The 72,089-nt window shown below is 38.1% G+C and overlaps 2 protein-coding genes and 1 long non-coding RNA gene across 7 annotated transcripts in view; 1 reads left to right on the top strand and 2 right to left on the bottom strand.

Annotated features, from left to right (window-relative positions):
* Positions 1-283: 283 nt before the first annotated feature.
* LOC145997140 (uncharacterized) lies at positions 284-19,997 on the bottom strand. The gene is made up of 3 exons (XR_014442869.1): positions 19,945-19,997; positions 6,892-6,988; positions 284-571 (listed from the first exon to the last, which is right to left on the bottom strand). It is a non-coding gene; the product is annotated as an uncharacterized LOC145997140 (long non-coding RNA).
* Positions 19,998-20,215: 218 nt separating this feature from the next.
* On the top strand, positions 20,216-34,524 carry Syx13 (syntaxin 13). The gene is made up of 6 exons (XM_083133784.1): positions 20,216-20,432; positions 21,037-21,266; positions 22,703-22,868; positions 24,480-24,753; positions 30,963-31,045; positions 34,329-34,524. Exons 2-6 carry the CDS (start codon positions 21,046-21,048, stop codon positions 34,422-34,424), a joined length of 840 nt encoding a protein of 279 aa, XP_082989910.1. The 5' UTR covers positions 20,216-20,432; positions 21,037-21,045; the 3' UTR covers positions 34,425-34,524.
* Positions 34,525-44,186: 9,662 nt separating this feature from the next.
* LOC145997143 (ankyrin repeat and BTB/POZ domain-containing protein 2) overlaps positions 44,187-72,089 on the bottom strand; it is a 331,863-nt gene continuing 303,960 nt past the window's right edge. For 4 of the 5 annotated variants that reach the window (XM_083133787.1, XM_083133785.1, XM_083133790.1 and 1 more), the window contains 9 exons: positions 69,158-69,302; positions 67,177-67,467; positions 62,673-62,800; positions 60,664-60,823; positions 58,756-58,897; positions 57,720-57,925; positions 55,944-56,237; positions 51,790-51,972; positions 44,187-50,879 (listed from right to left, as the gene is read on the bottom strand). In XM_083133787.1, the coding sequence (XP_082989913.1) occupies positions 50,679-50,879; positions 51,790-51,972; positions 55,944-56,237; positions 57,720-57,925; positions 58,756-58,897; positions 60,664-60,823; positions 62,673-62,800; positions 67,177-67,467; positions 69,158-69,302 (1,750 nt within the window). In that variant the 3' untranslated portion in view covers positions 44,187-50,678. The remainder of the gene's footprint in view (positions 50,880-51,789; positions 51,973-55,943; positions 56,238-57,719; positions 57,926-58,755; positions 58,898-60,663; positions 60,824-62,672; positions 62,801-67,176; positions 67,468-69,157; positions 69,303-72,089) is intronic. The other variant, XM_083133786.1, reaches the window with a different exon arrangement.

The raw sequence follows: 72,089 nt of genomic DNA on the forward strand, positions 1-72,089 counted from the left end.
GCTTAACATTTGATTTGATTTTTGTTACTAAGCATCACTTCTCTGCCACTTTTGGCTAATCATGATGATGAGGATGAAACTGATGGAGAAACATAAAGCAAATCAATCAATCATTCAATACAGGGTGTTTAAAAAAGAATCATCCAATTACAAAAGGCTATATCTTTCTTATTTATCATACCAGGAACTTGGAATTGCTTTTAAAATACACAGCTATACATAGATTTTTACATAAATCATGTTCATAAGTGCTCAATGTGACCCCCTTTGGAAGCTTGGCATATGTCCATATGGTAGGAGAATTCGTCCCATGCAGATGCGAGCATGTCTGGAGCCACTGCTGCTGTGATCCGATGTCGCAGTTCATCCACAGTAGTCTGAAGTGGAGGCACATAAGCAGTGTCTTTAATGTAACCCCACAAGAAAAAACACACACAATGAGGTCGAGCGACCTAGGAGGCCATGCATGCAATTCCTCATTGTTTGGACCCTAACGGCCTATCCATCGTTGAGGAAGTGTGTTGTTCAGGAATCTTCGAACATCCCGGTGCCAATGCGGTGGAGCTCCATCCTGTTGGGAAATGGAAATGAAGTCATTGCAATCAAGCTGTAACTGTGGGAAAAGCCAGTTCTCAAGCATTTCCAAGTATTACATTCCTCGGACAGTGTCAGCCAAAAAGAAGTACGAACCATAGAAACGGCGCAAAAACATTAAGTTTAGAAGAGTCTTATTTCATGCTGGACAACTTCATGTGGCTTCACTAAACCCCACCTTCCCGCTTAGATGAAAAGTTGCCTCATCACTGAACACCAGTCGTGACAGAAAAAAATTTAGTTCTCCGCTTTCCTGATGAGAATAAAATTACAAAACTATACATGGCGTACCTTATCACCATTGCGGAGGGCCTGCAGTAGTTGAATCTTATAAGGTATAAACATAAGATATCGCCCCAATACACCCTACACAGTGGTAGGGGAAATCGTAAGTTCAGTACTCACTCAACGAGTGTACCTTTTCGGACTGCGAACTAAGCTTTGTTGATTGCGCTCCATGTGTACGTCAGAAACACTAGGACGGCCTGTTGATTTCCCTTTGCACAGACAACCTGTCCCTTTGAACTGTTTGTGCCAACGTTGAATACTCTGTGTGGTTGTGGTAGGAGGTTCAACACCATACTGTCGTCGAAATTCACGCTGCACTGTTGTAACAGATTCACACACTTCAAAGCGCAGTGCACAGAAAGCTTTTTGTTGCTACGTCGCCATCTTGCTTGAATCTGATGCGAGCGTGGGGGGAGCGTGCTACTGCTCGTACCTGCCAGCAATCATGTGAAACTCACGAATATCCCCTTCATAACAGTACGTTGTTAGATGTGTTTTAGCAAACGGTTACCGACTTAAATGACTTGATTCTTTTTGAAACACTGTGTATTTCAACTATTGTATAATCTGCTTACATGGATGTTTTTGACAAAAACTTGAAATCGCTTACTGTAATGTTCATTTCTGATGTTTTTGAAAGGTGTGAGGGGCATTTTTATCCATATTTTGTCACAAAATGAGGTGCAAAATGTGAAATGAACTCTTAAAACTTGAAATAGAGTATTTTTACCGACACAACACTTTTTGAAGTTAATTATCCTGCAAGTTATGCAAATCACGGAAAACCGATTTATTCTGATTTAAAGATATGATACTGTACACAGGAATAAACTTAGGAGTGAAAAACTACATAAATGTGATATTCGAAGGGAAATGTTTGATATGTGTAATAAGAGTAGTTGTTTAAAAATCAAAATTAGTTTTACTCACCGTTTTAACACTGAAATGTCATTTTACATAACACTTCTGATCCCAAAATGTGCCCAGTTCTTATACGGAAATCTTGATCTTTTTTTGGCCATAAATATGAGGCTCTACTTACAACCTAAGAATTTGTCACATTCATTGCTATCTCCAGTGTTCCAATTTCATGATGAAATAAAACGATGTTGCTATTAGATTTGTTTAGCATGTGAACATGTATTTTAAAAATTGATATTAAGATTTGAGATGGATGTTAGATGAAAACAAGATAATATTGCTAGGGGTATATCAGATTGTCCACTAACTTGTGTGCAGCCCACTTTGGAAGGTGTATTCATAAAGCTTGGTTTTGGAAGGGCGAGCAGTTGTAAAATCATGGCATGATAGGGATTACAAATAGCTGGAGAAACTTTACTATCTGCCAGTTTTAGTAAGCTAATGGGGTTTGTGATATTTCCATGACATTGTATTCATGTTTCCATAAAATGATGATGATCTGTGTAAAGACGAAAAATTCTGATACGGTTTATCGTACATTTCAAACCGATGAGAAGTTCCGCAAAATCTAGGATTCAAACAAGGTACCCCTGCAAAATTTACTTGGCAAGACTGATATGCAGTAGATGTATTTCCAGGTTTACCTACCAAAAACTGTCTATTTATTGATATATAACTGCTTTGTGCACTACCACATTCAAGTATTTAATGTAAGTTGTGTTGAGACACTCCTCAATGTATGTTTTCCTCTTAAAAACAAGAGCTTTCATGCTCTACAATGCTGGAAATAGCAGAAGCAAGGAAGAAGTTTCATCAGAGAAACCCTGCTGAGATTGTGAACACGAGGTCTGGATAAAAAGCACTGTTATGATGGTACCTTCAAAAGCAGGGAGAAAGTAATGATTCCTGGACCAGCCTTAGGTACTACAAAAAAAAGTCCCTCACCGTGGCTGTGCGATCTAAGGCATCATACTTTGGGCCCCAGCTATCCGCACATTCGGATTTTCAGCACTTAAGCATTTTCATTCCGATATTCGCCGATGGATTCAGTGCTGAATCCATCAGATTGCACCTCCTCCACTTCAAACAGGGGCTGGTGCAAGTGGTGAATTTTAGGAATTGTGGGTAATTGTAGTCTGCTAACGATGAGCTACAATGGCGTCGATGAGAAGAATGGAAGTGAATTACGGGCCGGAAATCTACAGAATAAATGTGTGGGTTCTGCCATTGCACCTGTAAGTAGAAATAAATCTTCCTCTTCCTTCGTACTATCCTTAGTTGTTCTTTTAAATTCATTCAACAACGGTGTTTCCATAAAAACCGAAGCAAGAGCCGAAACTGCAGAGTAAAGAGCAACGGTAGCCTCCATTTTGAAACAATTTGTGATGAAAATTCAAACATAAGTGGTGGAATAGTCGATGAAGTCAACTGAAGCTTCAGCGCTGAACATCTGAAGGTACTGCATGGGATAAGTGCAGGTTCGAGTCTCCTGCAGAAAGCATAAAAACTTTTCTCCTGAGATCACGACCAGAGTATGGGACCAGTGGCCACTCGCAATCGTGAGGAAATTGGGGAGGTACAAATGAGTAGCGTAACCAGGTCATGGAAACCTACAACGAAGACTGGGGGGTTTGTCATGCTGACCACACGTCACCCCGTAACTGGTTGGATGATCTGCCACCTCGAGTGAGTGAGTAGAATGAGGTGGGAGTGAGGCCGGCAGTCGGTGTAGACCCACCAATGCATTTAAAACACTGGCATGGGAGCAGTGATGCTAGACTGTTATGGGAAATCCTGTAGTTCGTATATTTTTGAGGTGTCAGAAAGCTTGGTACTACTGTAAGTAGGCCAGGGCGTTCAATAGACTGTTGCACCACAGTTTATTATTAAATACAATAAAATTAGACCTCTCCACATGAAGAGGTAATAGATTGTGATTCCTAAAGACTGGATAGTGTCATTTGGTTGAAGTGACAACTTGACTCACCAGGTTAAATTCTGAACCTGCTAAACCAATGGCTACCCTTCGTTCTGCTCTCAAGAAGTGACATATTCTGTATACTTGAATAAATACAGTGACAATCGTCGAGTTCAAATGACAAACATTCAGAGAGCTTCTTACATTTAAATAACATTTCACACAAAACTGACATGTCAGTTGAGGATTTCACCAATCAAATGCAGGCTTGTGGAGCCTGTCATGCCATTACAGTGTGAAACATCGCTGTTGATTGGCTCATTCCCAAGCAACCTCCCTTACTGGCTCGTATATTTGGCAGATTTGAATCCTACTGAAAATCTGTGGCAGTACTTGGACCAAAGAGTAAAATGAGACAGACAACCAATTTGGGAGCAGCTATACCGCTGGTGTTTCCAGCTGGCAGCTGGGAAACAACAGATCAGTGATCAGTTTAATTCTCTTCGACTGACATCGGGCATTTTTGAGTCACAAGGTACCGAAAGTTACTGGCAGGACGAAACAAATGAGCATTGGATACACCGCATGTTGCCAAACATACTGTAAAACCGGGGGGGGGGGAGTTGATCAGTGCCGTTACTGGATAAACGTTGTACAATAGTACACAAAGCATGGAAAATTAGTACACAAAACACCCAAACACCGTACAAACAAGTCAATAAAAACAAGTGACAAAAACAGACATACACTTGGCAACATTGTAATGGAGGAGCAATGTTCCCCCTACAGCTTTTACTTGGCAAGTAGGGTTGTTGACACTCATCGAGGCACTCACCCCCGAAGACAATTGGTGGACAGATAGCAAAAAGCAGGTCAGCCACTAGTTGGCACTGTGATCAGTAGGGCTTGGATAATTATGCATTTTGCATATTTAAGGATTTTTAACTAAAAATGCATATTTCATATACAGGTGCATATTTGTATGAAAATAAGTTGATATTGTACATATTTTTGTACCCACAACCAACACCGAGCATATACTGTATTTATTTTTCTTCTACTCGCTACTCTTCTATCTCTCTTTCTGTCTTTCTTCTTTACTTTTTCCTGGATTGTATGAAATGTGGCAAGTACGTCATTCTCACCTCAACAATCGACTAAGCTGCCAACGCCACGTTCAAAGGGTTACAACTTCAAACAATCATCAAAATTATAGAAGACATTAAAGAGGCCCTCGTCCATGTTTCCTGGGTTCGATACTGTAAAGGGGCACTAAGCACACATAAGAACAAAACATGGGACAAAATACACACAGACTTAAAACACCAAATAATTGGATGCAGTATTGAAGAAGAGTTTTTTTCTGAGCCTTGAACCATATTAATTGCAAAAATCTGTGTAGCGAATGAGCATTCAGAATAATGAATATTCATTGCCTGGCATGTAATATTTCATAGTTTGTAATATCCAGCATTTATAAATTAAACTGGTTTTTAAAGTGCATATTTTACACTTTTTTAGTGCATATTTTGCATTTTTTGGTGCATAACTATCCGAGCCCTAGTGATCAGCATAGTGACTGAGTGGTTTCACACTGACGTTACCTATACCTGCATACTTTCAGAGACCACGGCCAAGTGATATGCTATTGTGGGTGTAGGGGAGAAATAATGTGATATTAATTATGCTACGCATCTGGGGACTAATCTTTTGTAGTGACTGCTCATATGGATTTCTCATATATTTGGTATTTTACGTGCACAGTGAGTTTTTTGGCTTCATTTGAATCTGGTCTCCAGCGACAGGACCCCAATGACACTGCACCTGCTTACACACTTCAAAAAACTTTTTTACACTTTAAAATGTATATGTGTAATTTGAAAGAAATAGCTCTTTACTTTAATGTTACCACATTACAACGGTTTGTTAAAATTACAGCTACTAAAATTTAGATTATTTTCGGCTTGTTTCATGTATTATTAAGTGCTATTAAAAAGCAAAATATAATGAACATCATATATAAAGACCGCAAGTTACACATTTCAACCTATCACTACTACATTAGATAACACCTATTAATAATTGAAAACCACCATGACTTAAATTTACGTTGCTCAGATAACTATTAAGTATTATTTGACCATTTCCAGTATTACAAACATTAATGTTATGAAAACAAGTATAATATTTAGTTCATCATTTTGAACAAACTGACAAATTAAGGCAATCTGTGTATTGAAGTTAGAGAGTAATTAATTTTTCATTATATTAACGTGCTATGTCAACACTGAAATTAAGGAAATCGTGGACACTTTCAGAAATTTATTTAGGGATGATTAATATTATAATGGTAATAAATATATTTTTCAATTATTCAAATTAAGAATGCTTCATTTAATAAGAATGAGAATTCAATGGAGCTTACACTGATGTAAAGCAAGTTTGCAATTATGAGAAACTGAATACAACTGTTATACACATTTAGTGACTTCATCTTTCAAATTAAACCCACTGAAAAAACCCGTTGAAATTTCAGCAAAAAATGCACACTCGAACCCGGTTCTTTGCATCCTGTGCCATTGTTCTATCAACTGAGCTACCCAGTCAGGCCTGGCTTCGCCGATTTATAATTGTTGCTGCCAGCAAAAAAATCAGGCAAAGCCAAGGCTGGTTCAGTAGCTCAGTTGGTAGGGCAATGCCATGGTGTGCAAGAGACCTGGGTTCAAGTCTTGGTAGTTTAGCATTTTTTGCTAAACTTTTTACATGGTACAGCTGACGTGTGTGGCAAATTGTAAGTAAAAAAACCTGGTGAAAACGTTGATGAGACATGCAATTTGATTTACATCACAACCCTTGCAGAGAGTAATCATAAATCAACTGTATTTCATTATTCCTCTAACTGTTGAATATTGCTGGAAATATCTCGTTAATGAAGGTACTGTCATACAGTCCATAAAATGCAGACTACACAATCGCATGGACATAATTTCAGTATGAACTTTTTATAGTTAGAGTTATTAAAAGAAAACACAGCAATAACATGAAACTTTGAGGTTGGAATGAAACACTCTTCTCCAATCAACTAAAATTCTGCAGAAGAGCGATTGAAACCAAATCAACCATATTTAGTACCAACCCACAACCACTTGAAATTCAAAATGAGTACTCACCCTTGTCTGCCTCCAGACAAATGCACTAATGTTAGAGTAGGTAAAAGAACTTGTGTGCAGCCCAACTTATTGGTCAGGGATCCAAAATCGAAGAGTCCTGGATAAAATTTTTGATGCATATTAAAATCAATTACATTACACAATTGATGTGATTAGAATTATAGGACCAACCAAACGCTCCATAGAGAGCATGAATACACCCATCACCTTCAACACACTCTGGATAACCCGCTATCAGATGTACAAGATTTAATATGTGTATTTAGAAAACCACGGACCATGTACATAGTGTACACTGATTGTCTTACATCAGGTAAATTGCCAGCTGTTTACAAATCACAAATCTATCAGCATCTTTCTCAAAGTACAAATTGTAGTACTAACACAATGTACGCTGAATAGGTGGACGGGTGTAATAAGTGGTCTACTTTTAATTTTGCTACCAAAGTTTCCATGTTCAAGTCCTGGCCTAGGAATGGGTAATAATAACCCATGGTGCAACAGTCCACGAGGGCCAGTGTCTACCTACTGGCTGCCACCCTCTCTCTCACCATCCAAACAGTTAAGGGGTGATGTATGGTCAGCACAACAAACCCCCGGTCATTGTTGTAGATTTCCGTGACTGGGTTACACTACTCATTCGAGGCTCCCCAATTTCCTCACAATTGTCTGTAGCTACCGGTCCCATACACAGATCTGAAATCTCAGGAAAAGTTGTTATGCTTCCCCCAAAAGTTTCGAACTCGCATGTGCTTTGTAGCTGGAGCCTAAAGCTTGAACCTTAGACCTGACGGCCATGACTATTAGAACTAATGGTAGCATGTAATTATGAGTATAGTTGTAAAGAGTTTTTTTTTTTTAATTTGCAGAAGATAATAAATGCTTGCTTTTGCAGCATCAGTGAACAAATACATATAGGTTACGACTAAGAAACATGCAAATTATTAACCTGCATATTATATGAAATGTAAATTCTATTGTTTAATACCGTGCGTCCATTTCGATCTGCAGCCGAGAGATCGGGAGAAGCGTGGCGGGCGGCACTGACGGAGATGCCGACATTTGCGGCCTGAAATGCCCGCTTATTTTTATGGACATATGCAGACATTTATATAAATATTGCAAAACGAGCACTAACCTGTGTTATAAGAGTATGGTTTTAATTTTAGTAGCTTAGTGACTGTATGTGCCGATGATTTTGACACGCCCACCTCTTGTGAAACACGGCGTAGAGGTTTGTTTGGAGAACGTTCTAACGCTGCACCAATATCATCGAGTTTTGCTTCGGTTAGAATCAGTCGTTTTTGCTTAGGTGTTTTAAAATTTAACGATACAGTTTCTCATAATTTCTCATAATTTAAGGACAAGATGTCTAACCGTATCTCTGTGTGGAGTTGAAACGCATGGGAATTTCTGTACAAATTACCTACACACGTCTCGACACGAGTTTGTTTTCACGTAGGTACGTGTCATACATAAAAAAATCTTTGTTCTAACGTGAATCTTGCGGCTGGCATTCCAATCGTCTCACTGACACGTCACACACACACACTACAATAACACAAACAAGTAACTGCAAGTAACCAAGAATAACACTCTTGCGCACAGTACGAAATTAACACGCTCTTGGTTTACATTGCTCGCCACTATATTTACAACTCTGTCTTCATCTAGTCGCGAAGGAACAAAAAACTCGAGCTCGGAGATTTCGGATTGCAAGGAAGCTCACGAACACTATTGACTTTTAACGGTTTCTTGTACAGCGTAATCTTGATACAGTGTTGCACATTCAAAACCTCCAAACGATCCCCATCGGCACAAAACTCTTTCAAGGATATAAACTTAAGCAGGACGTTACTGGTCAAAACTATGATTAAAATGTTTTATTATCTGTGGCTCTTAACATCGTTTCTAAAGCTTTTTTTTTGTGTATATAAGAGCAGAACTCGGATGAATTACAGAAGAACTTTTGCGTGTTATAACACAGGTTAGTGATCGTTTTGCAATATTTATATAAATGTCTGCATATGTCTATAAAAATAAGCAGGCATTACAGGCCGCAAATGTCGGCATCTCCGTCAGCGCCGCCCGCCACGCTTCTCCCGCTCTCTCGGCTGCAGATCGAAATGAACGCACGGTATTATCGCATCCATGAACATTTGCTGGAGTGATGCCACACTGCTAAAAATGCATCAAGTTTTTCAACTAAATCTCTCTTATGACAAAAGCTAACCCAAACAATGGCTGAACTGCATGTCACACTGAAAGCTGCTCTTATCATTAGTAAAGACCACGATTGGACTATCAGTGACAGCTAACACCAATCTGCGAACTAACGGGGGAATGCCGGGGACTTTTCCCCACAAAACATTTTATTCCCGGCAAACAAAAATCATTTTTATCCTTTCCAAGGGATGTTTTCATCCCCTTCAAAGAAAATGCAATTGAAATCATGTAGTATACCATTTCTTACCTATGTAACACACAACTGAAAAGTCATTTGTGTCCATTAATTACCAGTCTTCAAAGAATTCCATGTCGAAAAGTAGGCAGCTTTGTGGATTAATGGAGGACACCAAATGACCAACCTCACCAAGCATGCATTAAAGCATTTGCAAGAAACTTGTGAGTAGGTTAAACTGATATTAATTTTGAACCTGGTAATAAAACTTTGGTGAAGTTTTCAGTTAAACTAGTTTCATAGCTCTTTTGTCTACAAGTTTGAATTTTCTTAGAATGTAAATACAGTTGAACCTTAGTTATACATATGCCAAGGTGAAGAGAAAATATAGGCTAACTTATAACTGAGAGTTACTTGAAAATCAGATTTAGATGCCATGTCATATCATTATTAAAATACTGTAATTGTATCTATTTTGAGGAACAAAGTACAGTATTATAATACAGGTTATTTCTATCACAAAGTGGTAAAATTAACGAATCTAAAAGTTTGATTCTTAAATACATTGCATTTGCCATCTTAATAGTTTTATGTGAAATAGCATCCATTTTACTTTCTGGCCAAATGTATAACTTCTCCCCTTTCTATTGTCCATGGCTGACCAGTAGCAACTGAACACAGCAAACGCCAGCTGTTGGCATATTTTTAACATGTGTACTTTCGTATCGCGATTTTGCACAAAAGAAAATGTGTCATGTTCTGAACAACTGCGACAAATCTTTCTCTTCTCGTTTCATGTCACCTCTCCTTGCTTTCTCTCTGAAGCAACCGACTTTCTCGTAACTACAGACTGACCGACTCCATGCTCACCTATCCTGTTTCGTATTTGAAACTCGCCCTGTGTTTTTGTAACAACAAGAAATGTATACTTCTGTAACATTGTGTAGTTTGGTTACGTACAAACTGTATTTTATGAAACTTAGTATGTATAACGCAGAATTACATACAAATAAGGTTTAATTAACAAGTTTTTAAATTGCATTTTGCTGGGACAAATAGTAATTTACGTATAAAACAGAATTACGCAGAACTGGGTTACGTATAAAAAAATCTCAACTGTATACTAAATGTTTCTAACTTATGTGTAAATGTTATCATTTTCAACCAATGTTTTAAGGCACTTAGAACCGCTAGGCAATAGTTTAGCTTACTGACTGGTAACATACATTCAAATTTGCATATCCCCAGCAAAAAACTACTTCCTAAAATGAAATAAAAAAATACGCCACTGGTATACATGCCCCCCCCCCCCCCCCCGCAAAATACTTATTTCGTACAGTGACCACTAGGGCTAGAATTTTGATGACCTTAAAATTGCCAAAAAAATGACCTTTAAAAAATGCATTTATGACCTAATACAGGCAAGAAAATGCTCTATAAACTTACAAAAATGATCTAAAAATTCTGAAAAATTTGTAGAACAAATTTATAAACTACCAAGATAAATTCAAATTACAAATTAATGTTACAGTATCTATCACATGTTCATTGTGTATGGTAGTATAAGTAAGAAAGTTCACTTTTGTCGTCTTTTACACTTTAAGTAATGAGTTGCAGTACACAACTAAAATCATACGCAAATTTTCAAAAGTGAATGATTGTCGGACAAGAATTCCTTGTACAGACTTCAACCGACAAGAGGAGTGTACTTGAAATGAACAATATCACTTGCTGTTATACCTGCCGCAAAATTAGTTTGGTATTGAGAGCTGAAGGAACACGCGTCACGGTGTTGCCATATCATGCGGTACAGTACGCCCTGCAGCCGTCTGACGCTGTGTTGAGGAAAACGTGTTATGAAAAGGAACAATGATGAAATGTGTTATTGTTTTTCGAGGAAAACTGAATAACAATGATGAATGTGTTATTGTTTTCTCTCTTCATTTCCATCTCCCTTACAACATGAACGAATTAACGAAACGAGCATTGTTTACAGGTTACCTTTTCAATCCATTCTGTATATACACTTTCAATAATCATTTCTTTCCGAAGTCCCCGTTAAAGTCTGCCCATCTTTCAATTATACCGCAACTGAGTTGGTGGGGCGTCTGACTTTCACGTGTGAGACCCGCGGTGGTTTGTGGAACTTTTTCAAATATCCCGAGCGGCTCCGGGGTCGACTCAGCCCAAGTGAGTACCTGGGGCAAACCTGCGGTAAAGGCGGTTGGTGAACCACATCACCTCCATAATATGGCCTAGGTCGAGGTCGAGAATGTGTGGAGCTTTACCTCCACATCCCCATATGCCTACATACTTTACTTTATTTTGCGTCCATTATTTTTTTTTGTATGAGAATCCCAGATATTTTATGACTGTCCTTAAAGATGTTTCCCCACCTTGAAAAAATGCCGAATCTTTCAACGAAACTCGCAGTTTCCCAACAGTGGGATGATCTTTCCTCCTATAATAAGAGTAAATATGGCGACGAATAGCATTTTGCTGAAAGGTATCTAAATTTGTCACGCGTTTATTGATATTCCTCTTCTTTCCTGGGGTTTCCAATTTTGAAGCCTCGCATTTATTTATTTATTTCTACCACATTATATTTTTCTTTCCCTATAGTAACAATAGTGTTCTTAGACACGCCGAAAGCAGCAGCAGTCCTGTCCAGAACTTTATTTACAGAAATGATTGGAGCCCCATTGTTTTTCTCTTGCTCAAATTATTTGCGCTCAGAACAAACCATCTCCCGCGTTTGTCCTTTGAGAAGAATTCCTTTTTCTTTTAGTGCATGGCCTCTTTGGTACATTGTCATCTCGAGTATTGCCTCCTGTGCTTGACATTCTTCACACAAGCTCACGACACACTCAAGAACACAGAAAATTATGTACAAAAAATAACAACTAAAACAACACGCTATATATAACAAAGAATACTCTAAATTCAATAAACACTAAACAACGGACCGGTTAAAATATCACAGCAACGCAACAAACAAACAACACGTCCTCTCCCAACAACATGAAATCTGATCGCAGGAAGAATCGCCAGATAAGCGGCAACACCGAGATAAACGTTGTCTGTTGCTAGGTAACCAGGGCTTGGGTGAAGCACTGGGAAGATTTTGATTGGCTCGCATGCCAGCAACCCACCCTCCCGCAGTGCCGTAGACCCGATTTCAACACGTGCTTCCCAAGCGTCAATACCAAACTAATTTTGCGGCAGGTATAGGTCACTTTCAATTCCATGGAGTGCAACTCAAGAGGAATTTTGAACAATAATCCGTTCGGCAACAATGTATTTACTGATAGAGGGGGAAATCACATTGTTTGAGCTGAGTTTACACAACAGCACGTGTCAACAATACTGCACAGAATTTCTTTGTTTCTTCAAACACAGTCCTTCAGAACTGCGCTGAAGGCAATAAGATGAGAGTCGGGAACCTCTCTCTTTCAAAGGGTTACATTTGCATGTAAAATGCCCCCTCTTTCATCAAAATGTAGAAAAATGCATAAGATGACTTTTAAAAGGCCAAAAAATGACAAACTGTTTAAAAAAATACCTTTACTCCAAAAAGGATCACAAAATGCACAAAATGCCCTAACAAATGCATCCCAATTTATTCACTTACGTGTAAAAAACGTTTCTATCTACTTATGCAACGTTTCTGCTTTACCAAAAAGAAGATGCACTTGCATCAAAATCCTAGCCCTAGTGATCACACACCACACCACTGCCATATATGCTATGCTTGATATGTGAAGCAAAAAAATAGCTCCCTTTGTTGTGACTGGTCATGTAGAGTTGTGTATGTTATGTTCACTACCATAGCTGTATGAAGGATTTTTGATTCACAGCTATTTTTTGAAAACATCACCATGGACAAGCATGTGCATTTGTATTGCACTTAGGTGCCTGCTACTTGGCATCTCAGCCACCACCACTTCTTCAGCACTGGCTACAACATGTGCTTGCTGAAATACGACCTTTCAAAAACGACACTTCCAGAGTGCATAAGTGAAATTAGAAAGTAAAGCTCTTCCATTCTACGTACTTTTGGTTAGTGATAAAATATATCAAACTGACGTCTTAATTTGAATTTTTTTTTTTTTTTTTTAAATCTGACTTCATCTTCACGTAACTGCTTTATCAAATGAAGAAATTCACTAAACTTGGTTCTTTTCAAATCCATCTCATAGACCCATTTTCTTTCACATTTACACCATAAAAGTAACAAAAGCAAACCATCCTTACAATCGGCACTATTCTCATACTGGGGGAATAAAAGATGTGAGTATAATAAATACTCGCAAGCGAATTACTAACTTTATCCACGAGACTTACTTTTAATCTTTCTATTAATTTCGGTGGCCACCAGGTGTAGTGAATATAGCAAGCATTGCAAACATAGCATGGCACTCCATGTGGCCGCAGCTTTATGGGAAAACATCTCACAGAAACTGAGGAAAAATTTAAAGCATTCAGAGTTCAAAGTACTGTCCACTTACAGCAAGATGTTCTATAAATCTGATGGTAAATCATGGCTACCATTGCTCTGGGAGTTCCAGGAGTGCTAAACGGTACCCTTAACCCTCTGTGCCACCTTGAGAAAGTGAAATATGGTGTATGAAGATTATGTTATGAATGTTTCACACTATATTTAGCTCACGGAGATGTGTTATTGTGAAATAAAGTACTTCCGTTACCATACCATGAAGCAGAACAGCTCGAAGGCTTCGTGCAAATGAATATAGCACCGAACATGGCATTCCACAACAGCAGCTATAATTTTACGTCATTAGGTTAGGAGTGTTAAGATTTCAGTTTTCTCTCGCTATTTTAGTGTGCACACAAATGTTTTTTACTAACAAAAAGCAGCGAAATTATTACCAGTTTATTTCGTCATTTTTAACATTCGCACTTACATATTCTGCATTGAGAGATTCTTTAAGGTTGCATTTTGCTTTTTTCATGAAAATATTTTCAATTTTTAGCCCAAGTTCCTTTTGTTTTATTGTGATTTCATCATGCTACGAATGCAATTTTTACATGGCTGGATTTCGATGTACGTCTGTTAACACATACTGCAGAGTTTTAGCCATTGCTTAAGATTTTGTTCAATATGTGCTTTCGTGGTTAGGTTAGGCAGGTTAGGTTTGGTTCCCTTAGCATTAAAATAAAGTCCTTAATACTTTCTACTAAGGTTCAGATTTACTTCTACATTCATTCCCACGCTTCTACGATATTTACTGTCGCTTGACAATGGAGAATATCTTATCCATGGGTAGTGCGCATGATTGCATAAGGTAATTTTTAAGTGTTTTTTCAACATAAATAACATTTTTCGAGTCCAAACAGTGCTCATTACTTTAAGGAAGGTTCAAATTTCGTGTGACAATGATTTCCAAAATTCTACGATAATTAGTCTTTGTGCTAGGAAAAATCATAAAACAATCGGAACAGTTACCCAATTTTTTACATTAAGAGTAATTTTTGTTCTTCCTATTTTCACTTGCGTAACATGCAATATGGAGGGCACAGCTTGACTACCGTTGTGGATCATCTGTGGGTATGCAGGGTTTCCAACCTTGTTAACCAAAAAATACCTACTATTGTGTTAGTCACGTGTGCAAATTGTATATTATGCACGGGTAGCCCCACAAACCATTGACGGATAGCCCCACGAACCATTTCCGGTAAGGTTTGGTTAGGTTGGGTTGCATGCAAAGGCAGACCCACAAACCACTGACAGATAGCCCCACGAACCATATCTGGTAAGGTTAGGTTAGGCAAGCATAGTTTTTTTAAAAAAAAAAGGGTTTCGAAACACTGACAAGGGGTTACATCATCAAACGTATGCAGCATCCGGTTCACATAGGGGAAGCAAATAAAAGCAATGGCAATTGTGCGTCGGTGAGATATCTCTCTTGAAAAATACATGAGTTCCCGGTCAAATACATTCCACGATGAAATAAAATACAGTTGAGAGCTGAGAAGACTGCGAGTGCGGGGTGAGGTTCGGGGGTGAACGGGGAGGAATTGTGAGGAGGGAAGCTTCGACTTGGTGTTCAATTTTTCAGTGTTGCCAGACATACAGAAATTCCTGTAGGAAAGGGTGAGAATCTGATAATGGAATCGGGACTCTCCAGTTGCTCACATCTTTCCCGAGGGACGACCGTGTCAGGTGCTTTCGCGAACAAGCATTAACAAGATGCTAGGAAATACACAAAAAGCACACACCCTTACTTTGTTAGTCATGTTGGAAGCAGATTGCTTTAATTTGTGAAGTTCTACTAATTGTTGCCTCAAATGTTTATTGCTAACATTCTTCACTTTATGTAATAAACGATTGCATTGTTTCTTTACTTGTTCTTCAGCACATTTTAATTTCTTTTTCACAGTTTCAACTCACTATTATTCTTGGAGATTGGGTATATTGAGTATATTTCCAGTACTCAAAGTCTCTGAATTATTGTGTGCCATGCAAATTATTTTGGAAGAAGATAACTCTAAGTTTTCCACTGCTCGCTTTCAAATCTTGACGTTTATTGGCACGTCCACTTCGATCAATTATGTAATTTGGCTGTTGCACACTACAATTCACCACACAACCAGGTAAATTTAAACTTGGTTCAGCATTTTTATTAAGCTGCGTTCTACAGGCATTGCTCAGCAGTTCTGCTTTTAAGTTTAGTTCGTAATCGGCATCCAGAAAATGCGATGAGCACACTGTGGCTGTTTTGATATTAACAGGATCTAATCTCTTACACTTTGAAACCCACATCTTGCACATAATCGGATCCTTTGGGACATGGCCATAGGCAGGAAAAATGTTGGGGAGGGGGTTCACTCTTAATTTTTCCCATGGGCGTCGCATAATCTTTAGTCATAGAAATTACGTTGTTTGACCATTCACATGAAACTTAATTTTTGGGATTTTGAAAACTGTGGAAAGCAGTAATTCTTTGGTTTAAATGATAAAACATAACCTGGTACCTGCATTGTAACCTCAATTTTTATACCTAACGCTGTTTTTCTTCGGTTATTCTGTTCGAATACTAACTAACTGGACTTTATTAATAAAACTAACAAACGTTGTGCTATTTTGTAACTTGCAATAAACGATGTCTATTCTATAGACTAGTTCGATCCCACTTTCCGATGCTCATATTGTTCCTATGCTTTCCAAACAGCATTATATACTACAACCACTATGCACTATACAAGTATGTGCTTTATAGGACCGCATATAGGTTAAATATACAGTATGTACTACCGTATATCGACTTCTGGGTGAAGGATAGTGAATGTAACATGCTATGAAGCAGGATATTTTAGGTTTGAACACTTATGAAGGGGCATTTAAACCCTTATCGAACAGGGAATTAAAAGTTGTAACTGGAATTTTGGGATAATCGCAAGGGAATTTTCAGTCTGATCCAGGAACAGCACTGGAAAGAGGACAGCAGAAGTGAAAATGAAGGGGTCATGGGTGGGCTGTGATTCTAAGAATGAAACCCGTTTCGCTCAAATTTCAGAATTCAAAATGTTTGAAAATTTCAACTCGATCATTTCAGAATTGTGTGTCTGTTGAAACTTCTTTCAACCATTCGTGAAAAAATTAATTTTCCGTGGAAAGTGCATAGTTTACGTCGTCTGCTTCATGATATGGGTTTCAGTTGGAAAAAATGCAGAAGCAACAGAAAAATTCTCCTAGAACGTCCAAATATTGTTCATTGGCGTGCCAAATATCTAAGGGCAATTAAAAAAATTGAGATCGGAGAATCGTGTGATAGTATATATCGACAAGTCATGGGTCGACAATAATCTCACCTTTGGGAAATGCTGGCAAAGTGACTCAGTACAAGGAGTGTCAACCAACACCAGTTCCTCCAATAGGTTAATTTTAGTTCAAGGCACGGCTTCATAACTGTAGCAAACTTGATATTTAGGGCAGGAAAGGCAACCGGAGACTATCATGGACAGATGAATTCAGTTAACTTCGAGAAATGGGTGAGGGAAAAACTTCTGCCAGCCCTCCCGAGGGCAAGTGTTTGTGTATTGGATAACGCTCCCTACCACAACATACAGGTGAATAAGCCTCCGACTAAATATTCTGTGAAGCAGGAGATGATAGACTGGTTAAGACTAAACGAAGTGCCATTTTCAGAAAGCATGAAAAAATTTGAATTATTCCAATTGATCGAAAAGTACAGGCCGCCAGATAAGATTTTTCGTGTGGACGAACTTTTGAAGACGAATGGCCATTCAGTGCTTCGGTTGCCTCCTTACATGTGCGAATTGAATGCCATTGAACTAGCATGGGCTAAAATAAAACGACTTGTGAGGGAGAAAAATATAACAGGAGATTTGACGTTGTCAAGGTTGGAGGAAGTGACAAAGAGTGCGGTGGAATCTGTGACGCCAGCTGACTGGGAAGGATATGACAGGCATGTCATCACTGTCGAACAGGACTACTGGCAGAAAGATGGTCTGATGGAGGACACTGTGGATAGAATCGTTATTTCACTAGGTGGTATTGACAGTGATGAAGACGACATCATCAGTGACAGCGATTCATCTTCGGGATCGGAATTGGCACAAACCTTATCAGATAGTGACGATGACTGATGAAAGGTGAGTGGAAAGCATGTTATTGTACAAATACTTTAATCATCAAAGTAAAATTCCTCCATTATTAGTATTGCTTTCACTTGTTGCTATGTAATTTGTTCCATTCATTTGCAATGCGTTTTCGTACCATGCCTTTTTCATTTATGCCGCTGCCACCCTGAAAGGAAGACGAGCTGGCTGCGCACGGCGACAACAGTTTCGCATTCCTCAGCCTTGCAGTCTTCTCAGCTCCCAAGTGTACCTCCACGAACTTTGGAAATTCTACAGAAACCCATTTCCGTAAGTCGTTTCTTCTGTAAAAATGAAGAAATACATTGGGCCGATATGAAACTGTTACCGCGAAATTACTCCAAGGTGGCAGATTTTTTACGCAGGCCAGACTTTGAGATCAAATATCCCCATTATGTGTGTTTTCCGTAAACTGGAACATTTTATACTACGTGAAACATCGAAATCTGTCAATTAAAAAAAATAAACTTGCTGATGAAAATTGTGCTATATGTATGGTGCAATTTCTCAGTCCTAGTTTTCACACTAAGTCTCATGTCCCAGTAACATCCTCACTGTGATTCCCAATCTTCTTGTTCTCATTGAAAGTGGTCTTCACAATCATTTTCAAATTGTGGGCCCAGTGCTTAGTAGAAATTCACACGAATAACCAATTTCTATGGGTGAGCACATTGCATTATCATATTGTAACAGGTTGTAATTATAAAACCTGTTAGTGGAGTTAGAAATTTCTAAAATGCATAAAAATGGTTCATTTATTCTTACAATGTTTAACTGGAAAAATATTAAAAAAATCAATAAAAAATTGTGCATTTAAGGGTTTTAAAATAGACAAGAGGTTTGAACAAAAAAATGTTCTTTTTTTATACTAGTATTTGTCTAATGATATTTATTCTTTGTTATTAAAGATAAACCAGCATCATAACAAATAGAAAAAAATTAGAACAAAATGGATTTCAAATGTTCCATCTTTTCTTACAAAAAGATAAGGCTGTGGCTTAGGCCAGTAACGAAAGTTGGTGACCCAGATAGTTTATACATTTCCTCATATTTCAAAACGACTAATGATAATGACTTCAGTAGAGATAGTAACAAAAGAGCACAGCTTTTTCCAGGTAAATCACAAAAGCCATAAAACTTGTCTTTCTACAACTGTCACTCATATAACTACACGAGTTCAGATTTTTAGCTGTTCCCCACACTTACTAGATTGCAAGTGATTTTTGATTTTGCGTAAGACTAATTATTGATAGTGTTTGCTTCGAAAAACATGGTGCACAAAGGCCAGCAGAGAACACCACCTCTACAATTCTAAGTGGGTTAGTTATTTGCACACCCTGGGGGAGAAGTAAAACACAAACTCATAGGTAGAATGCAACTGCAACTATAAATTCGCAGGCCTATAAATTACTAAAGAAGTATTGTACAGAACATAAATTGGGATGTTGCCTATAGTTGTGCAACTCGTTGATAACATGAAAACCAGCTTACACCTGGCACGCAAGGTTCTTCTTCCAAGGTCACCAATTTCTATGAAAAGTTAAATTTTTTGTGTGTCTTTTCTCTGAAACTATAAATCCTTCCATTGTTTTATGCAATCGAAACTAGAAACTTGACTATACCTATGCCAAATATTTTCTTGACGGAAGAACTGAAAAGTATTGAAATTGCATAACTAAAAACTCGAAAGCTGAAATTAGTTTTACACAATATTAAAATACAAAAATCTACAGTGCAATAATTGTGTATAATTTTACATACCGCACTCCAGTTGAGAAATATTTGAAGTTTCCTAACTTCAACCCCTTCTTCACAAAATAGGTTTCTTCCACAGTGGTTTTGTTTCACATGCAAACATTTTTTTTTACTCTTATGAAAACGAAATTTATAAATTTATGTTTTTCGAGATCACTTTACGTATTTGAAAGATAGTTTTATCACCTTCTACAAACAAAGTTACATTATAAACCCACAAATTTTAAGAAATTAGGTGCAGGCATCATACTTACGGGACGACAGTTATTGTTCTGGTAGGCTTTCGCAATCGACCGATCCTTTTCGGCTATATTCGGAGTTAGGTCAAATCAAAATTCAAGAAACTTTCATATAAGATAAATGAATAATATGACATATGAGAGAAAGATAAAATGCCACTCATTTATTCTGTAAATAATAGCACATTTCGACAACACGTTTTGTATTACAAGTTCGTTTTTTTGTAAATTATTTGCATTTTGTACAAACATTAATTTGAAAACATAGTAATTTCCGTCATATGATTGATGTAAGGAAGGTGTTTTGTTGAGAATAGAGATCACCGACTGAAAGGGAGTGGGTTAGTTTCGTAGTTGATTTTTAAGTTCTTAAAACGGTAGACATCTATAGTAGCACGGATCAACAATCTTTGTAGCTATTTATACGCTTGATTCGCCATAACATGAATGACAGTTGATCTCATAATAAGTACAAGGTCATCCAACCGGAAGCTTATATCAAGGTAAGAAGGTTGTAGAATTTTGCCGTTTAATTTAGAAAATATATTTTCCTCGTGTTATCACAAATATATATTTACCTAAAGTATACCATGGATGAGCAGTGATCTAGCAAGATAAACACACTATGCAGTTTGTGTAATTTTCAGGATGTTAAATTCAATTGTGTTATTCGCGAATTTTTAAAAACAAAGAATGTCATCTAATAGTTCATGCTGTTCTGACTGTTTGTATTATACTGGCTTGTGAACGTGAACTTTGAGCCTGCAGCAGTTGCTTGTGGTGTAGTCCACAAAAAGCGCAAATAATTTATTTTCACTCAAGTATGTTCATTTTAAAACAATAAATTAATGAATCAACGGTTCTATAATATTCGTTTGGCCTGTATGATTTAACATTTTAAACAGTAAAACCAAGTACCCACAAAGGGTATAGGCGTTTTTTTCGTTGTGTTTAGGGTAAATTGTGATCGTTAATGTTGTGCATATTGCAAAGGGTAAAAGCAAACTGCTTGTAACGCCAGTGAGTAGATCTAAGCATATGACAGGCAATGCAGTATATTTTCTTTGTGCATTCTAATCGTTGGAAATATTTTTTTGTATTTTACAGGTCCCCATCATGTCGCAAGGATTTGCACACTCCCAGAAGACATATGGAGCCACAAATAATGTGCCAAATGTTGGCTTCGCTGGTTCTCAGTTTAGCCCTACAGAGTTTTACAACTTGTGTGAAAACATCACAACCAATATCTACACAATTAATACTAGTTGGAAACAACTGGAGATTGCTGTGAAATGTATTGGCTCGGATAGAGACAACCAAGGTTTAAGAGATAAAGTGTGAGTATTTGTACTTTTTCTAATATTTTTAAGTGTACATTAATAAACACATGTGCTTGTTCTGTATTTTTTTTTATAGTTTACAGGCTTCAGTAGAACCAAGGTTATGAAACAGATAGATTTGATTTCAGATGGTAATTCGGTAGTCGTGGTCATTGATGTAAAGCATATGTCAATTAAGAGGCTAGGGGACATGACCTAAGCCTTTCCCCATCATGATATCAAGAAGTTACAGCAGTAACCCCCCCCCCCCCCCTGCCTTCAAGCTTGATGTGTAAACCACCTAGATAATTACTAAGAAATAAATAAACAACCTGTGGCATAATAGCCCAGAAAGGCCAGTGCCTTCCTACCAACCATCCGTCTCACTCCCACCATGTGGGAAGATCATCCAACCGGTTACAGGGTGACGTGTGGTCAAGTCAGCATGACGTATCCCCAGTTGTTGTTGTAGGTTTCCGTGACCAGGTTATGCTACTCATTCAGAGCTCCCCAGTTTTCTAACTATGGTGGGTGGCCACAGGTTCTATACACAGACCGAAATCTCAAGAGAAAAGTTTTACACTTCCCCCAGGAGACTCGAACCTGCAAGCTTGTGCCTTAGACTGCACGACCACGGTGGAGAACAATTACTGTAATATATCGCTAAATTTGTTCATGTGTGACAACAAACTGTGCACTCTTCAAAATTTTGACTTTTCCTTCTTTAATCAACAGATTTCAGTGTTTTATACAACACTAGCTGATTACCGGCGTTGCTCTGGTATTTATTTATCCCAGTCTTCTATTAGACAGGAAAATAATCAATTCTAACTATAGTGTAACATGTAACTAATTTCATTTACAGGTATTTAAAAGTATAAGTACAGTATACAAATTATAAAGTAAAAGGTTTTACAAATTCACTATAATATTAATTTAACTCAAAACTTGATTATAGACAACATTCTTAGTTTCACCTCCAGGAGCAAGAATAAATAAATTGAACGGCATTGGATTCCATACTAATATCGGTTGTTTTCGATTATTTTTACATGTCACTCCCTTCCCACCCCCACAGTATTTCTTGTAAGTCATATCTGTACAAAGTTTGGTTGAAATTGTTCCAGGCGTTCGAGAGTTATGCCGGAACAAATATACATACATCCATTTATATATATATATAAAATATAGAAGATAGATAGATGTAACATTACATTGACAAGGTTAGGTGACAGAGCAGCCTATAGGCTGAACCTCACCTACTTAATACAGAAATTTATTATTATTTTTATCATTTTTATATATACACCTAGGTATAGATGAAATTGATTTCAAGATACAGAAACCACAATACGAGGCTAAATATCAGTTATTTATGGAGCCTTATGTACATGTAAACTCAAAACTCTGGTAGAAATTCTAACAGCATTTGTAATGATAATTCTTTCTTCCAGCCATGTGACTCAGATGAGCACCAACCAAATAATCTCTCAGACGACGAAGGACTTGCACAGACTGAATGTTGTGGTCAAGAGGGGAGACAAGCAGCAGAAACTGCAAGTTGAAAAGCTAACAAATGACTTTAAAGAAGCTGTTCAATATTACAGTAAACTTCAAAAGGTAAGACATAACTATTAGTCAAAGTTCATAATAATTTAGCTGTTATTAGAATGAGAACATGTGTAGCAATTATTTAGAGAGTGCGGGGGTAGGGCCAAACACATACTCGATCTAGGCAACTTTTGGAGGTGATGTGATCAGCTGCAAGCTCCAGCCACATTTACCCACCCCCCAGGCACCCATTGATTTGATGCTGGGTGAGCCCCAGAGCCACTTTATGCAGGGACAAGCCCTTCTCGTGGGTTCATTGGTCAAGCCCTCTCAAGTATGTACTCGTGCTGAAACTTATTTTAGTTTTTTCGCTCCCGAGATTCCTGGGAAAGAGTGTAGGGAATATTGCCCATGCCTCGATAAAACTTTCCATACCAATTATATACATCATGAGGGCCTCTGAAACGTATAAAGGTTGAAACTTAGAACTGTGAAGATGCACTCTCCTCACCCACCTATGTTGTTACCCGATTATCTTTCCTGTAGAATGCAGGAAGTTTTTCGAGGCTATTCCCCTCCTATGTAGCTTCCCTCCCCTCTGCCGTATCCTTACGTCATTTCCAGCTCGAAATCCAGTGTTTCCTGGGCTGCGCGGATTACTCCTGGCGTGACATGAAATCCTATTTTGTTTTTCTTACCTACCTCCCACCTTTGAAACCTCTTATCCATACAGCAAGAGTGACAGTTGCATCATGGGGTTTAGTTTATTTTCTATGACATAATGAAAATATGCTTTCAATAACTTTCCTTACAAGGTTTTATTTTTTTCGAGGCTGTTGACCCGCTGTACCCCCCCTCAAGAATTGTTGATTTTTTTTTAATTGATAGATTTCGATGTTTTACGTAATATAGAAATTGGTTCCAGCATGCAGAAAAAACAAATTGAGATATTTGATCCCAAGGTAAGACCTGCATTAGTAAAAAACTGCAATTTCGGGATTTAATAAATAAAAATCGAAATAAACAACTAAATTGGCTCGTAGTACTGGGTTCCCATCCCGTTCCTCACCAGAGCACTGGGAACCAAAGAATCGATTCACAGGCAAGAACATACTGAATATTGCAGGATGATTTCTGCAACTCGCAGAAATGGTCTTTATACATTTATTTACAATTCAACAAACCAGGCTGGAATTTTTCCATTAATTCTCTAATTTGAGCCCCACTGCGGAACTGCGGCATGGAAGCTAAGCATCAGAACCGCCTCAGGATGCTTTGTGAGTGATGGGAGGCTGCTGAAGTCTGTAGAAATCACTCCCATCTACTATCTGTTTCACACACACTGTCCTGTCCTCTGTGAGAGAGCCCATATTTATACTTCCTCCCTCGTTGCATGGGGAAGGGCTGAAAGTTCAAATCTTATTTGCTCTTTTAAACTACGCTGAAGCTTGGAAGAAAACCCAAGCATACAGAATTATACACAAAAATCACCAGTTCAATCAATCAATCGTAAACTATGCAAAATATAACACTTGCTTAAGGGGGTACAAAGGGTTAAGGGTAGCTTTTGTCCTTTCAAAAAAATTAATAAGAGCAAAAAAAAAACAGGTTACATGATATTTTCAGGTCAGTCTGCTAAGTGTTAATAGTTTTTGTAACGTACGCATTTTCCTTCCATAGCAAGTGGCAGACAAGATGAAGGTTTGCCTGCTTCCGGTGGTGCAGCCCGTGGTGTCAGGTTACGACAATGAATCTGAGGAGCAACGGCAGGCTCTGCTGGAGGAGGAGGATAAGCTTATCCAGCAGAGGCAGCTGCAGAAGGAGCTGGAGTTCGATCAGGGGCTTCTCGTGGAGAGAGAGCACCGCTTTAGGCAAATAGAGGGAGACATATTAGATGTGAATGAAATTATGCGGGAATTGAGTGCAATGGTCTGCGAACAAGGATCGACAATAAGTAAGACTCATTTTTAATATGATTTTGTTATTAATTTTTTTCTGCTGGTTAAAGTAAACGTCCCTAAGTTCGACAGGTTAAGGAAAATTTCGTATTTCATAAATGCGAGTAATTTTTTTTTGCCTGAAAGTTTAAAGATTTTACTTTCACCCAAAAAGTATTTTGCATTCCAACAGTTATGTTACATAATTATTAAAAAATCAAAAAGTGAATCCTACAATATGTCCCTAAGTTCGACACCCTGTCCTTAATTTCGACAGTTTGTGTACCAAAATTCGACACCCCGTTATATCTCAACATCAGACACTAAATATGCAGGTGTTAATACCAATAACTGCACATGTCCTTCTATTGGCATTTCATTATATTCAACTAAATTTACAGATTTATCAGGGCATGAACTGAACAAAAAAAGATTTGTTGTTAACCCCCCCCCCCTCTTTTATGCTCAACAAAATTTAAAATATTATCATGAATTACTTACCATGCCAAAGGCTAGGTACATCAAAGCAAATAAAACACTGAAAATGTTGATTGCGTTTATATTACAACTTTTTTTTTTTTATATACAAAGAATTTTATTTCCTAAACAGTATACAAGATATGGTTACATAGAACGATTATTATTTTATGTATACGGATAAAAGTAGTCAAGCTACTTTCGGAGGTTGAAAATTAACCCAGGGCGTCAGTTCCGTGAATTTTTTATGGATTCCCCCGCTTTTCTTTGATTCATCCTTGATTTCCATTATTTTTTTTTAATTACAATAATTCACTGTGACGTTGGCAAGAATGTCCCAGTGTGAAGAACCAAATTTGTTCGGTTTTCCTGAACAAAGTTGGTTTCACATCATTCTACAAGGTAAGAAGATTAAGATAAAGGTTAGAAATAGTAGGAAGTAAATAAGTGTTAGTGTTTAACATTAATATTATTTATGATCACAGATACGAAATTACATAAGTGTGTAATTGGGTGGGTAATGTTTTCTTAGGATAAGTTTTATTCTGTGTCGTGTGCATTAGTGTTGATGGATGAGATGAGGAATAGACATTAACACGATTCTATGAATGTTAAGCAGGGTCTATGTTCTAGTATGTTATGTTTGAGATTAGTGAGAGTATTATTGGCTTTGAGATGTACGTATTAATAGTAGGAAGAGATATGAAAGAACGAGTGGTACCTGATGCAAGGAGACTTGCGGGAGACCAGCAAGAGTTGGTCGGACTGGGATGAACATCGGTACGACGGTTGGTACCCGGGACATCATCAGGAAGGGAAGAAGTAGGGAGGGATTTCCTGGGAAGTATCGGGTACATTAGTACGTTCGGTAGTGGAAATATAGAGAATTGTCAAGAATCAGTGAGAGAAGTTTGCAGTGTGTTTAGTAACGAGAATAAAGAAGGGGGTGTAAGATTACAATTTAAGAAAGAAACGAAAAAGAAAAATCTGGGTTAAATTCGGTTGGTTCCTAGGTCGAGTCCTTGCAGTGTTATCCTTTGCCTTTCTCCGGGGAGGCGTAACCTTTTTTCGTTTTGGCGTATCACTGTCTTGTGTATTAGTGTCTCCTTCTTGATGTTCCTGTGGGAGGTTCTGCTTCATTATCCTCTTGGTGATCTTAGTCCTAAGGAGGGATGTCCTGTTGTTGAGTTTGTCGAAGGTGGATTCTTTGTGATCTTCTGGGGGGTATATTACATTCCGGAGGTAGGGGTTGAATGGGGAGGTGAGTGATGCCGGATTTGAAGAGGGAATGTTCCTCTTTCGACACCAAGTTTGTTAAGTCGTTTAGTGACGTAAAGTGCTCGGGATTTCTTATTAACTGGTACGTGTTGAAGTTTGGTAGCTTTTGTCTTAAATCTTAGATTTGTTTGTTGGCAAAAGAAGGCTTTATGTTCCGGTGTGTCCATCTCGGTTTTACATTTCAGGCATTTATCAGTCTGTCTGAGGTTGTGCTTATTTAGGTGTTGACCGTAGGGACCGTGTCCCGTTAGGAAATGTATGAGACCTCTCGTGGGATGGAAATGGTCCATCGAAAGTCGTTCTTTTATGTTTGGAAGGAAGCTGTGAAATCTTTGAAACATAGTTTTACAGGGTGATTCCCAATGGTGTATCAAAAACAAGGAAAAAATTTTGAGGACTGACTATAACATTTGCTTAGCCAAGCCTAGATGCTGAGGAACAATTGCTGTTGGTATCTGTGATATTGGTAACTTTATATATAACACTAATAATTAATTAACATAAATTTTAAAGAAATGCAAAACAACTTTCTGTCTGAAGTTAGGTGTGAGTCCTCAAAATCAAAGACCTAACTCTTAGACATTTACTTTTTTTCTTGAAAACATATCTGACCCTTTCTCCCTTCATTACCAAATCTGGCAACTCAACAGGACCAATAATTTGAGGGTCTGACCACATCAACACTCTTAAGTCCAATCACTTTTATTACATCTTCCAGGATCTCCTGAACAACACAGAGGTAAGTAAATTTTGATGCATTTCTTTTCCCCCCTAAAAATTCCACAAGAATGAAATCCCCTTCTTTTACATCACTTTCATTGACAATCTCTAATGACATTTCATCTGACTCCTCCTCTTGCCAGTCAGAATCACTTTCATCTGAAGATTCTGAGTCACTCACATCAACCCATTTCTTTCCCTTTTTGCTTAAACTCTCTGTCTTCTAGTTCTGTGCAGCAAGTTTCTTCAGCTCTCTAGCTCTTTTGCCTCATCTACTTGATGCTTTTTCTCCTCCTTTGTTAGCAGTGGTAGCGTCATCACCATGTAATCAAGAGGTCCTGGGTTCGATCCCCAATGCAGGCACATAGTGGTTCGGATCCCACTTTAAGCTGTAGGTCCAGTCCCGATTAGACTTACTGTGCATAAAGTGGACTTAAAACACCAAATCAATCCTCCTCCTTTGTAAAGTATTGATCATTTAAGGAGATGTAATCACAGCAGGCAGTCTTTCTCTTTGCTTTCTTGGAAGTTTTTGGACTTGGCCAAAAAAACTAAAGTAAGGAACAAATTAGGCTGAGAAAATGTAAATTAATTATCAAGCGGCTGCAGTGTACAACCTTTGTTCCTCGATGTTTTCTTCATTGTAAATGGCTAGAACTTATCAAAAATTGTTCGTTTTTGTACCAGAAATGCAAAAACAATCACTTAAAGTGAAAATGACGTGTAGAATTCGAGATTTCCAAAGCTTTGGGAAATTTTGAACATTCCCGCCCCGACCCAAAAAATTCTGTCCCACACACTCCTGCATTTTTCACAAAATCGTAGAACATGGAAAATCGTGTACTGTATGAGGCCAACTTTTAGTTCTGTGTAATATTTATCATTAATCAGGCCAATTTTGCAACATTTTCACAGAATTGTTAAGAACATTAAAAAATCACATAAGACAAAATTTTCATCATTCAGCAATTTAATTTGCATGGAGTTTTAGTTCAGTTTATCACATTAAAGCTAATATAAACACTTAATTATAACGTGACAATTTTTGGTATTATTATTGCAATTTTGTATAGTTCAGGTCCCTCACATTTAGTGATGCAGGAAGAACGAGTGATTTCATGGAAATAGCAATGACACAAGAGAGAAAAAGCATACAAAAAGCCCAGAAATGACGTTTCAGGAAATGTCCCAAAATTCGACATGCGCGGCACCAAACTTCGACACCCCCCTGTCGGATTAATGTTGCAATTGCCGTAGGGCAGTGAAACTGGTATTTTCATGAATGGTAAACAACATGCCTTTCAATGCACATCAAAACCCAACATTGTGTATTTTCGAATAAGGTTCGACACTTGTCGAAATTTGGTGCACCATCCATTTTTGTGGTCATATGTTCGACACCCCTCTTATTTTGTTACATGAACAACCTTTGTCTGCCACAACAGACTAGGAAGCTCAGAAAACTGCTCTAAAACAATAACAAAGCATTGAAATTTGTTTTGAAACAACACAAAACTGGTAAAAACCTTACGTAGAAAATTTACCTTCTTACGAAATCCACTAAAAATCAGTTGATTTTTCGCAGTTAGCAAATAGTGCCGTCACAATTTCTCCCACGCTGCTGCTATGTCTCATTTGGTGCAATCACCATTTTCACGACGTGGGGTAAACCTGTACACTGTCGCATGATACATACACTATTTTCTGCATCACATAGTTTCCTTGTCTTTTTCAAATACTCTGTCGAACTTAGGCACATTGTCGTAATTAGGGACGTTTACCTTATTGAAAGTGTGAAGTACATTAGCAGCAGTGAAAATAATGTTTTTATGTAAGATTTTGCTCATAACGGATCTCTTAACACTGCCCATGCTGTCCAGATGCACATACTACTGTTGCCAACTTAGTTTTTTGGAGCAAGGTTTGTCCAAATCACGAATCGCATCAAGTACCTATCTTTTCGTCTATTACTAAACAATCTCAGTTGTAGTTAAATCCAGCTTTGGCTTTGCAGTCTAGCTCTAGTTGCTTCAGAGAAATAGTATCCCCCTTTTTAGGCGGGATTTAGCTCTTTTCTGGAAATCCAATGTGACAACACTTGCTGATCCGGTAGGCTGCAGCGGCAACAGGGCCCCTAAACAGGCATATGAATAACCCTCTAGAACACTTGCCTCCAAGTCTTTCCCTGCTGTTCCCTTGCATTGGTGGGCACCCTTTCCTCTTGAGGGTAGCGGAATGGCCTGTCTCTTCGCTTTTGTCGGCTGCAGAAAAAATATCCCCTGCAATATACACTCAACTGCAGCGCTGTTGGTTAACTTATTTAACAATGTTGTTATTTTATTGAGAAAAAAACTTTTTAATTTCTTTACATTTTGCTGTTACCTGCGGTAACACCGGTTACATGCATGTCACACCTCTGCAGACATCAAACAAAACATTACGTGTGGACGGCAAGTTGGATGTCTTGTATAAATTGGAGGTTTGACGACCACTCGAAAGATGGAGCTTTGTTTTCAAGCAAAACTGAAGATAAGTCATTGCATGTAGACGCACATCCGTCTAATCGGTCAAACTTTGCTTATTTTTGCACCGGGGCTCATTGTTGGGCAATCCATACCTTGTTATTTCATTTCTTGGGGTTACTGGTGTTAATAATTTGCAGTAGGTGTCCATATCCATACATAAATAATTCATCAATCATCATGTTCCTGCTGTAATTCACCCTCTTTCCAAATGTCTTCTGTGGATGTTAAGGCAAAAGGATATTTGTGGAATATCCTACTGCAATATATGAAGTAGATATATCCTTACATGCCTCACTAAAAGAAACATGCAACTTTTCTAGAATTACATAAAGGATGTTGGGAAGAATCAATTTAGATGTAAATTTCTCCTGCCTCGTGGAATTTTTAGAAGATGATTCTGTGTTCTATTCTAAAGGGTGGTTCAAAAGTCATGATCAGATAATGATGTAATATTATAATTGTATCCACCATTATAACACAAAACAGTCACTGTAGAAACAAAGCAGGAAACCAAATGCAATGTGGTTTTTAACCGCAGCATCTGATGGATCTTTATTGGAAAGCGCAACATATGTGAGGGTGAATATTCATCTTTTTATGTTACTTCTCTTAGCGAACAATATGCTATCGCTGTATAAATAGTGTCCGATTGAGACTTTTGGCCATCGGTGTACAAGCCACATGTTCGTGGTGAATAAAACTTAAAGATTTTGGTACAAAAACTGGGCACATTTCAGGATCAAAAGCAGTACATATAAATGGCATTTCGGTGTTAAAATGCTGAATATAACCTTAAATTTGATTTTAAAAACTACACTTATTACACAAAATAAAAATTTTCCTTCTAATAACACATTTTTGTAGCTACCATAGTATTAAGTTCATTCATGCATAAAGGAGTCTATTTTTGCTTCTTTTTGCTTTACAGCAGAATTATTGAATTTTCTGTGGTTTGCATAACTCTCAGGATAATTTGAACTTCAGAAAGTGCCACGTCAGTAAGTAACCTCCAAATTTTGTGCTTATGCATGTATTTCATATTTTGCATCATTTCAAGACAAAATGTGAAAGGAAAATGCACCGTACACCTTTCAAAAACATGAAAAATGAACATGATAACGTATTGTTTTACATTTCATGTTTCCTTCTAAAACAAAACATGCATGCCTGTAACAATAATATAAATGTATTTGTTCCTGTACTTAATTTTGTTTTCTCTTTTGCAGATTCTATCGAGAACAACATAGAGAATGTCCATGACAATGTAGACTTAGGAAGACAGGAACTAGAAAAGGCTTCTGCCTATCAGGTATGTGTGTGATTCTAGTTGCTCCTCAATCCGGGGTTGTTATATGGTCTCTCATTCTGGGAGAGAAAATCCGCAAGCATCAATGGGTTCTGGACCATAAGGATCCTCTTTATCTTTAAAAGATAGCGGTGGCTCAGTCGGTACCGCGTCTGACTACCATGCTCAAGGTCCCGGGTTCGATCCCCGGCCGGTTCAAATCTGGGAACTTTTCTAACGGTGGAAGCGGCTCCGGCGCCTACCCAGCGTCGAATAACATGGGTACCTGGGGGAAACCCTGGGGGGGTAAAGGCGGTCAGGGGCGTGATGCTGATCACATCACCCCCACTCACGACCGGATCAAGAAAGTGTGGAGCGTTACCCCCACACATCCTATACGCCTTCATGGCGTGGTGCTATGCACAGGGGAACCCTTTACCTTTTTACCTTTTTTTATCTTTAAAGTATTTGAATTCAGTCCTGGAACCTTTTCCAGATCAATTTAAATTTCGATCAAATTTCGGTATTGGAATGGAGCAATGTGCAACTTGGACTGAATTTTAGTTGTGCAAAATACGGAACTCAAAGGAGTACATTAGAATTTAAGAGTTCGTGGACCTTTAACGACCCTGCCTTAATCCTCCCAAAGGTTATCTTCTGACAGGGAATTCTGCCTAAGTTTTCGGCAAGATTTTACAATACCGGACGCATCCGTAATTTCTATCCTACATCTTATACTCACGAAATACGTAGTCCCGTGAATTATCTGAGGTTAACATGTGGGGGTGACGTGTTGAAATTGTTAATTGACGTGTAGAAGTTGTCAAATAAACTTTTCAATTACCGCGATATTTCTCCGTATACAAGCATGTAAACCATGTTTGATGATATGAAGACGTGACATTGCGAATCACTTACGTAGGGGACGTTCACTTGTTCAGTAATCTGTGTGGTGTGAGGAAGATGACGTCTTTGAAGGTAGGAAGGAAAGTCCTTTCTTTCGTAAGTTTTGCTTTGAAAAAAGCTATTTTTTAGTCACTTTCAGTTGGGTATTAATAATACGGGGCATTCGTTCATATTTCGCATACTCAATAATTTAGGACACTTGACCATGATTATGTAGTTAAAATTTGTCGCTCAAGTGCTACGAAACTGGCATTTTTTGACGGTACCTGGTCGCAATTACCCTTAAACCCCTAGAATGATACACCGGTAGCCCCATGAACCATGCAAGCATAGCCCCACAAACCATTCATGCATAGCCCCATAAACCATTCATGGTTAGGTTAGGCAAACATAGTTAAAATTTGGGGACATAGTAATATCAGGAATATATATTTCATTTTTTAAGTATTGGAAACTCAAAATCTTGCGATAAATAATAACAAATCGTGCATTGTCGGTTGCGATCATGGACTCCCTTTTTTTGCAAATTCGACACTTGAGCACCAAATTTTAACTGTAGTTCGTGATTAAGAGCCCTAAGTTATTGGGTATGCAAAATTGGGGATGTGTCCGGTATTGTAAAATTGCTCCAAATTTTATTCCCAACGTGGAAATATTTTTTGAATCCTAGTATGAAATGGAGACGTTTCATTCATCAATATGTGTATATATTCTTCACGCATAGTTGGTTTCTTGTTATTTTTGCTTAGGAATCAAGGAATGCTGTTAAAAAGAGCCAGCAGGGTTTCGCATCAACCAATACGTGTTTTGTTGGTTGAATTAGTTTATTTTATGTTGCTTTTCTGCCAATTTTTGGCTAATCTTGGAAATGGGGAATGAATGGTGATATAATGAGATGGATGAAGAAACTATCACAAACACACATGGACGACGCAATACAATTCTTAGAGATTTTTACGCATGGAAACTGTGCTGCATATTATGCATGGAATAATTCGGAGAGCCAACATTAATCCACGTATAATTTCACTGTCTCTCTGCATATGACATGTATATATCAACAGGTGCAAATACAAATTACCAGGTTAAATTTCTTTAGTAATAATAATTTTTAAAAAAGACACTATAAAGTGAATGGCCATTCCAATGATTTTTCACTTTGTGACAGATCGTTTTGCGACACCGAGAAAATTGGTGCTGTTCCATTCTGGCAGAATTCGAGCATGCACCTCCTGTCGCACACGAGGCGTATCGGTGGTATTTGTCGGGCGAAAAATATTAGGAAATAACTTCCAGAGTGCTGCAAATCCATCATGTAATTTTGATCTCGCTTTCTTCTAAAGAACAACCAAGGTGGTTACAGAAGTGAAAGCTGTGGGATGCTAAACTCAGTAGAGAGAGGGGGGGCCTCATTGTATACACTCCACAATATTCTCCTCTTGGTCCATATAGCAAGAGGTGACTCATTGAATAGGTATGATGCCATCACTCTTGATCAGCATAGCTTTACAAACTGCATATTGTACTGTGCATTATATACAAGATACGTGGGCGAATCAAAAAGTAAGTTACACCCGAGCTGTGTTCCTGTACTAAAAGACAAAATAATCATGCTTGGTGGCAGCACTGTCCAGAATGTATTCTCCCCATACCCGAAGCAGCCATGCTGCAGCTGCTTTAATATGAGAGTAGTTACCATGTCAGTATGGCATGTTGTAATGAGGTGGCATCCAACATTGAGTTACGCTCAGTCATCAGATTTTTGTGGACATGACGGCATAATCGGAGTGGAATCCATCGCCAAATTGTCAAGGTGTATGGTGAGAATGCAATGTCACGCCCCATGATCAGGAAATGGTGCCAGATGTTCGAAGAGGAAATAACGAACAGCATGTTGGGCAGCCTGCATCTGTGAACGCTATCGACAAAACGGAGCGTGAGAATGCAATCGTCCTTGTCAACTCCCAGGTGAAAATTAAGAGATTGCAAGTGAACTGAACATATCCTACGATAGTGTGTCTATGCTGATTCATGACCAGTTGGGTGTATAGTAACTGTGCTCTCACTGGGTACCGCAATTGTTAACCGATGAGCACAAAAGTCAACTCAATTGAAATTGGACTGAATTTTACACACAAGAAAGGAAAAACTGGTCACACGATTCGAAAAGTGCTTGGAATACCTTAGTGACTGTCGAAAGAAGTTAATTATTGGACTAGAATGTATGAACATTTTTCTTTCTAATAGTGTTTTGTTTTTTATATAGGGGGGGGGTGTAACTTACTTTTTGATTTGCTCTAGTATAATTATTGCTTTCCCCATCAAAAACCAGAGTGTGCATTATACACACTAATTTACAGTAATTTAATACTTGGTCTAATACTGTGTTTTTGTTTTACAGAATAGGTATCGAAAGAAGCTGTGGTTCCTTCTTATCTTGGCTGTGATAGTCGGAGTGATTGTGACTGTGATTTTGGTAACCCAACTGAAGAGGTAGCATTGCGTCTTCCCATCTTCCTGTATGTATGTGTATATTCCACACATGTGATCTTAAATGTTCAGGTATAATTGTTGTACACATGTCTTTTTTTTTTAAACTTGGAAATTGTGGATAAGTGATTGTAATAGAGCTACAACCCTTGTAAGGAGTGGAAGGACTAAATACGGTTTGCTATCCTTGTATGTGCATTCGGATAGTAAGCAGAGCAAGAGTTACAAATTAACTTTTGGGGTTTTCACCTAGCATGAATCAAAAATGGATTAGATATCAAAATTTTCTCCAAAACAAAAGATTGATTTCCAGTCATCACCAAAATTCCGCCGTAGGTGGAATGCTATTTCCACAAACTGGCATGAACGTAAAGTTCATAGACTTTATGGTTATTGCTATGAAGATAATGTAGTAAGGATCACCCAGGTTTTGTATGATCACATATATGTGTTTGTGTTTGGGCGGAAGCTAATGACTAAAAATAGCTCATATAGGTCACATAATGAGCAACAGCTGGTTTTCTGAAAACGCCGTCACCTTGTAATCAAGGAGTCTCTGGTTCAATACCTAGTGGAGGCACATAGTGGTTCGGATCCCACTTTTAAAATGTAGGTACTGATTGGCCATACTGTATATTTGTTAAAATATTGATTAATATAAGTGGGCGAATATTCCACTCCAATCAAAATTACCAATTTACCAGAATTTTGCTTTAAAATATTAATAAATTACATTAGACTAAAAAAATACCTGTTATGTAATCACAAAATACATTTTTTTCTCATAATATTGGTACGAAATCAATGAAAACTTCAAATTTTACATAATTATATTCCGTGAAAGTGTTGCATGACATTTTTGTGGAGGGCTTCCCTGATTGCTTACTGTTATACCGCGTTTGTTACAACCTGTCCCGGTTCCCGCACTAGTTGCTCCCTGTCTTCTCTCTGTGCTGGGGAAAGTCAAAGCCAGGCAGCCAATTAAAATACGCAACTCGCAACAGCGTCTACGTAAGCGCCTCTCTTCTGGCTTTCATTCGCTCCTCGCTGCCCAGCAGACGATTTTTTCCTCGTTTCTCATTGGCACCGAAACTGTTGAGCGCTCCCTAGCGCGGGAAGCGGGACAGGTTCTACCAAACGCGGTATAGTGTTGTCGCCTTGTAATCAAAGGGTCCTGGGTTCGACCACATAGTGGTTCCGATTGCAATATAAACTGTAGGTGCAGTCGCGATTAGCCTTTCTGTGCATAAAAAGGACTTGCTTAAAGACAGAACTGAATCAATGAGGACATTTTTGTGAACCTTGCAAACAATAAAAAATGGTATCAGCAGATACCGGAAAATATAATCTAATAAATACTTCCAGATACTGATATTTCAACATCAGCTCAGTCGTAGTACCCTGCCCAAAAATCAGAAATCCTTCCACTTCTTATAAGGACTGTAGTTGCAATTTTTTTAAAACTAGTTGTGCTAGCTGAATACAATACTTGAATAATTGTCAGTGATTATAAGAAATCAGATTCCTCAAACCTTACCATCAAATGAAGTGCATGTTAGGTTTGACCAATCGCGTAGCTTGCTCAAATGTCGGGACTAATTTAGAGAAGAATTCACTTGTGCTTATATTCAGATGCTGACGTGTATCTCTGTAACAGGCCCAACGCTTAGAAAAGCATCTGCAGAGCGTCGAAGGACTTTTCTGCCGTACGAATAAGTTCTTGGGTTGTACGTTCCTCTGCGTGTCGAGAGCAGAGATGCTTGCGCGTGTGACAAGCTTTTTGTAGCCATTCCTCAAATATAAAAAACATATCGTATGAATCCCAGCTTTAGTAATATTTTACAGTGTTTCAATTTGTGAATGTCCTCGCTGTAACAAGACAAAAAAAATGAACAAATTTTACTGTGCATGTAATTTTTGCATGCTGTACCAAATCAGGTTATATTTAATAAGCATCAGATATAACTTATTTTCTGTATATTCTATGTAGAATAAATTCAAATCTGCATCACAATTCAGTGGTAACATATTTGAACAATAAATAAATCAGATTTATAAAATATTTGCTTTTCTTTGTGACAAATGGCAGGGGTGGATATTGCCTTGACCCAAATCTCCCTAGGGGTGTGGGTACAGGGTGACGAAAACATGAGCCCATTTGGGAATTTTTTGCACCGAACCTAGGACAGATGGAGCAAAACAGTCAGGACTCATGTTAAAGAGGTGGTTTCGGGATACCACGTGGTATTTGAAATGTAGTTGCATTGTAGCATTGGAAATTGCAATGAATCTAAGTGTAAACGATAGTTGTGTTGTTAAAATCCAGCCAAGTCAACCCATGTCTTAAGAGTGGCTTACAAATGTTGACGTCACTATTGAAGCTGTCCCAAGCTGAGGTTTACGAACAGCGAGGTGGATCATCTGCTTGGCTCTTGGGAGCTACTGCATGTTTAACAGCAGTTTACTTGCTTTTGGAAGTAGTGTTAGGTGTAAATGGCACTGAATCTCACTTTTTATAAAGCTCTGCTATATAAATAGAAATTAATAGTGCATTTCACGGTCAAGTCGCCCGTGGAGCGGCTGCTAACGTTCCAGGCAGAGAGATCGCATCTGCTGGCATTTAGACCCACAGCTGTACACTGACCTTGGTATACTCTCTGGATACGTTAGTGTTTTGAGTATCCAGATAGCTGGTGTTTCTGAAGTGTTAAGCTGTTAACAAGAACTTAGATTTATTTTGTTGTGGTTTACGTATTATTGGTGCTTTTCTGCAGTCTATTAATGCCAGGCTATATGTACAATTTTAAACAACATTTTTTTATGTACAACTCTTACGCCATTACAAATTGTTGTAGAAAGCGTTTTGCAGGATTCCCAGATGTTCCTGTTCCACACAGAGACAGTGTTCAAAAACTTGTAAACAAATTAAGGAAACAGGGTCTGTTCTTGACAAGAAGCGAAGGGTGAAACAGCATGTGCTTACTGACGGCATTGGAGCATGATTGAAACATACTCCTCAAAAACCAGGCAACAAAACAAAACAGATATTTTTCTGACGTCTGCGTGGCGAGCTACCAGCTTTTAAACCTGAAGCCATACATTAGAGGAATTGAAAGAAAACATCAGGAGATAAATTGAAGCAATTTCGGAAGAGGAACTGATACGTGTTAGTGAAATTTTCCTAAAAAAAGATTACGTAAATGTGTAGATGCAGGAGACAATACTAGGGACGTTCAATATATAAGTTTCCCTGTGCTATAAAATATTGTACAAAGCAATGCCGTTAAAAAGAAGCACATGGTTGACAAGCGTCATCCTTCGTCTACAAGGAACAACAATTGATTCGTTATGAGACGTGAAGGCGGATGCGCTCAAGGGCGAAAAGTAAATGATTGTTCGGAAAACGCGGGCTCGCGTCATAAGGAGTTCAGAAGCATGGGTGCTAAGGGCGTTCTGCTTATGGACTTTTTGGAACGAGGAAGAACAATTAATGCTGACCGTTATTGTCAAACATTGGATAAACTGAAAAACGCAATTCGACATAAGCGACCAGGTCTCCTGTCAGCTGGTGTCATTCTTCTTGACGATAACGTTCGCCCCCACTCAGCAGTGCAAACACAACACAAAATTGAAAAATTGGGGTGGGAACGGCTGCCCCACCCTCCATACAGCCCCGACTTAGTGCCGAGTGATTTCCATCTTTTTCCGGTGTTAAAGTCTGAATTGCAAGGTTACCGTTTCGAAACAGATGAATAAGTGAAGCGGAATGTGAGAATAGTGCTCAATAGCTAGAGCCCTGATTTTCTTGCAAAGGGTATGGACAAATTGGTGCAACGGTGGGACAAATGCCTCAATCTCTATGGGGATTATGTGGAGAAGTGAGGAAGGATACTCCTACACATGTATGTATAGTTTTCTAATGTAACTTAAAAATAAAATATTTTACAGCATACGGAAACTTATATATTGAATGACCCACGTATTTCCAACACCTCTTGTAACCAGGTACATGCTCATTTTCATTGTAACTGTCAAAGTAATTGTTAGAGCTTATTTCAGTACATAGCTAGCGGTTCCAGTTACACGTATGTTGCATCCAGTTTCCTGGCAGATGTGCTCTCGCTGCCCGACATGCTAGCCGCAGAAAGGGAATGTAGAAAATGGCACAGATAATAACCAAAACAATCTACAAATAACTATGTCCTAATACATTTTAAAAATAATTATTTTTGTAGTATTTTATCGTATGATGAATTTAGTTTAATACCATGTATTAACACCAACTAATAACATTCAATTAAGGTAAATGAAGTAGCTTTAAAAAATATATCAGTGCCGTTAAGATCAAAACTACTTTTTTTACATTGTTTTATACTTTTTTTTTCACACGTACATCCATGAAAATAATTATAAAAAGATATTTCAAAATTTTCGAACCAACTGAGTTTCTTCATCAGACGAAGAAGATGAAATGCACATGGGGTTAAAACAAAATTTTAGAAAGTTATTTATACACTGGGAACTTCCCACCCCAAATACATGCATGCTGGAGTGATTAGTACAGCATGCTATGATACCAGAGGTCCCGAGTTTGAATCATGAAGATAATGATGGCATGGTGAAATTAAGGAAGAGTTGCCTTGTCAAGATGTTTCCAATTTTTACCTGTTTTATGCCCTTTAACCCTTCAAGCCGGGAGTTAATACCCATCAGCCGCTGCGAGAGGCGGTAATCGCCAAAACAGCAATTTTCGCATAATGTCACAAAATTGAACATATCTTAAAAACCATTTGCTCAATGACAATGAAATTTTCAGGACTTGTAAACGTAACTTCACACTACACAAAAATGTATAAATAATGACATTTATACTATAATAACCAAAAAAATAATAAAAATAAGAACTTACATGTTGCGCTTACAAAGTACTCCCGTCTTGTGTTCTTGTTAGTTTAAATGTCCTACGTTATGTGTTGCGTCGAAAAACAACGAAAAGGGATCAGGAACATTATTGACTGCTTTTTGGGGACCGCAGAATCCACAAAACAGAAGTTTATTTGCTTTGAAAGAGTCGTCAACTTCTTTCCAGTTCCAGGTTACATTCGATGACGCAACAGGTGAGGATGTAATGTCATCCAATTCGCTTTCACTATCTACTTCCTGTTCTGCATAGTTTACTTCACTTTCACTTGTAGATAGAAATGAAGAAATTGAACCTTCACTAACTTTCCTCTAAAAATGCACAAATTTCGTCCGTTTCGATGCCCTTTATCTGTTCTTGCGATGCCATTTCTCAGCTGCTTTTTTTTTACGTAATAAAGTGATGCAATCACACATAATTTCATGTAATTGGAAGGAAAACAAACAGATGGCAGCAAATTGCAGTCTACTCTTAAGTTACATGTATTTTCTTTCATGTGGGAAAACAGATGGCAGAATATGCATCATTTCGTCACTACTACACGGGATGTATACGTGTACGTCGAACCGCCTCTAGAAGCACAATGAGGGTCAAACCGGCTTGAAGAGTTAATGATAAAACTAGTTCATAAGTTAATCTTGTTGTATCATCTCAAAGAAGCTGCATGGCATAGTGGAAATGTTGGTTAAATCTTGCTCACTTTGGCATGTACCAGGTGGTTATAATTAAAGTGACGGTGTTCAGAGTGGTACAGCACGGGCTGTAATGAGAGTAGCAGTCTGAAACTTCGTAGATATGATAATGAAGCAATGCGCTCGCGAATTATGAAGAAAAAAAAAAAAAGTTCCAATTCTCGCCACCAGGGTAAAAAATGGCGCTGTAAGCAGTCAAAACGTGGAATTTTCCGTAACTCTGACGTCAAAGTCGTTGACATTGCCTAACCATTGTGTGAGCTCCCTGGTTGTTGTTGGTGACGCTTGTTGCCTTTTTTTTTCCTTTAGTGATGTGAATGTTCGCCGAACATTAAAAGTTTGATTTTTCCCGTGTAAAAAGCAATGGCTATTGCGAAGAAAGACCGTGCACTGCTAGAGAAGTTGTTTTACCAGAATGGGAGCAATAGTAACGCTGCAATGCGGAAATATCGCCAACAGAAAGGGCTGAGAAGAGGGCCCATGTCAATTAATGGGCTGAAGAAGATGATGAAGAAATTCGAGGAAACAGGTGAATTGGGTGTTGCACCAGGGAGAGGAAGGCGGCCCATCCCCGTGGAAGTTGTGGACGAAGTTGCTGTAGCTGTAGCTGACCGTGCAGCACATGCCTCAACTTCTGCAACCAGTGCTAGAGCTGTGGCACGTGAATTGTCACTCCCCTGGTCAACAGTTCGCAAGGTATTGCGGTGCATTTTACACTGGTATCCCTACAAGATTCAAATTGTGCACCAATTGAAACCCCAAGATATTCCACAACGCCGTGAGTTTGCCCATCGGTTTTTGGCAGGCATGGAAGTGGATGACATGTGGCCGGGGAATATTCTGTGGACTGACGAGGCGCATTTTACTCTGGTCGGTACAGTGAATACTCAGAACTGTTGCATATGGGGTTCCACTCGTCCACATGTTGTGCAGGAACAACCATTGCACTCAGTTTACGTGACTGCTTGGTGTGGGTTCACTAGCTCCTTCATTCTTGGTCCGTTTTTCTTTGAGGAGATGACACCTCGAGGGCCTGTTAGGTGTACAGTGACATCTGTACGTTATAGGGACCTCCTTGTGCAACACGTGATTCCAGCTTTGCAAGAACGGAACTGTGAACACACCACCATTTTCATGCAAGATGGGGCAACACCACATGTCGCTCGCCACGTGAAAGATTTGCTGCGAGAAACCTTCACTAATCATCTCTAGGCAGTTTCCAGATGATTGGCCTTCCAGATCCCCCGACCTTAATCCATGTGACTTCTGGCTGTGGGGATATTTAAAAGATCGTGTCTATCAGGGACATGTCCGGTCTCTGCCTGATCTGAAAGCTAGCATACAACGACATGTCGCTCAGATTTCACCAGACATGCTGCGAGCAACTGTCGATCATGCCGTGTTACGAATGCAGCATGTTGCTGAATTGGGAGGCCATATTGAACAGTTCTTGTAACCATAGTTCCTAATAAACATGCCAGAATCATTGTTCTCGTGTGTTTGATCTTTCCTGCCTATTTCCTGTAACTATACCACGTTTTGACTGCTTACAGCGCCATTTTTTACCCTGGTGGCGAGAATTGGAACTTTTTTTTTTTTTTTTTTTGCATAATTCGCGAGCGCATTGCTTCATTAGAATATCTACGAAGTTTCAGACTGCTACTCTCATTACAGCCCGTGCTATACCACTCTGAACACCGTCACTTTAATTATAACCACCTTGTATTAAAACTTTTTATACCATATTGGCCCGAATATAAGCTGCACATTTTATCCAAATTTCAATTGTGAAAAATTAGGATGCATCTTATATTCACGACCTTAAAAAAATTATGACATTTCGCCAAATCATAATATGCTGTTAAAAATGTGCTGATTTCTCATTTGAAATATTAATAATACAACAATAGCATTGTAGAAACTGGCTGCATTGTAGATACCATAATGTTATCCAACAATAGCATTGTTCTTTCTAACTGAGCATTGTAAAAACTGTCTGCATTCTTGATAACGTATTCTTTGATTTTATCAAGATTATGTTCATTCTTCTCTAAGCTTATACAGGTATTCGTTTCTACTGAAGTAGATCTACAGGTTTGTCGCCAATATGAACGATCGTGTGGAGAAGAAAGCATCATCAAGCCTGGGAATAAGGCATAGTTACGATGGAAGTTTCAAACTTGGAGTTGTTCATTATGCTAAAGCCACAAGCAACAGAGAGGCCGGAAGGAAATATGGACTTGACAAATCTAATGTGCTACGTTGGGTTGCTGCTGAGCTGAAACTGAAAAATGCACTTTCGATGAGAAGATCTTTCAAGGGACCAATTTTCGTTTCTTCCCTCAAATTTTAGGGTCCAGCTTATATTTGGACCAATGTGGTATTTTATATTGTTTGAACCAATGTGCATTTAATCCTGTTCCCCTGATCAAGAACCCCAGTTGGTTTGAAAATTTGGAAATATTTAAAACAGATGTGTCTAAACAATAGTCCTTGTACAGTCACAGGCAATACAAATGAGACACCTCGTTCCTCAAATACCCACTTCCCTGCAAGACGTTACATGTGTCTATGGCGATATGTGGATTTTAATAGCAAAGTTTCAATGGCAACTTCTACCACCTTTGTCGAGCTAGCAAAACACACAACGCCTCCAGGGAAGTGAGTATTTCAGAAATGAGGTGTCCCATCTGTATTACTGGTGGCTTACATTTGTATTGTTAACTCTTTCGCTGCGGTCGTCGCTTTTATGCACAGCACGCCAGGTGCCTTGCTCCGCGGAAGTCACATTATTGCGAGTTCATACTTCCACTCACTGCGGGTGTCGCATTTCCGAAGTATGTCGCTTTTAGTAGCCTTCAGACATCTGTTGATAGTATTTTGAACTATTTGAACTTGTAGTTTTGTTTTTATCCGTATGATGTCGCTAATTACGCCTCCGTTTAGAGTTCTTTGACATACGAGTGTTGAGTGCTCTGACATGTCAGTTTCAAATGCATGTTCGAATGTAAAGAACATGGCTTCGTCAAGTCGTCAACACTTGTCTGATAATGATGTTACTCAACTGTCATTTGCCGACTCAGAATCAGAAGGTGAATTAAGTTGTGACGATAATAGCGACAGTTTTTATGAGACTTCAAGTGGTAACAGTGATTGTGTAGTGTCTGATGAAGAATTTGTACCACCGTCCGTAACATCATGGAGCAGAGTACAAAACAGCATTGATCTAGGTGCGGGAATTTCAAATTTTTTCAAAATATCATACCACCTGAGACTACCGAATAGTTTGCCACTGCAAGGAATGACTTTTGTAAGTTCTCTCTCATATATAATGCAATGTAATTGTGAAAACTATTTTTTTATATAAAAAATATATTTTCAAATTTAATTACGCAGCCAAGGGATATTGTGTGCCAGAGAATTCCGCAGCAAAAGAGTTAAGGACACGTGTACAATTTTACCTTTTTTTCGTACTTAATAGAGTATCCAAACACTATGAACCTCTGTAAACAAACAGTCTTGTTTCAAGTAGTGGATCACTCCAGGTCAGCTGTTCATGACTGACACAGCCATCATATGCCGTTCTTCTCACACTAATGAATGAATGAATGAAAAAGTGAAAGTGTCGGGTCGGTAAATAAACTCTAAATTTCGTGTTTGAGTTCATTTTGCATTATTTTGTGACAAAACAGGGTAGGATAATACACCTTTCAGAAACATGAAAAATTAACATCACAACATGTTATTTCACATTTCGTGTTTCCGTCAAAAACAAAATATGTATGCCTCTAGTTATAAATTATGACATTTCCAAAATTGCTGCATTTTTTAACGCTGTTTGGTGATTTTGGGCAGGGCTTAGGAAAAGATTATAATCGTTCCTGTAGTAACATATGAAGAAACAGTCACATAACAAACACCATCCAGGAATAGATTGCATTCATTATATATTTCACCACCTGCATCAGTTATTCTGCAAGTGCAAGACCTTGTATTGCACATCAAACGGCAGCCCTAAACAGGATACACTGATAATCTGCAAATATATTATTTAAAAAAAACAAATGATTACCTGGTAAGTGGGAATGAAATTCCTTCTTTGGAACACTGAAATCTTAATGAATTTAAGATGACAAAAAAAGTGTACTTTCTTAAACATTATTTTATTACAACAATATAATTTTGAGAAATATGTATAATGCCATACATTTATTTATATTGTCTTATTTACATAAGATAATTGAAAATCTTATTTCTTGCATTAAGTATACCATATAACAATTAATTATAACTGACATAGCAGGTTACATCAATGAAAAAACTTATATATCTAGAAATAAACACCTTGCTATACACAAAACGCACATAGAGAGCTTAGCCTCAAACACACAACACCAAGGTGGAAATAATTTTACAAAGAATAAATTAAGACATACAAGCATAAAAAAAAAGATACACGATGTTACATACTTCTATGACTGGCTATGTATGTTGGTGGGCTATTTCTATGAGTAACGAATACGGTCATTACTCCGACCTACAATCAGTGATGAGACGGAAGCGAGTCGCTACACACTAGTTAAGTTTAACTTTGGTTATGTGGATGCAACATATTACATCTATTACTGTTGCCTGTTATTGTGAACATATGTCGACTGGTAGTTTGAACCAAGACTCAAGCAAAGTACGGTATTCACCAATTTCTGAAACTACAACAAATCAAGCGTATTCTCTAACAAGATGTCTTGTTTGTACAAACTTAAAAAAAAATGATAGTTCAGGTATAAAAAATGTACAATATTTAATTAACATGTAAGGTCAAGTTTCCCATGCACACTGCACCCTGCCATGAAGGCATATATGGGGGACATACTTGCCCCCCCCCTACCCCCCCCAAACAAAAATCAGGTTTATGAAAATTTACAAGAATAGTACTTTTGTTAACCTCCTGGAACGTGAGGAGCAAAGTGTTGACTATTTTTTTATAGTTTTGCAAATGCAACAGTTATTTATCAAAATTGTCATGAACGTTACATTCATGGGGACAGAACTTTTTGATTCTGCCACCCTCAAGTTACGCCCATGATAGGGATATGTGGTATTAGGGTCCCACATATTCTCACTCGACCCTTTTTTTCAGGGAAGTGGAAGTGATGTGATCAGCACCATGCTCAAGCTGCCACTCCTTTACCTCACGGGGTTTCCCCCAGGTACCTCCGCATCACCTTCACAAATGGCTGAGATGAGACTGTGCGCCTTCATGGCATGGCACAATATGCATGGGGAACTTTACTTTTTATATAGTGGTAGAAGATCCAATTGCTACATTGATGCAAGAATCGGCAATTCTTGTGCAAATCAGTAGAAACAGCCAGCGTAATAAAGTAAATTAAACAATTATTGCCTTAAGGTAATATTTCTGAATATGCACTGAATAAAGTAACAAACCATTAGCCCAGTCTACATCGCTTCACTTTTTGACACTAGGTGTATTGCAGGTGTATCCCGGTGTCAGGCTGTTAAGGAAATGACGTTCAACCAAATAGACTGGTTCAAGCCTGTCTGCTGCTTTAAACATTCTGTTCATTACTTGGCGCACACCACATGACCATACGCCACTCCAGAACGTGGTGCAAATGGTGGAGACACCAAATCAACAAAGTAGACGAGTCGGTGTTGTACCATGTAACCAACGAGATGCACAAGCAGAGTTTCAAAAAGTGCAACGAACTAGATGGTGCCTATTTAATTTTCTTGAAAAGCTTTCTTTCATGTTGTTCATGCTGGTGATCCATCAGAGTGTCAGAAATAAGTGATTGTATCTTGTGCAAAGCATAGGGTGTGTTATCAATACTGGAGTCGAGGGTGAGTGATTCAGCAGCATCCACTGGCATATTTAAGAGGGTTTAACAAGCTTCCTTCTAAAAATGTCTTAATTAAAACAAATATACATAGTTTCATTACCTTGAAAACCTTGATGATAAAAAAAAAATATCTACACAAGGTAAGGGTTCCAATGCTTATTTACAAACTAAACATATTCCATGCCATGATCTGTTAGTTCCATCACCATTTTTTTATGCTGGAGAGAATAGCATTACCCCTGAGTACAAGTAGTAGATATTTTCACAGACCTATTCAAAGCCATTTTTTGTTCTTTTCATCTATTTTGGAAGACGTGACACAGATATTGTTCAATGCATATTTCCATCTTATCAAATAAGTTTACAATACCCAAGAAACATGTGAAATTAATGTAATGGCCCTGTAAGCATGTGACAACACAGGAAAATATTTTCTAGTTGTGAGCAAAAATAACACTAGGTTCATTTGGCATGTTTTATCACTAATATGCCAAGGAAACTGTGGACACATGTACCTAAATTGCCAACCACCACACGCAGCGAGTTTGTTTTGTGTGATTGAAACACCCCATGTCTAACAATCCACTCATGTAAACTATGGTGTAGAAATATTTCAAGTGTAATACAGTGCCAGCTCGATTTTAAGTTTCCAGGGGATAACTGTGAAAAAAAAAAACTTTGTGTTGGGAAAATTATACAGCATTTGTGCTCTGTTGTGGCAATCAGGATGTATAACACATGGAAATGTAAAATTGGGGCATGTCCATTATTATCAATAAATTAATCCATCTATCCTGGATGTTTGAAACAATTGCACATTTTACACATAAATTACTTAACTTTCCAACATCACTGACTACTCCCTTGCGATTCTCCTGCATACCACAGTTAAAAACAATTGTAGGTTGTTCGGGAATAAGCCCTTAAGGGGAAGATTGACAGTTTTGCATTAGTTGTGCATTTATTTCAATACAGTCAGAATGGGCACTTCTACTTAAAAAATATTACAATATTTTTGGTTGCACAATTATCATACAAATAGTTGACTCCTTTTCATTGCTTATTGTGTGCCACAATAGCAATTTGACTTAACAAGAGTAGCAGAATCCCTGCTGTGAAAAACTGCAAATCATGTCATCTGGATTGTGTAAAATGTGTGTGTATTTAGCATAACAAATGAGAACTGCCATTTATAGTATTCAACAAAGGGACACATGTGCTACTGTTTATAAAATTCAGATATTTCACATATATTTCCTAAACTTGCAGTTACAATCTTCACAAATTTTCCTGTTGCTGTACAATTTATCACAGGATGTAGTTAGGGGGAAAATACCATATTTGAAATTAACATCTTATCGTCAGATCAGTGAGAATATGTTGTAATATTTGATAGAATATCTTTTCCATGCTGAAGTCATTCTTATTACTAGGGTGCAGATTTATAGGCACCAAATAATCTGTAAAATAGGCAATATGAAATAGGCCAAGATATGCAAGTGAGCATGAAATTGTTGTGTATACTTATTGGCTTGAATTTTTGTACCCTATTGTATCTATGAACAAAGAACTGACGAAAAGACTAATGGAATACTTTTTATGGAGTGTAGCAGGAACAGGTGAAATGGACAGAAAACGTGAGAAATGAAATTGCTAGAAAGTGTTGGGGAAAACCATGAAGAGAAAGAAATTGGTTGGATCACTGGATGAGAAGAAACTGTATCCTAAGGATTCTATTGAAGGAATGGTCGAGGGAAAGAAAATCCGTGGAAGAAGAAGATAGTAAATGATAGATGACATCCAAATAAATGGGTCCTACGCTGCTACAAAGCGAAAGGCTGAAGATCGAACAGCATGGAGGTTGCAAGGAAAGATGTGCTCCTGGGTGGAAAACAATGAATGAATGTGGAAAAAATGTATTTTTGTAATTTTGGTTCACTTTTCTCTTTAGCTAACAATATTGCAACAATAATGATGAATTATTTTTAGATGTATTTGATGAAGGGACTCTCGCAACAGATTGCTCTCTAAAATGCATTGTATAGAGTCAAAGTAGCAAATGAAATATGAGTAAGCAAAAAATATAATTAAAAAATGAAGGTATTTTAGGCTCTATAAAAATGCATTATCAGGATGGAAACAGCATGAAGCGAATTTATAACATTAAAGTCTATGTTTTAATAAGAAGCAAATAGGTAAAATCTGCCCCCTACCTATTACTTTAAACTCATATTTGAGGCGTGTGCGACTTACTCAAGTTATGTATATTAGAAGTACAATATAAAAATATATATACTATGAAATACTTACGTTTCGTGAGTATCTGCTTTGTGAATCCCGAAACGTTGTTTTTTCACAAAGCAGAAACTCACGAAACGTAAGTATTTCATAGTATATATATATTTTTATATTGTACTTCTAATATATTACTTTAAATTAGGGATGGGACCGATTAATCGGTACTCTATCGGTATCGGCCGATATAGGCATATCGGAGTATCGGTAAAATTACAGATTATTTTACCGATCCGATATATCGATAAATATCTTATAATTTAGTGCAAAATTCTGCCGTTTTGTTGTAATTTTTATGGATAATTTCCATGCTCTTCTTTCTAAAAAGTAAATGTCTAAATATTCCGTTCTCTTGCACTGCAGTCACCTCAAAACACACAGTTATTAAGGGGATCAATGAACATTTCAGGTTCTTCAAGGGCCATTTCTAATTTTATATCGGATCGGTAGAATATCGGTTCTCAGTATCGGTAAATTTTATATCGGTACTTTATCGGTATCGGCCAAAATTTCATATCGGCCCATCCCTACTTTAAATCATAATGAAATGATGATTAATAACACAGGGTGTCTACCAGTCATGAAAGTAAAGAAATGAACAATAGATCAAAAAGTCAAGAAAATATACTTGTGGTCAAGAATTTTTGTTATCACAATGACTGACTCATTGATTGTTTATTTTACTTCATTTTTCTGTCTCCTTTGGCTAATCGTGAAGATGAAGATGAGTGGTGGTAAGATATGATGGATGGAGAGACAATTGCAAATATGTAGATATGGCAACATGAGCCCCACATAAGATTATACTGGCTGTGAGCCCAGATGCCAGAGACTTGCTAGTCTGCCAAATGCAGTCCAAGATGCATGAATAGATACAAGTCTAATTCTCTTCTTAAATACAGCGTCAGTTTTCATCCTAACTGTCCTTTTGGTAGGGACTTTTCATTAAATGTATATTTCTTTTCTTAATTGCTAATTTCCAACTTTACCTAACTAAGGGTTGAATAAATAAAGGTTAAGAAAAATGAATAAAATTTAAGAAAAAGTAAATAATTTTGGATTGTTATTTTGGTAGACACCCTGTAGTAGAACCAAGTAAATGCCCCTTTGTCCAGATAGTTATGGAAAATTACTCTGAATACCTGTAATACACAGCAACCTCACAGAATCAAAACTTCAATATTTAATTTGTTTTTTTCAAAATGGCTTCTTTTATAGATATTTGTCAAACAAATTGGCCAAGCAAATAATCCTTTCTTTGAGCATAATCCAAACAAATGGATCAGTATCACCTGAACCATAGTTAATAATCGTAATTATTTTATTTTTAGTTATAATATAGGCACTTGCTAATATGAAAATGTATTTTTTTCACATTTATATGCACTACATACATCTCCAAGCAGAATTTCGAAAACAATTCTGTAAATCAATGTCATTTTTACTATGAAGAAAAGTATTATATCTGAGGTTGCTTGATATTTTGTCGTAATCTGTTTTCATAGGCGTAATTAATTAATTGACAGATGGGATACTTTGTGGCCCACACCCCCTATACGCCTTCATGGCGTGGTGCTTTGCACAGGGGAACACTTTTACTTTTTCTTTATATTTATTTTTTAAAAAAGATACTAATTTTGAGAAGGAATACTAAAGAATATTTCATTTCAATATTTAAATTGAGCATTTACCGATTTCATTGTTTAGCTGGAAGAACTTTTTCAACACACCTCGTATGTGCCTGCCTATCTGCTAGCACTGGTGAAGACTGCAACCTTTGCAAAAGCAGTTTAGTTTCTTAGGCAACGCTGATATTACTAAACACTTATAAATATGGGATCCCCAGCACAATAATTAACTTTTAAGAATCCGCACCTTTGTCTAAAAAGTAGTTAATGGTACATTTCCATTTTCAATTTACACGCTACACCACCAGGTTTTAAAACCTGAATTTTTATATACACACAGAAGTAAAAAAAATATATATTTTACAACTGAAACCAGCATTTGAGCAAATATACCCTTAAAGGAATAATCACACTAACTTAATAGATCTACAAATTCCCTTCCCTACATACATACATACATTACTGTTTATTATATGTATATTCTCTGGTAATTGACTAATTTGGTACAAAATATTTATCGGCAGGATATAAAGTGTATAGTAAAAATATGGTCTAATTTTCTTTCCTCGCTTTGGTATATATGCTGATACCCTTACATATATTGTAATATTTTTTTTATAGGAATAGTTACCCAGAATAAAATATGTTCAAATTTGTAATCTAACCACACATACACACACACATTCATCTCATTCTGTGAAAGCAGTTGCCCGTTCATACCGTAATGGCACAAAACAATGTTCTTGCCACATTAATCATTATTCATACTCTCTATATCTATGTTACCATCCCGCACACACTTAATGTTATTGCATAATTGTAGATTCCAATTATAATTTACCTCACATTTGGCAACACTGATTATTTCTGTTTCCCTGGCTTTCCGTTACGACTTTTTATTCGAGCTTGCAGTGTCAGTAGAAGTCCAGCCAGGACGTCATGGTTGTGTAGCTTTTTACCAAACAGTAGCCTTTTCACTGAGTCGTCGTACGTTAAAAGGGCTACCATGTTCTGCAGCAGAAATCCTTGACAATATTCCAGTAGCTGAACTGCATTGTATACCTGGAAAAATTCCTGTATTTTTAGGAAATTACACAGTACATGTGGATATTCATTAAATGAAGATAGTGCAGTCACCATGAGCATCCGGAAGGGGGGCAAGGGGGGCCATGGCCCCCCCCTGGAAAACGGAAGTCAACCTAAAATTACATATTTCACACATATAATTTAATTTCAGGCACAATAATGTGCATTACTTATTGCACGAACATGATAAATTCAAATTTAAGCAATGTTTTTTGAAGGATGAACACTATTATTGGGGAAAATATGCCATGTTGCCCCCCCCCTGGAAAAAAATACCTTCCTTGCCCCTCCCTGGAAAAAATCCTGCGGACGCCCATGGCAGTCACTAGTGTGAAGTTTGATATAAAATAATGGGAACAAAACGAGAAAACTGTTAATGTTGGTTAAAACTTGATTGCACATTTTGAAATTTCACGTCCCTTTTACTTGCTTCTTTACATTAAAAGAGGAACACAAAATAAGAGGATTTGAAAAAAAATCCTTAGAAAAATATTTGGGCCTAAAAGGGATGAGGAGACAGGTGAGTGGAGAAGGTTACATAATTTTAATTTATGTTAAAATGTCCCTCCTAATGTGAACATTGAATACCTTCACTTTTTTATATTATGTGAAATGCATGGAAATAAACTTCAAACTCCTCGGTTTCCCAGTCTAACAGCATGCATAGATATGAAGACAATTAATGCAAATAATATACATGCAATATATTTCCAGTAAACAACATTTATGAAAAAAAAAAACAGTTTTAATCCCGTTCCTTTTAAAAAAAATAATAAACTTGAATTTTAAATGACTGTAACTTCGAAACTGTACCATCACCTGCTTAACCATTTCAAAATTTCCAATTTATCATCACACTTAAAATGCAGGAAAAACTGTGTATTACCTTAGCATGTATGTACATGGAGACAATATTGTCAAGGTCTACCATGCTTGAGCAGCGAGCTTCACAAAACCTCAATAGCCCGTCCAGCTGAAAGAAGTTTGCAGCGGCCATCAATTCAAGCACATCGTGCTGCTCCACGTTCAGCGTCTCACAACCTCCATTGTACAGATACTGCATCACCATCTAATCAGGAGAAAAAACAAGAATTTCGACCAAGTAAATGTCAATGAAAAAACTGTCAAAAGAAATTTCTATCTCTGTATACTAATATTGCCATGAAACATCCCCGTCCTACACGATTTAAAAGTAGAACACCTGCATTCATATCATTTCGAAGCTAACCATTTTAGTTGCAGACACTGGAAAACACAAATCATAGTGGGCAACATGTAATACAATATGTAAAACAATCTTTCAACTGACTTAGGTTTGTATTAAGTTATAAGTAGGTGGGCCACATATTCATGGTAAATTTTTAGCTGAAGTCAGTGTTACAGGTCATGTAGAGAAAGAATTGCTCACCGACTGTGGGAAGGAATTTGATAATGCAGAAGTGAAGGCTTTATTGAAAGAAAAGGGAATTAATTTAAGAACCACCATGCCTTATACACCTGAACAGAATGGAGCTGCAGAACATGAGAACAGAATATTGGTTGAATGTGGTCGTTCGATGTTCATTTGAAAGTTGTTTGGAACAGAATGTTTTGTTCATGTATGCGACAGAAATGGGACAAAAAGAGCATTAAAGGTCTTCTGATTGGTTACTGTGATGAAAAAGATGGTTACAGCATCTGGAATCAGAAAAGTGACAAAGTATTGATCAGTCGTGATGTTGGTTTTTGCACAGAAACAATTTTACCAGTAAAAGAGTCTTTTGAAATTGTTTCACCAGAAAAATCAGTAATGTTTGAATCTACTGTGGAAGAACCTGATAGCCCTGAGAGTGAGTCTGGGTACTAAGATGATACAGGAAACAGATGCATCACAGAAGATGTAACGGGTGAAAGTGAACATGTTATCAATTGCGAGATCGTCAAAGGGTGCAGACACTGGTGTGGCAAGATGGTTGTGTGTTACAGGTACAAGGGTCGTTCATGGTTGACCGGGACTTTTATTTCTGCAGAGGAAATAGGTAGCAGAAGAAACACCAAACTATGTCAGTTTTTCAAAGTATTCTCCGTACGCGCCGAGGCACCGTTGCCATCGTTCTGGCAGCTCCCGAATTCCTTTGGCGTAGAAAGAACTTGGTTGTTGTCGTAGCCACTGGAGGACATCGCTCCGCAGTGCTTCGTCTGTCGTGAATTTCTTCCCTCCCAGATGGTCTTTAAGGGGTGCAAACAAATGATAATCACTGGGGGCTAAATCTGGACTGTAGGGGGGATGGGGCAGAACTTCCCAGCGCATGTCGGCCAGAGTTGTTGTTGTCACATTGGCCGTGTGAGGGCGGGCATTGTCATGGAGAAGAATGACATTTCCAGACAACATCCCAGGTCTTTTCTTGCGAATGGACTTTCGTACAGCACCACTCAACAATGTGGAGTAATACTGGGCATTAATCGTGCTCCCTTTGTCCAGAAAATCCACATGGATAACACCCTTCATGTCCCAGAAGACACTTGCCATGATCTTTCTAGCGGACGGCTGCGTTTTGTTTTTCTTGGGGGGTGGGGAACCTTTATGCCGCCACTCCATGCTGCGTCTTTTGGTCTCTGGAGTTGAATTGTGCAACCATGTTTCATCACACGTGATGATGGATTGCAACAATTCATCACCTTCTGCTCGAAACCGATTCAGAAGCTGTTCACAGACCGTCCTGCGTGTCCACTTCTGATCGAATGTCAGCTGGCGGGGAACTCACCTTGCACAGATTTTGCGGAAGCGTAAGTGGTTGTGAATGATTGTCTCAACACTCCCGACACTGATATTCACCTCGGCAGCAATTTGATTACACACCGCTGCTCCACAGCCACAGACACACTGCTTGCTGCCATGTTCGCTGCAACTGCTGCGCATGCGCGAAATACGTCGTGCCGGGCAGTAGTTACTCGGGAAGGAATACATTACGTCACCCGCACGTTTCATCATGATCCGGCTATTCATCGATTTTTTACGTACGAAAATCCCGGTCAACCTTGAACGACCCTTGTAGATTGCTTAGAACCGAGCTCATATAAAGATGCCATGCCATCAATAAATGCTGCAGACTGGAAATTAGCAATGGAAGATGAAATGCAGTCTTTAGCTAAGAATCAGACTTGGATACTTGTTGAACCTCCAAGCGATAAGAAAGTTATTGATATAAAAGTAAAGACCAAGGCAGATGGCTGTATCTACAGATTTGAAGCAAGACTGGTCGCAAAGAGTTATCTTCAGAAGAGTGGAATCAATTACAAGGAAATCTTTAGTCCAGTAGCTCGATTTGATACTGTAGGAACTGAGCTGAGTGTTGCAGGTTGTGAAGGGTTGAAGTTAACTCAATGTAGTGTGAAAACAGCCTTCCTTTATGGTGAACTTGATGAGGAAATCTATATTATCTATCAACCTGAAGGGATTGATGATGGGACTGGTCGTGTGTGTAAGCTAAAAAGGAGTCTGTCTGAACTGAAGCAAGCACCTCTTTGCTGGAATATACCATTTGTGAATTTCGTGTTGAAGCATGGTTTTACATGCAGCAAAGCTGATCCCAGTGTGTTCATTCGTAAGAAAAATGGAAAGAAAATGATCGTAGCCATCAATCTATGTGGACGATGGTTTGGTTACAGGTAATGATATTGAAGATATCAACAGTTTTCTCAGAACTCATTTGAAATAGTGGTTGGTTCATTGGATTGTTTTTTGGGCATACAGATAAGACAAATAGAAGATGGTTCTATTTTTGTATGTCAAGAGAACTATACAAAGAAGATTATTGAGAAATTTTGCATGAGTGAAGCAAATGCTGTGTCAACACCTGCTGAAAAAGGGAGTGTAAATTCAGGGAAAGTAAACACACAGCAGTCAGTAGACACTAGTGTGCCTTACAGAGCAGGAGTTGGCAGCTTGATGTATCTGGCTACAGTCACTAGGCCAGATATCTCCTGTGCTGTTGGATTAGTGTCACAAGCATTAGACAGTCCCAGAGTATCTGATTCGCAAGCAGTGAAATATCTTTTCAAATATCTGCGAGGAACCACTGCTTATGGAATATGCTACAGTCCAAATTATAATCCTGGGATCCTGGAAGCCTTCAGTGATGAAGATTATGGTGGAGACCCAACAACAAGATGACTGGAGTTAAATGCAAGTATGCAGGTGGAGCTATATCCTGGATGAGCCGGAAGCAGAAGTCTTGCTCTATCAACAACAGAGGCTGAATTTTTGACAGCCAGCTAGGGAGCGAAGGAAGTGACGAGGCTAACAAGACTTTTGAATGAGATTACTCATCTGACAGGAATGCCCACACTACTAGTGGACACTGCTAGTGCTATTAAGTTGGTAAAAAATCCTGAATTTCATAAACACTCAAAATGTAATGCAGTGCGTTACTATTTTGTAAGAGAAAAATTTCAGGAAAAGGTGTTAAATGTGAAACACATTGATGCTGAAAGTCAGGTAACAGACATTCTCACGAAACCAGTAGCAAAAGTTAGATTTGCCAAATTATGTGGCTTAATGGGAGTGGGAAGTGAAAAGTAAAGAGTACTTATTGTTATGTTAAAGTGTAACATGATGTTTTTTGTAAAAGAAAAAAAAAATTGTGGAAGTTGTTTTGAGGGGAAGTGTTGAATGCTGTACAAAAAACACACTTTTCCAACATGGTCAAATTAACTTATCAATTTGTATTTGCTTTGTAATGAATAGTCTGTGTAGATTGTTGTGTACATCATATCACGGTCGGTTGTGTTGGACACTAAAAAGTGTTAATTAACTGTCAGCACGTGTTGCTACTCTTTTGAAAACTAACTTCTGAAATATCTGCACTGAAGTTCAACAGTCACTGCATGTAACAACCTACAACTAAGAAATCCATTTCTTGAACCCAAATTGTACTGCGCAATATATATGATATATAATGGTTTGTTGCTTTTCCCCATCAAAAAACAGGGTGCGCATTATACACACATAAATACAGTCTTTTACACAGAGTTTCAAGTGAAAAGTAGTTTTGTACATACCTGAAAAATATCATATCTGATGTCATTGATCTGCACAATTGGAGGATTGCCTTCACAGAATTTGGAGCTGAGCATGCTCTTGAATCGGGGTGATGAAGTAACGAGGACAATTTTGTGAGCATAAAACACTCGGCCTTCCACCCGGAATTGTACATCACTAAGTTCTGGATTATTTACAAACTTGGGGTCAATCCTTGTTCCTCCGGATAAGATTGTGTCTCTTATTTCCTTCACCGACTCCCATCCGTAGCATGTTGAAAAGATATCAGCAAGGAGCAATGTTGTGCCTTCATTCTGGAACAAGAAACACGTTCCGTATTACATTTATTGCATGGACCAGCCGTTTTAAAAAGTTGAGAATGCTGCACCTCTTAGTCACTTAATAACCCCTGGTGCAACAGCCCGTGATGGCCACGACCAGGGCCTACTACTGACTGCACGCCTCCCTCCCACTTGCCGAGGTGGGACATCATCCAACCAGTTACAGAGTGACTTCTGGTCAGCAGGATGAACCCTCAGTCGTGTTGTAGGTTTCCATGACTGGGGTTATGTTACTCATTCGTAGCTCCCCAATTTCCTCACAATGGTGGGTGGCCACCAGTCCCATACACTGGTTGAAATTTCAGGAGAAAAGTTGTTACGCTTCCCCCAGGAGTCTCGAACCTGTGTGCATCCTGTAGCCAGAGCCCAAAGCATGACACCTTAGACTGCATGGCCACAGTGCGGGACTCTTGGTAATTTACTGAATAAAATTATAAATGACGTGTACCGCTAGCAGTACAGGAAGATCGAAATTATATTGGTTCAACCATAGGTGTGCACAGCTCATGTACTCTTCAAAACTTCTTGTGCCTATTCACACATTTTCTATTTCTGTTAGCCACAAAATGTACATGACGCTAAACATAAGCAGTCATTATTGATAAGGTAGGAAGTGTTGTTTCACAACCAGAAGATTGTTCATTTTCTTTTAATATTAAATGTTTGCTTCTTCTGTAATTCTTTTGAACCTCTTATATCACTGCCTGTTAAATATTTCCCACGGTACATTTTTTATTTCTAAGCGGTCTCGGCGTCCACCCAGCTTCAAATAACATGGGTACCTGGGGGAAACCCTGGGGGGTAAAGGCAGTCAGGGGTGTGATCCTGATCACATCACCCCCACTCACGACCGGATCAAGAAAGTGTGGAGCGTTACCCCCACACCCCCTATATGCCTTCATGGCATGGTGCTAAGCACAGGGGAGCACTTTACCTTTTTTTACCTTTGTAATTTTTTTGAACCTCCTATATCACTTCCTGTTAAATATTTCCCACGGTACATTTTTTATTTCTACAGAAAACTTCATGTTTAGTATTTATGCACTCTGGTATTTAAATAATGTTCATCACTTGAAATTTCATAGGTCTAACCATTTTTGACCCATTGGCATAGTGGTCATCATGTTACGATCAAGAGATCTCTAGTTTGTTACCTGATGGAGACATCTCACTTTACATTGTAGGTCCAGTCCCAATTAGCCTATTTGTGCATGAAGTGGGTTTAAAACAAAAACTAAAAAAGACAAAGTTAAAGCTGTCCCCTTCATATATACTTTAGTTTTCAGTATGTTGGCCCAATGTAAAAAACATCTGTTGGCCCAAAGTTTGAACCACTGCCAAAACCACCGTTGCCCAATGGTATCTTCTTACATTTGGCCAACCACTTTTGTTTACTTGGGATGGCTGATACATTGAGCATGAAAAAATATAATTCTAAGCAGTTACTAGACCTACCTTGCTATATCTGAAGATTGTAAACAATAAAGGAAGACATTCGTCTACAAACTGAGTAGAGTAGTCATCCGGCCACTCCTGCAAAAAATCCTGGAGCAACTGGTCTATTATGTTCTCTAGCCTCTGCTCGTGGGCCGTGGCCAAGGTGTGCATCCAACAGTGCAAGGTCCATGGCACACCTAAATTCCTTAAGTCTAATGTAATTTCTGTAAATAAAATAGCCAAGGGGACATTACTTTCACAAGTCAAAAATAAGTGCAATAGTTTTTTTATGTCTGCAGCAACTACATTATTTTTTCAATGAACAATAAGCACAAGACAGCTTGCCATAATCAAAATATTAACTTTAGAGATACACTCTAGAAATATTAAACATGTGCAACAATGCTTACGCTGCACATTAGTCTGTATTGCCATATTGAAAAAGTTTGTCCACATTTTCTTGTCTCTCCAATGCCAGTTAAGTTTGAATGTCTAAATTTTTATTGGAACTAACCACTCTAGAATGCTTTTACTGCAGAAAAAATCAAATTTTTAGCAGTTTGCCCAGCTGGTATATTAGCACCCAAACGTGGACAAAAATAAGAAGGTCTGAATATTGACTGATTATAAAAATAAAATTGAAGTGACATTCCTTAAGTTTCATATTTCGTACAGCAACTAGTTGATATCTTTACCGTAGAAAAAATCAGCACTGCAGAATAAGCCTTTCCTCTGAAAATACTTCTTGACCAATATGATGCATTTCTAGGCCATTTTTTCTCATTTTATGAAGTAATTTACAGAAATTAAAATCCACTACAGATAGAAATGGCACAAATAGAAACACAGCTGTAAGCATACGCAAAAAATCAATATTTTTTTTAAAAACTGTAGAGCAGGCAGTGCATTGACACTATACAAATATATTATTACCATAATAATAATAATAACATTGTCAATTTCACCAGGCCTGTACTTGCAGAGACGATATTGGAGTATTGAATTTTTGAACTACATAAGTAGTAGCACTACTGAAGTCAAATCACGAACTCACCTAAGTAGCAATTCTCTGCACTATGGTACATCGCTTCCTGAAGGGCCTTGATCTGCGCTTTGCTCAACTTGAGTATTTGAGAATTTTCCCCGATAAGATTCATGCTGCTTCGAGAGTGTTCATCATTACACGAGGACACAACCTGAAATAACAGAAATCAATGTCTTGTTAGTAGGAAAGCTTCTTTATGGGAAGAAGTTTGGTTTCACGAGGTATTCACTTATGTCAGGCGTAGTCAACTCATCATATGAAGGTTGGGGCATAAGTCATGGCAACAACAATTTTTTTTAGAGAATGTGGAACCTGCACGAAAATCCGAAATATACAAATGGAAGGGGCAGTGCATATATACTGTGTCATGTATGAACAATGCAGATCTAGTGTGCCAGGTGTAGGAAGGGAGGTGAGTAAACGTCCTCAAAGATAGCATCGTGCCACATGCGTTTACAAGTCAGAAAGCATACGAGCATTACAGGAACAAAAAGAGGCGCATACTATGGTAAGACATTATTCCCGACGGTTCCCACCATCACCCTGTAGCATTCTCTGCCATTTCTCCCCTGAAGAATGGCTATTTTGATACACGAACGCAGTTCACCCTGTGGAATGGCAGTCTGTACGATAACCGTTCATCACACTGCCATCTAGTGACGTCTCCACATACTATGGATGGCATGTTCACCGGGACATATGATCATATTGTGGTATCACCGTTCAACTTTGAGAAAAAATATAGTTGCCACAACTTAAGTTGCCAGCCCTCGTATCTGTGAAAGAGCATTATGTGAGCATTTAATTACGAAGTGCTTGCCAAGAGAAAGCAGGAAGATGGGGGTGGGGGACAAAGCGTAACAAATTGTTACCGATTCTATAGAATGTTTGCAACGTTGATTAAAAAAAATCATTTTCACTGTACCGTTAATTTGAACTTAGAATCTTCAAAATTTCGTACATGCAAATTTAAGAAACTACAATATTACAGCAAAAGTCCGTGGGTGCCATTAAAATGACAACCTGTATATAGGAACTCTGGTTTGTAAAGTAAATGTCTAAATACACAGTTTTTCTCAGATATTTCACACCCAAGCAACAAGCAATACATGACCTATGACACTTGAACGATTTGAGCAATTCAATGCAAGCGTATGTCATGCCTCAACAGTCTGAAATGTTGCATTCTCCCTCAGGCAAAAGCTTTTGCATTCATCAGGTTAAAAATCAATTAAAATAGTGATGAACCAATTAGGTTATCCATGGAACATTTGTAATTTTATTATATATGGCATTAGTAAAATATCTTATCAGTATCAGTATTTTATTGGCATTGGTTAAAATTTAATGTCATCAATCCTTAACATTTTTATTAAGAAAAACTTTAACTTGAGTTAGTTGCATTTTCTGAAGAGCTTTCCAACCTCGGGTGTTAATGTTCAGCTAGATCTTTGGCAGTGAAGCTGTTTCTGAATTTTCCCCTCCTCTCAAAAAACTGCTATGATATTCAAAAATCTGAAAAATTACATCTGTTTAAGAATTCCTTCTAGAGCATTCACATGAATTTTCGTAGTTTGCTTTTGCTGTTGCCTAGATATTATCAGTAGTAGTCTAATAACGAAACTATTGAGAATATCTAGGCAACAGGAAAAGCAAAACACATGAAGATTCACGTGAATGATCTAGAAGGAATTCTAAGCAGATGTAATTTTTCAGAGTCTGGAATATGAAAACGATTTTTTAAAAGGGGGGATTTGAAAACTGCTTCTCTGGCATCAGCCAAAGGCCTGCCTGAACCTTAACCACTAAGCTATCAGGAAAGTCCATATTAAAACCTCACTAACATGAAGCTGCTGCGTAATATTGTTCCCACTGGAGCTGGGTGGGAGGCACGTGGGAGTGACTTGACAACCTTACCTGCAGTCTGCTCCCTCTCCGATCTGCAGTGAGCTGGTTGGCGCCTTCAGCAAGGATCTCCTCCAGAGACAACACCTCCTTGTTACCAGAGTTCAGAGGATGAGACAGCAGTTTGTGTAGCACAGCCCTCTGGCCGTGAGCTGCAGCTACAGATATGGCACTGAAAACAATACGGAATTTTGTCATCATGATACCACACTTAATATTAGAGACAAAGCAGAAAAAATTGCCATTTCTGATAATTCTGATACAGAATTCAACCAATTTAATGTCATATCCAGCTCACTAAAAAAATGCTATAAAGAATCATGTGTATTGTAAATATACTCATATTTCACACTGGTAATTGACTTCAGATGGCATAGTGGCAACACTTGCCTTGAAATCAAGGAATCCTGAGTTCGATCCCCAGAAAAGGTACATTACACAGTATTTCAGATTCCACTTCACACTGTAGGTCCAGTTCCGATTAGCCTCTCTGAGCATAAAGCGGACTTAGTTTCCCTCTATGAAGGAATAAGTCCACTCCCAAAATATTATAAAATACGATTAAGATAGCCTGCTACTGACAAACATTGTCACTAACATTCAGGCAAAAGATCTCAATAGGATGTAACACAGGGTGGTGGATATTGTATCTACCAACTTCAAATGACAACGGAAAGACTGAGAGTGGTTGTAGTAACTTTATATGGCTAGGAAATAAAAATATACACAAAGGTATTTAATATAGTGTATAATATGGACATTGCAGACACCTTGAAAATAATGTCCTCTGAATGTCCTCTTTCTGCTTGGATGCACTGTTTGAGGCTATGCGGGAAGGATTTCATGACATGCATCTCGACATGTCCTGTGCATGTTTGGATGAAGGCTTTCACCGCCGCAATACACGTCTTCACCAACCAATGTTCCATGGTATACTAATTGGCTCACTCCTAACTCTCCACGGATGTAGGTATGCCACATATGCACACATGCCAAACATAGTTGTCAACTCAAATTGGTGTATACAATATGCACCACCCTGGATATGTATGTATGTATGCTAGGGATTGATGTACGTATAATTCATATGCCCTGGTTTTGTAAGTAAAAGTCCAAGTATGCACTTTCTTTTTATAAAATAAAACCCATTGTAGTTACCTATTTAGAAAACAACAAATTATGAGACAGGTGAAGAATTCACATTCTTCGAGGAACATTTGCAATTTTATATATTATTAAATTTTTATATTGTTCCATTTCTAATATAGTTTTATACATTATGAGACAGTTTATGTAGTTTAATCTACAATATGCACAACTTTTTACTGCCACTGCACTAACATTTAAAAATGTACAATTGTAATATAATTAAGCCTTGTTTCCATATTTAAAAACACTAAGTTGCTGACCAAGGCAATTTATTATTAAGATAAAAACACTTAACACTGATACAGGGTCGAAACGTTACCTGTTAAGTGTTTTTATCTTAATAATAAATTGCCTTGGTCAGCAACTTAGTGTTTTTAAAAATGTAGTTATTAGTTTGATATGTAATGGAGATTCTCTACATTTTATGTGCTCGCTTCATTGTTCTATTTGCATAATGTTCATTTTTTGTGTACGGTGTTATTTTTAAAGTTTCCTTGTGAACACATTTTGGAAAACAAGTGTGTTGTTACTACGTAGAAATTTTCAGCGAAAAATGCAGGCTCAACCAGGACTCAAACCTGGGTCTCTGGCATACCGTGCCATTGCTGTACCACTGAGCTACCGAGCCAGCCTGGTCTTGCCTGATTTTTCGCTATCGCTGTTTTACCTGCATGGAATAGTCTCTGCCAGTGCTACCGCAACGGGGTCTGTTGCCTTTCAAAAACAGTAGACTTCGACGTTGCCTGGTTCCTCGCAGTGTAGAGATGCTAATTATTAAAGATTAGGTACGCCTAATCTTCAATAAGTGTGTCGTTATGGCAACACAAGGAAGGCATGAACGGAAGGACTTAACAGAAACGAGATGAACGTACCTGTAACATCCTCGCTGCGCAGCTCCTGAGTAACACAGGGAGTCCTTCAGAAGAGTCGAGAGGAATGTGTGAGCACCATGTGACAGGAGAAGACACACCATGTCCAGATTTCCAGAAGCAGATGCTACCTGCATTATACACACAAAAGCATATTAGGTATTTATGTATTATGAATCGATGTCTAACTAGATATTGATTCCAATTGCTAATGTGAATCTTCAGACACACTTATCAATGTAAAATAATATACAATTACTACCGTGCGTCCATTTCCTTGCGAGGCCGAGAGATTGGGAGAAGTGTGATGGGCGGTCCTAGTGGAGATGCCGACATTTTCGACCAGTACCGTCCCACTTATTTTTATGGACATATCTTTAGCATGCAGCTATTTATATTAATATTGCAAAACGAGCACTAACTTGTGTTATAAGAGTTGTTCAAAGTGATGTCCACCTACATTCACACATTCCTGATATCGTTTGATGAAATTTTGATTCACATGCAGAAGTTCTTCTTCCATAATTCTTCCCAGTTCTGCCCTTAGTTCTTGCTTAGGGGTTCTAAAATTTAACAATCCAGTTTCTCGTAATTTAAGGACAAGACGTATAACCATCTCTCTACCTGGAGGTGAAACGCTAGGGAATTTCTGTGCAAATTGCCTACACACGTCTCGACACGAGTCTGTTTTCACGTAAGTGTCATACATAAATACACTTTGTTCTAACGTGAACTTTGCAGCTGGCATTTCAATCGCCTCACTTACACACAACACACACACACTGCAATTACACAAAGAAGTAGCATGGCAAGTAACCAAAAACCACACTCTTTCACACAGTACAAAAATTAACACGCTCTTGGTTCAAGGTCTGTTCCTCACTCCATTCGCAGCTCTGTCCAGGGCATCTGTAGTTGCGAAGGAAAGAGCAACTCAAGCTTGAAGCTTTCAGATTGCAAACAATGCTCACGAAAGCAATGACTTTTAACGGTTTAGTCTGCAACGTAATCTTGATATGGTGTTGCACATTCGAATCCTCCAAACGATTCTGAGCGAATCAAAACACTTGAGGGTAAACTTAAGCAGATGTTGCTGGTCGAAAATGTCGGCATCTCTGCTAGCGTTGCTAGTCACACTTCTCCCGATCTCTCGGCCTCGCGAGAAAATGGACTCATGGTATAAGTGGTTTTTATTTTATTCTTCATTCAACGTTTGTGTCCCAGAACTTTCACAAGCCAGGAGAAACACACACGCAATACACAACCTTATATAAGTAGTGATTCTACACTTCTCTCTTTGCATGGTGATGTATGTATGTATGTGTGTGTGTGTGTGTGTGTGTGTGTTTTGGCTTATGTAAGATCTGGGAAACCAAGATGGAACATTGCAAGAAAAATAAAACAAAAAGCTTAAAATACAGTAGAACCTAGGTTATACGTATGTCAAGGGGAAGGCAAAATAATATGTACAACTGGGAATTACTTACAAATCAGATTTAGATACCATGCCATATCATTATTAAAATACTATAATTGTATCTATTTTGAGGAACAAGATGTACGTAATATAGGCTATTTCTGTCATAAAGTGGTAAATTAATGAATATAAATACATTACATTTGCCACTTTATTAGTGAACACTTTGATACTGAAATACTGTAACGTTCTACTAGGGACGTGGGATGGAACCAGGAACCTTAACTGTCCAGGTGGGTGATGTAGCTCGCTGATCATTCATCCTTAGTATTTGAGCACTTGCTGTTCATGGTAAGCTTGATGGTAACAAGCAAGAGATTAACTATACACATTAGAAATGGCAAAACACATTCACCTGTCTATCACCAATGATGAAGTTCCTTGCAGAAAGCTCTTAAAATACGCCTGTACTGGATCGCTCAATCTCTCCTGTTGCTTCCAGTTCCAAGACCAAAGACGAAAGACCTCTCACCACCCATTGCTCTCTATCTAATTCCTTCCCCTGTCTCCCTAGTCATTGCCCTGCAATACTCTTTGATCAGCATCATGATTTGCCAATAAACCAGGAAGGTTTGTAAACTACTGACGTGACATTCCTTGAATGTCTGAGAGCGAAACGGCTGGTGATTGAGTTTATGAATTCTGGCTTGATACAATTCTCTATTTTGAAGAGATTGATACGATACTACAGTATACACTATAGTTTTATAGTATTACTAACCAAATTTTAAAAAATTGTCCAAAATAGCATTTATTTTACTAATGACTGTGCAAAGTGTGGTATAAGCAATGCCTAAATCTGCAGCTATTTCAGATTTAGTTTTACATGGATCAGCGTCCACTTTAAACTTTATTTTCTGGTCAAGCACGTAACTATTCCTCTTGCTATTCTCCATGACCAACCAGTAGCAACTGTCACTTCTGTGACATTGTTGAAGATTAGTTATGCACAATTCAACTGTTTTTTATTAAAATTAGTACGCACAACACCGAATTACGTACAAAGAAGATTTATTTTAAATTATATTTTTCCGGGATCTACAGTAATTTACGTACAAAACAGAATTATGCAGAACAGAGTTACGTACAAATCAGTCTCAACTGTCAAACCTTTAAGAAGAACCTAGACACACTTCTCAAATAAATGAAATGGAATCAGTTCAATGAAATGTTAAAGTAAACAAGTACTTGAACATGCTTGAGGTTACAATGAACTTAAGCCCAGCACATATGTGTTGTAAAATCAAATACATAATACGGGTACGCATGTAGTAGTTTCAGGCCCGTAGCCAGGCAGGGGCCAGGGGGGACTCAGCCCCCCCCCCCCTGGCACTGCTGCCAGCCCCCTTGACATTAGGTAAAACTATTTTGTATTCTAATTTGAGGTGAAGAGTGAAAATGTAGACAGAATATATTAATTTGTTCACAACTTTGTTTGTTCATCTTGTTTATGAGCAGAAGTCTAAGCAGTGGGAAGTGTTTAGAAGATTCTCTAGACTTTAGAAAGTTCTTTCATAGGGAGCCTTCTTTATCTGTACCTTCCCTGCAACTGTTGCAGCTTCTCGTCAAATGTCAACAGATCCCAAGTTTTATTGCTTTGGCCGGGGGTGGAGTGTACGGTAGGCACTTTGATTGAAGTTAATATTGTACAGTCTCGGATACTTCTGCATTGTAGCGATTAAATTGGAAGTAAATTATCATTACAACCGAGAAGTGTCCATGACTGTACATTTTAAGATGTATAAATGATATAAATATCTGTATCTGTATCATCAAAAATGTATGGATGGTGTCACTTCAAGGCATGTTTTAGAAGATGTAGAAAAAACTGTAGTATTTGTATATTTCTAAATTTTATATTTTAATTTAACTTAATGACCCCCGACACACATAATTGAAGACTAAAATTGGTAAATGCTGTAAGTGCCACAATAATTCAAACACAGTTTTCCATGTTAAACTGTGAAATGTGCCATACCATGTGGTAAACGTGAAAAGTGGTTGGTGCCCCTCTAAGTAGTTCAAAGGGCGTGTAAAGAGGTCACTAGTGTGAACGTTCTTAGGGGCTGATGTGCGGATCGATGCGATTTCCCAACACTTTCGCTTTTGGCACTTACAACGTTTACCACTTTTAGTCCTCAATTTACCTTCATTTAATACTATTAAACTTTTGAAAAATGGACTTGCTTCACAAAGCCCCCCTGATAACCCGTGAGCCCCCACTGGAGGTCAGTTCTAGCTACGGGCCTGAGTAGTTTATCTATTTGCTTATACTTACAGAAAACCCTTTATCAACGTCAACTCCTTACATGGTTACAAATATTTTCCTCGCCACTTGCACAAAAGCATAATTCATGCCAAAACATTGTCATAGAACACACTATGCAGTTCTAACCTCCAACTGGAACAATAGTTCCCAATATCTACGAACTCGCAAATGGATGCAATTCACAAGAATTTAAATTATAGTGTTTACCTGAATTGGTTTAACTTTTCATTCCAGTAACTTATACAGCTTAATCCAATATTTGTATTCTAATCGATACAATTTAGTTGATTGTAAATTAATTTAATCAACTGAATTTTGAATTGGAATCAGTAGACAGGCCAAGATGAAGATGGAAGGATAACGTTGAGATGGACCTGAAGGATGGAAAAGATTGGATTGATCTTGCCCAGGATAGGGACAGATGGAAGGCTTGTGTTGCTGCAGCCATAAACCTTAGGGTTTAAGGGTCGAGAGTTAGTAGTTAGTAACATTTCCACTGAAATAGAATGCATTTTTATCATTAGGTTATCTTAACCAATAACGTGCAATATAGGATAAACACAATCATCTGGTCATGATGTAAAATATTAAAATAAATGGAATAAGTTACGAATAAAAGCTTTGGAAAGGTAATATGGGATGTAACAAAGGGTTCTAAGTTTGTAAAATATTCTCTCCATGACTAGTCTTGACGCCCTAAGAAGTTACTCCTAATGCTACTCCAGAATGAAATTTTCTTTACAGACTAAGGTCCGTCTTACCTGAAGTGGAGTTTCCGTACATTTATCCTCACTCAGGCGTGCTCCACCTTCCACATTTGCCCCCTTCTCAAGGAGCAGCTGCACAATGTTGTAATGCCCCTGGATGGTGGCGTACGTCAGGGCCGTCCAGTGCTGCGTCTCAGGATTGGCTGAGGAACAAGCCGGTCCGTTTGGAGGAGTCTCCATGTCAACGTCCGCTCCTGCATCCAGAAGGAGGCGGACCATCGCTTCGTTCCCCCTCATGCATGACAACATGAGAGGGGTTATCCCATTCTCGTTCACAGTGTTCACCTGCAACACGAGAATTGGAAAGGTGATTTCGACATTTAGTTTATTCTTACCAAAAGTAAAAGCAAAAAAGATATTTCATTGGTCAAATGTGTGAAGTGCTAGACTAATGATCTCACCACTGATGGACCCACATTCAAGTCTGATGTGAAAATGGGGAGCCGGACATTTTGGTGTGGACATTTTGGTGCCAGGACATTTTGGTACCAGGTCATTTTGGTACCTCTTTATAACCTTTTACCTCTTACCTCTGTCATTCACTTTCAGCTTTGATACCAACTTTGGCATTGGTACCAGAAATGGATGTAGCTCAAGCTTTTGAAGAACTTTGCAGCAAAGTATCAGATGATCTTCAACCAGTTCTGGATTACTTCGAAGACAACTACGTAGGACGTCCGCAACGAACAAAAAGATGGAAGGCGTCAGCTGAAGTTCTCAGTCGGACTTTGGAATCATTACCGAGCTGTCCTAAATGGAGATGGAGAAACAAACAATGCTGTGGAGGGCTGGCATCGAAGATACCAGTCACATGTTTCCGCTGACCATCCCACGATTTGGCAGTTCCTGGAAGTCCTGCGTCGAGAAGTAGCTCTGAACGGAACTCGCTATGGACAGATCAAGCAGCCAAGACTGTTGTGTTCGACTTGAAACACTGGTTGCTGCACATGATAGGACAGACATTGTTCACTACCTACGAGGTGTTGCTCGTAACTTTTCCATCTAAAATTGCTTGTATGAAGCGACACAATAAAGAGAGGTCAATTCAAAAGAACATTATTTTCTTTCTGTGCATAAAGTTATATGTTGCACCAAAATGTCCTAGACCAGTGAAAATGGGCGTTTCTTGTGAGTGGCCCTTCGTGAATTTCACATAATGATCATTCAACCTCATGACTGCCGCCAACTTATACCTGCCCATAGGACCTGAGTCCACCCAATAATGATAATGTGTCATATTAATACAGGGTGTTTACCAAAATAATAAATCCAAAATTCTTGACCTTTCTTTCCCTACTCTACACCTTTTTTTCCCCCCCTTTATCTTAACATTTATTTAATCACCCCCTACTTAGATATAAATGGAAATTAAGATAATAGATATTTTATTCAATGAAAACTCCTTAACACAAGGCCGGTTAAGATGAAATCTGAAGCTGTACTTTAGCAACAGATTTACATCTCTTTAATTATTAATGAACATAAAAATTTAATGTTTCAGTATTCATTTTGGATGGGAAATAGCCAAAATACTATATTTAATATTTTTACAAAACGTCACACATACAGAGAAATAAATTATTTTCACTCGTCTTGAGCAGCTACATAAAATCCCATAGTCAACTTTTGTAGAGCAGAACAAGAGCTACAAAATGGCATAATATAAATTATACCATGTTTACCATAAATTATATTATTTGCTACAGTGTTGAATAGAGAATGTTAATGCAATTGGTTTAGACATGAATATAGGCACCTTTTTGAAAACATTTTCAGAACCTTTCTTACCTTTCCTGACCATAATTTTGCAACTTAAAATCCGTTCGCTAGTTATTACTGATTTACCAAGTTTGATTTTATAATATCAAGTGAACGGAAAACAAGAATACTGGTGGTAGAACATGGAAGGAAGATTGAAAACTGGGTTTCTTCAGAAAGAGCCACCTTTTACACCCTGCTACATTAAAAAACCTACCTTTGTTGATGGTAGCAACTGCAAGGCATGTGGAATCAGATCTGTTCGTCCACAACTCATCATTTTGAAGGCGAGGTCGATCTTCAATTTGCGAGCACATTCCAAGTCGTCTGGTTGTCTTTTAGGGCACATAACTTCCTCGTACCTGTAGGGTATAAAGCACGTGACTAGTACTCAGAAGAAGTATTTTAAAATAAGAAATGCACACAAATATAAAATTGGTGATAACCAAATCTGGATAAAATTGTATCCACAGGGTGGCTACAAACAAGCAGAAATGAAATTCCCTGACTTTTCCAGGTTTTCCAGGACAAAATTTACATTTTTCCCTGACAATTACAAACTAAACAAAATCGATGTTTTTCCAAATGGAAATAATAAACTATACAGATCCACGTATGGTTTTGTTAAGTACCAATATTATCTTCTATGAAATTGACTTAATTTCTCTATTCTCTATGATTTGAATTCAAGCTGCAAAATAGTGAATTTGGAAAATTATTACAATTCACAAGCTACGGAAGGATTACGGAATTTTGTCATACGCAGTAAGTTTAAAATAAAATACTTGATTATTTTTAAAGTTACGACTAAATGAGATAAGAGTGAGGAGAGATTGATTAATAAATGCAGTTTGTAATTTATCAGTCTCCTTATACATTCTCGGTATTATATGTTGATATTTGCACTGAGGTTAGAACCCTCTGCTTGCAAGAACCATGAGTGCGGACTCATTTTTCAATGCATAAAGCTACTTCTCTCTTCTCTGTAAAGCAAACAAATTAACTCTTGCATATAAGTGAACTGAATCGAACAAAATAAAGTGTCATATTTCCTTACATTATCAATGGGATTTCTGGTTCAGTACATTATATCTAAGTGAAGTACTGTGAAACTCACAACATGCAGTTATACCATTATTGCTGACGAAAAGGGTATGTAGGTATTAGAAATTTAACGCAAGGAATTTATAGAATTGCATTGTATAGGTACCTGATTTAGCTAACCACACATTAAAACAGGACAACACTAATAATAAAAGCTTCTGAAAGTTCATATACGAGGGGCATCCTGAAAAAAGCTCCAATGGTGCCTATACACAACACTAGTGGTCGGAGAGCGACACACACAAATGCAGGCAGGAAGAAGTGGCATGTAGCTATAATCTGGTACAGTTGCAATACAGCCGTTTTAGGACAGTTTTAGGTTAAAGATTGCAGCTCTCACACAGTCTCCCACCGACTACGATGTAGCCTACATTGCACGCTCAGAATTTGGCACAGAGCCACCAGCAATCGTGTGAGGTGTGCAGACCGGACGTCGTGAGTGATAGTATGGTCAGACGATGGTGTAGACAATTCACGGAAGGCCAATCGAATGTGAACAACCCCATACAGCTGAGTACACACGGGCCCTTTGCATCACTTCAGGTGAGAGATCTTGGACCACTCCCTGAACAGCCCTGGCCTTGAATGTACCGACTTTCATCTCTTTGCTTAACTGAAGAGGTTTCTGGCAGGGCAAGGAATTGACAGCTACACTGCGGTAGAGATAATTCCAGTCTTTGCTGTCAGACACATATACCATGGACATACAAAATTTAGTGCCATGCTACGACAAATGCCAGAACAACGGTAGTGATTATGCCGAAAATTAGGTTAGGACTCACTGTTACTAATGCAATAAATTACAACTGATATTCTTGTCTTATTTATACCTAATCGACAGACTATTTTGTTATTTTTTTTAAAAAATTTCCTCAAGGTACCAGCTTCATATGATGCTGGGTGGGTGCCGGAGCAGTTTGAATAGGTGGAAAACATCCCGGTTCTCCCCTGCAGGGGATCGACCCCGGGTCTCTCACATAGTAGTCAGATGCCCTAACGACTGAGCTCCATTATTACTCGCTCGACAAATGCCGATGGTGCGCACTTAGCTTGGTAATTCAAAACATATCTGGTGCGACAAATACGAAGATGTGGCTCTCGTGTGACGGTAGATACGCACTCGATCGCCTGTTAGAACCCTGCCACTTTGCTCTGTGATGCAAATGGTTTCGATAGAAGTTGAAAAAATAGAGAGAAATACATGATTTAAGGTGGCTGTCGGAATTATTCCATGTACGTATAACTATATAGTTTACTCTTGAGTAAAATGTTGGAAAACTTGCATGTTCTTTGTACATAAACATGGCCTAGAAAATACAAGAATGTTGTATTTCATGACATTTTTCGTTGTTTTAGGACATTTCTTTAAAAAAAATCGCTAAAAACGCCAATAATTCGCATTATTTCGATATTTCGAACGGGCGAAAAATGTGTCCAGACATCACTGCACATTCCTAAACATAACTTCGCAGCAATTACCAGTTTTCACGATTTTGGCATTTGCGGTTCCCTACTAATCGGAAATTACTTTCTGGCCACCCCTTGTATAAATCAGTAGATGGAAAGTGAAAATTTAGCAGGGCTGGCAGAGAAAAGTCAATTCTTGAAGAAAGTGATTTGCTTTTATGATTGAGTGATTCGAGTAAATATGATATTAAAATATTTACGTATTTATTATTAGTATTTTATTTCATAATATTGGACATTAACTTCACTCAGTGAGAGATTAATGTCCATCTCTCACGAGTTTAAACAGACAGGACAGAGAGTGGTGTTAATTTCATTGCAATACTAGCGTTGCAGTAAATTTGAGGTTGCGAGCATGCACTTGCCAATTTTTATAAAGTTCACCAATGCAGATTTATGTTTCACTTTTTCGTGATAGTATTCAATATATGTCCCGTTTGGTTGGATTCTTCTTGATATCTAAAAATAGTGCAATGTCATTGTAAACGTATGTTAACTTGTGCGAAACCAGTAATACGTCAGGATGATGAAAGAAAACCTTCGTAAGCACTGCTACATTAAATAAGGTGAAGTGAGCC

The sequence above is a fragment of the Lepisma saccharinum genome, chromosome 13, assembly GCF_977018435.1.
Source record: "Lepisma saccharinum chromosome 13, izLepSacc3.1, whole genome shotgun sequence".
In the NCBI taxonomy this organism is placed as follows: Eukaryota; Metazoa; Arthropoda; class Insecta; order Zygentoma; family Lepismatidae; genus Lepisma; species Lepisma saccharinum.

Bases quoted from the DNA above. Each gene is read 5' to 3' on its own strand.
- Syx13 (XM_083133784.1), top strand. From the start codon at position 21,046: ATGTCGCAAGGATTTGCACACTCCCAGAAGACATATGGAGCCACAAAT. The intron at 21,267-22,702 runs GTGAGTATTTGT...TCTTTCTTCCAG, and splicing joins CAAGGTTTAAGAGATAAAGT to CCATGTGACTCAGATGAGCA. The intron at 22,869-24,479 runs GTAAGACATAAC...TTCCTTCCATAG, and splicing joins ATTACAGTAAACTTCAAAAG to CAAGTGGCAGACAAGATGAA.